The sequence below is a fragment of the Porcisia hertigi genome, chromosome 36, assembly GCF_017918235.1.
Source record: "Porcisia hertigi strain C119 chromosome 36, whole genome shotgun sequence".
In the NCBI taxonomy this organism is placed as follows: domain Eukaryota; phylum Euglenozoa; class Kinetoplastea; order Trypanosomatida; family Trypanosomatidae; genus Porcisia; species Porcisia hertigi.
The window spans coordinates 2289368-2352371 of record NC_090595.1 but is presented as its reverse complement, the minus strand read 5'-3'; the positions used below and the strand labels follow the sequence as shown (position 1 = coordinate 2352371).

General features: G+C 54.2%; 15 protein-coding genes across 15 annotated transcripts; all 15 read left to right on the top strand.

Moving 5' to 3' along the window:
• Positions 1 to 6894: 6894 nt before the first annotated feature.
• JKF63_00583 (uncharacterized protein) lies at positions 6895 to 8268 on the top strand (the record flags this gene model as incomplete). Its single annotated transcript, XM_067896634.1, has 1 exon — positions 6895 to 8268. The coding sequence occupies one exon, from the start codon at positions 6895 to 6897 to the stop codon at positions 8266 to 8268; it is 1374 nt and encodes a 457-aa protein (XP_067752791.1).
• A 339-nt stretch (positions 8269 to 8607) lies between these two features.
• JKF63_00582 (uncharacterized protein) lies at positions 8608 to 9954 on the top strand (the record flags this gene model as incomplete). Its single annotated transcript, XM_067896633.1, has 1 exon — positions 8608 to 9954. The coding sequence occupies one exon, from the start codon at positions 8608 to 8610 to the stop codon at positions 9952 to 9954; it is 1347 nt and encodes a 448-aa protein (XP_067752790.1).
• Positions 9955 to 10431: 477 nt separating this feature from the next.
• Positions 10432 to 11445, top strand: JKF63_00581 (uncharacterized protein; the record flags this gene model as incomplete). The annotated part of the gene is made up of 1 exon (XM_067896632.1): positions 10432 to 11445. The coding sequence occupies one exon, from the start codon at positions 10432 to 10434 to the stop codon at positions 11443 to 11445; it is 1014 nt and encodes a 337-aa protein (XP_067752789.1).
• A 577-nt stretch (positions 11446 to 12022) lies between these two features.
• Positions 12023 to 13537, top strand: JKF63_00580 (uncharacterized protein; the record flags this gene model as incomplete). Its single annotated transcript, XM_067896631.1, has 1 exon — positions 12023 to 13537. The coding sequence occupies one exon, from the start codon at positions 12023 to 12025 to the stop codon at positions 13535 to 13537; it is 1515 nt and encodes a 504-aa protein (XP_067752788.1).
• A 2086-nt stretch (positions 13538 to 15623) lies between these two features.
• On the top strand, positions 15624 to 17789 carry JKF63_00579 (uncharacterized protein; the record flags this gene model as incomplete). The annotated part of the gene is made up of 1 exon (XM_067896630.1): positions 15624 to 17789. The coding sequence occupies one exon, from the start codon at positions 15624 to 15626 to the stop codon at positions 17787 to 17789; it is 2166 nt and encodes a 721-aa protein (XP_067752787.1).
• A 580-nt stretch (positions 17790 to 18369) lies between these two features.
• Positions 18370 to 18894, top strand: JKF63_00578 (uncharacterized protein; the record flags this gene model as incomplete). The annotated part of the gene is made up of 1 exon (XM_067896629.1): positions 18370 to 18894. The coding sequence occupies one exon, from the start codon at positions 18370 to 18372 to the stop codon at positions 18892 to 18894; it is 525 nt and encodes a 174-aa protein (XP_067752786.1).
• A 1279-nt stretch (positions 18895 to 20173) lies between these two features.
• On the top strand, positions 20174 to 22447 carry JKF63_00577 (uncharacterized protein; the record flags this gene model as incomplete). Its single annotated transcript, XM_067896628.1, has 1 exon — positions 20174 to 22447. One exon carries the CDS (start codon positions 20174 to 20176, stop codon positions 22445 to 22447), a length of 2274 nt encoding a protein of 757 aa, XP_067752785.1.
• A 5463-nt stretch (positions 22448 to 27910) lies between these two features.
• Positions 27911 to 29668, top strand: JKF63_00576 (uncharacterized protein; the record flags this gene model as incomplete). The annotated part of the gene is made up of 1 exon (XM_067896627.1): positions 27911 to 29668. The coding sequence occupies one exon, from the start codon at positions 27911 to 27913 to the stop codon at positions 29666 to 29668; it is 1758 nt and encodes a 585-aa protein (XP_067752784.1).
• Positions 29669 to 32095: 2427 nt separating this feature from the next.
• On the top strand, positions 32096 to 33418 carry JKF63_00575 (uncharacterized protein; the record flags this gene model as incomplete). The annotated part of the gene is made up of 1 exon (XM_067896626.1): positions 32096 to 33418. The coding sequence occupies one exon, from the start codon at positions 32096 to 32098 to the stop codon at positions 33416 to 33418; it is 1323 nt and encodes a 440-aa protein (XP_067752783.1).
• A 3874-nt stretch (positions 33419 to 37292) lies between these two features.
• Positions 37293 to 42488, top strand: JKF63_00574 (uncharacterized protein; the record flags this gene model as incomplete). The annotated part of the gene is made up of 1 exon (XM_067896625.1): positions 37293 to 42488. One exon carries the CDS (start codon positions 37293 to 37295, stop codon positions 42486 to 42488), a length of 5196 nt encoding a protein of 1731 aa, XP_067752782.1.
• Positions 42489 to 44992: 2504 nt separating this feature from the next.
• Positions 44993 to 46630, top strand: JKF63_00573 (uncharacterized protein; the record flags this gene model as incomplete). The annotated part of the gene is made up of 1 exon (XM_067896624.1): positions 44993 to 46630. One exon carries the CDS (start codon positions 44993 to 44995, stop codon positions 46628 to 46630), a length of 1638 nt encoding a protein of 545 aa, XP_067752781.1.
• A 1565-nt stretch (positions 46631 to 48195) lies between these two features.
• JKF63_00572 (uncharacterized protein) lies at positions 48196 to 51135 on the top strand (the record flags this gene model as incomplete). Its single annotated transcript, XM_067896623.1, has 1 exon — positions 48196 to 51135. The coding sequence occupies one exon, from the start codon at positions 48196 to 48198 to the stop codon at positions 51133 to 51135; it is 2940 nt and encodes a 979-aa protein (XP_067752780.1).
• A 2492-nt stretch (positions 51136 to 53627) lies between these two features.
• On the top strand, positions 53628 to 55493 carry JKF63_00571 (uncharacterized protein; the record flags this gene model as incomplete). Its single annotated transcript, XM_067896622.1, has 1 exon — positions 53628 to 55493. The coding sequence occupies one exon, from the start codon at positions 53628 to 53630 to the stop codon at positions 55491 to 55493; it is 1866 nt and encodes a 621-aa protein (XP_067752779.1).
• A 3451-nt stretch (positions 55494 to 58944) lies between these two features.
• On the top strand, positions 58945 to 59463 carry JKF63_00570 (uncharacterized protein; the record flags this gene model as incomplete). Its single annotated transcript, XM_067896621.1, has 1 exon — positions 58945 to 59463. The coding sequence occupies one exon, from the start codon at positions 58945 to 58947 to the stop codon at positions 59461 to 59463; it is 519 nt and encodes a 172-aa protein (XP_067752778.1).
• A 2060-nt stretch (positions 59464 to 61523) lies between these two features.
• On the top strand, positions 61524 to 62576 carry JKF63_00569 (uncharacterized protein; the record flags this gene model as incomplete). The annotated part of the gene is made up of 1 exon (XM_067896620.1): positions 61524 to 62576. The coding sequence occupies one exon, from the start codon at positions 61524 to 61526 to the stop codon at positions 62574 to 62576; it is 1053 nt and encodes a 350-aa protein (XP_067752777.1).
• Between the last annotated feature and the right edge of the window lie 428 nt (positions 62577 to 63004).

The window sequence follows — 63004 nt, the reverse complement described above, 5'->3', positions numbered from 1 at the left end:
AAACAGCCAGATGAAATAGTTTTCCTCTTACCCTGGATCTGCAGATTCCAAAGGGATGCGTCGAGTGCTTGCCCAAGTATTTATGCTTTCATGGCCAGGGGAAATACTTTGGAAGTGAAGAAGTCTGAAATCATTTCAAATCCCCCAAGGCATAGGCGGCAAAAATTACTCACGATCCAAGCCTGGAACGACACGCCCTAAAAAATCGGCCTCGCACTCGTTCGTCACCAGAAAAATAGCGAAGTATCGGAGAAGTTCAGTATTCCACTGGAAGGGTTCTCACGTAACCTGACTCAGCCGCTTTTGCCTAAGGGGGTGGAATTACAGGGACACCCTCTTAAAAATTTTTTCTCGCTTACTTACTCATGCGATTAGAGTGCTTCTCCCATTTCGTCTCTGCTATACCCGAAAGACAGCAAAAGCAGCTATCGCTCGTAGAGGGCTTTTTCTCGATGACAACACCAGCATAGTCCCCACAACGCACTCTTCAGCACCATTTGATGCACCTGACCCGATGGACACATTTCTAGAGAATCAATTCGGCACTGTTTTACCGCAACGAAAGCATGTCATCTGCTTTCCTGGAAGGAAGGCCCTCACCTTTGATCTCTAAAAGAGAAAACGAAAGCACCAGTTGAAAGAAATAAGACTTTATGGAGAAGCCTAATCCGTGTCCCTTGCAAAACGAAAAGTTTTTGTCATACTCGAAAACTTTTTCTTTTGGGGAATGATAATAGGGAGGTTTTTTATTTTCTGGAAAAAGAATACTAACAGAGATGGGAAAATGCTGGACTCCACTCCAATGGGAAGCAATGCTACCTTGCGATCGCAATATCAAAGCTTTCAAAGAACTAAACAAGCAACAGAAAAGCACGGGCATTTCTCAGCTTCCGCAGCTCGCTTTTGTGGAGATGCTTTAACGCCACCACCTTGGGCACCAGGTGTAAGCACAGATGATCAAATGTGTCTTTAGAGGAACCATTAGATGCGTCGTGAAAACCACTTCGCTGGCACCGCGGTCATCCGAGTGTCTGAAGATTGTCTGACCTCGCCTCAGAGATGAGCTCTGATACAAAGCGGTCAAGATAACTGCGAAAAGCGGACATTTATCACTCCTTCAAATGACTATCTGCTATAATTCCCAGTGATCGGAAAAAAAGCCAACACTTATTATTACTCCCTCCTTTTATCACCACGAAAACAAATGACTCGCACATGATCCAGGACCCGCTATAGCGAGTGAAGAACGAGCCTGGAGCTTTCTTGTGAAATGGAGCGATGGAATTGTGTCGATGCTCATGTTTAGTCCTGTTCACAAGACCACCCTATGCCAGAGAAAAAACTGCGCTCGAGAGCCAATGTCTTACGGCCAACAGTTGAAATATTAGAGGTATTTGTATTGGTGGGGTGCAGGACAATGTCATGGAACCCTACTTTGCTAGCACTTTCCGCCTCGTTTTCTTCCAAGCCGCTTTGACAACCCACGATTATCTTATATTCGTTTACACCAAGTCCTCGGGCAATAATGAAAAAACTTAGCCTCTTTACAACCACCGACGAGGACTACAGGCATATTTGAAGTCAAAGTAAGTACAATTTATAAGAATCGGTGATGACGAGGAATTGAGTACCCTGCATTCAGTCTGAGGTCAATCTTTGAAACCATCTAAGTGGGCAATTCGTGCTTGGGGTGGGGAGCTGTTCCAAATCATCCAGACCTAGTGGAGTGCGAGATAGGAAAAACAGCGATTTGTGCTCCACCAGCAACAAAAAATTCAGGCTGTGCGCCTCCTGTGGGCGTAAAGCGTTCCCGCAGTCTACATAGGATTTCCCGCCGCTCCTTTCTTCATGTAGCAGAAGATTAATTCAAAAGATTGCGTACCTTCGCCTCTATAAGCTGACCAGGGGAACCAAATTACTGGCCTCTAACCCCGGTGCTTTGTTGTTGTCTTCCTGTTTATGGTCAAGTATCTCTTCCAACCAGAAGAGGCAGGAGTGTTGAATGAGGCCGGCAGCATCCTGAGTACCTTTAGAGAATTTTCTGCCACACTATGGCTGTGCTAGAAAAAAATCCCCTCCACCGAGCCACATCAACCGGACGCCCCCCCCCTGCCTGAGACAAGTTTTAACAAACCCACGACCTCTCCATTCAGGAAATCGGCACACTCCCCCCCCCCCCGGGGGGGGGTTGGCAAAGCAAACCTCCGGCTGCTGGCCCTTACAGCGACAAACTGTGCTTTTCCATTCACACCCTGACCCTCGCGATGCGACAGCGTTCGCCCTGAAACCTTTTCCACCCCCCCCCCTCCCGCGACCCCTGCCGATGCACGAAAAAAAAACAGCAGCAACTGAGACTTTGGCAGCAAAACACGAAAGCACTGAGCTCTTTGGAGTCAATGGAACAATAATAAGCACTTCAGGGACAATAAATCTTGGAATAGAAAATCTTTTTCAATCGCACGAACATCAATTAACCCCAAAAAGCACCCTCAGCCCATTAAGCCCCCATGCGCGCCGCTCTGGGCCCCACACCTCGGAAAACTTGAGGTTGCCCTGAAAATGATACCCCGCCCCATCCCACACGAAAAACACCATTCCCCCCTGCGCGGATGCCCATTACACGGCGCCTAATCACAACCATCGCCCCAGGGACAGCTGGTCTGCCTGCCCACAACCCCCCCACCCCACCCCAGACGCACGCTGCAGAGCAGGACCCCCGCCAGAACCCCCAAAAGACCACCGAGCCAGCAGCCGCCCTCCGGGCAGATGACACTGACTAAGCAGAGGAATATGACGTATTGCCCCAGAATCAGGATAGCTGGTGAGAGGGCGTGAGAGCGGCCCACCCCCAGACAGACACCAAGGCGAAGGAAATGCGCGCTGAGCACACTCGTACAGACCGCCTCGGAAAGAAACCTAAAGAACCTCCGCTCAAATTGGCGCCCATAGCAGTAGCTTTGAATTTCTCAGCTTTTCCCACAGGCAGGCCTCAGATCAGAGAGAGAAAGATGGACACCACTCCCTCAACTCCGAGGCGCCCTGGCCTCTGCACGCGGGATCGTCTTTTTTACACCACCTCCACCCTAATCACCCCGCGCTCACCGATAAATCGATTCACCGCAAACTTCTTTCCAATAACATATCCTCTGGAGCTGCTACTCAATTGAAAATCATACAACCCGCAAAAGGTTTTGGCCCTTTGGGTTTGCGGATCAGCGAAACTCTTTAGGAAATCCTTCGTGGTTGATCGTACTCGCAAACTTTTTTTTCGAGCGCGTACACCCTCACCATTCATCTGCTGCACCTTGAACTTTATTTCCAATAGGGTCTGAGAAAAAGCCGCGCACTGGACCTAATTTTGAAGAAAAAACCGACTCGTAGCACAACTCGGCATAGAACCCTGCATAAGCTTATCACACGCTGCGGAATCCCAAGGCCAGCATTAGCGCCACGTCGCCATTTCCGAAGGAATCACAAGAACGCCGACCCCCAGGTTCTCCAAGTAAGCATATGGGGGAAACACGACGTTCAAAGAGAAGGCCCATGTATTGGTGCACGCCCCTCTGCGCATAGGCCATTTCCGGGTCTCTTTCCGAGGACCTGCTCAACGCACGCCTTACTCGCCCCTTTCTGCACGCCTAGGGCGTTGAATACCCGCTGGGGAGATTAGTAAGCAGTGCTTGCGAGACCTCTCCACAGCATGTGCCAAGGTGCCAAACCGGGGCGCGCAGAATTCTCCTTCTTTTTCCCGAGAAACTGAATGGGTCCCGGTTGCCACTACGGTTAAAATGCAGTACGGCGCAATCGACGAACTCAAGTTGCGGCGCTTCACCGTGCTCTCGTGCTTAGGGATTCAAAGTGGAGTCAAGTTCGAATTTCAACGGCATCTCTAAGCGTAGCTTTAGGGAAAACGGAATTAATTTTTTTTCTGCACCCCCCCCCGAACGTGAACCTGCAACCATCTGGACCGCGCTAAACGGGATCGAAAGCGACCGCTCCACATTAATATGCCCAATTTTCGAAACACTGTTGCCGCGTTCACAAAACAAGCCTCTTCTCCAATGCACTGCTGTGCCGCACCCATCCGCAATTTCCCCACCACACGAGGAGTCTGCTTTGCCTTCTCCGAGCGGGGGTTGGGGGTTCCTCGCTCGACCGCTGTGTTGCGAGACTGCTTGGTCAGCATTTATGCGAGTATGTGTCCGGCGTCGAGCCTTGCGGAAATCTGCACGGACCCCTCCGCTCATGTGCGGCGTTGGCGGGCATGCTTCAACACATCTCTTTCTGGCGGACTCTCCTGGTGAAGAAAGGGTCACCGCATGCAGGCACCGATCCCCGTGTTATGCCATGGAGCCTCACCGTGGGCGGGTCGTTTGGCACACACACCGACAGATACACCAACTAGGGTGCGGCCGTGGTGCGTAATTGCGAACGGAGCGCTCGCGGGTGCTGTGGCGGAGGGCTGTGGGCTCCCCATGCCTGCCACTCCCGCGGCGAGCAGTGACGAAATACTACCGGAAAATGGAGCCACAGCCAAGACAATCGCGCCAGGGGAGGCACAGTCAAACACGGGCGTGGCTGTTCTCACGTGCTCGCCCCATTTCCCCTCCCCGGGGGTGGGGGGTGGATGTGCACGGCGCGGGTCGAAAAGACAATACTTGACGAAAAGCATGCGGTGCAGGTGCCGTGGCGCCCGGTACGCTGCGAGCGCTGTTGTGCATTCCCCTCCTCCCCGCGTGCGACCCGATGGGGCTGATGAGGCACGGGTGCCGGAAACGTGGCGAGAATCAGCCGGGTACCGCCGTGGAGCCACCCAGCCCCAACGCGGACAAGTGTCCGGGCTGTATTGTTGCTTACAGCGGCCCGGGGCGGCCGCAGGAGAGGGCTAACTCGCGCGAGGCCGGTCATTTTTTTTGTTTGGGCTCATCCGGCATGCGTGGGGGTCAGTTCCCCACCAGCCGCGCCGCGTACCACCCCCCGACCCGCCCTCGAGCGCCAGGTCCCTTGTCGTTGCCCGTTTGGATCAAGGCATGCTGTGGGCCCATGTCGGCCTGACAATGATTGCGCGGCGCGCGTGGGGGGAGGGGGCGCGGGGGCTTGCTGGGAGCCACGTTACGCCGGCGGCCTCTTCCGGCGCCCGCAGGCGAATGGGTGTGTTGGTTGTTTTTTGGGTGACGGGTATAATCCGGCGGACGTGTTGAGAAGCTGGGGCAGTTTTGGGGGCATCAGGAAAGAGCTGTTGGGATTCGTGGTTCAGAAGAAATGTCTCGAAATTCTGGAAGTCGTAGGGGTACTGACAAATTTGTTTCGTCAGGCTAATCGGGTTGAGTGTCACGGCGGGGGGTCGTGGCAGAGCTGGGGGAGGTGAGCGCCGTGGGTATTAGTCAATGCGGTCCAGGTGCCTTTTTTCACGAGGGGGAATCTTCCTGTGAGTCGATTCGTCGGGTAAAATCTTTTCATACTTGTTCACCTCATGGGATTTGGTGTGGTCGCGTGGATGAATTCGTGTTTCCACATGATGATAAGAAGGTGGGGTGGCAACGTGGTTTTGGAATGGGGTTTTTCGTCTTTTCTCGGTGGTGTGTGTGTGTGTGCGTGGCTGATTTCCGGATTCTTGAGGGCATCGGCCACGCATGTCTCGCTGCGATTGGGCGCCTTGGGGGGCGGTGCGAACTTTTTGAATTGTAAGATTTCGAAAAGGGGGGCTTCTGGGGGGGTTTTCCGTGCTGGTCGTCTCCGTTTCCCTTGGGCCCGGTGTCCTGGGGGCTTGGGGGTCGTCCTTTTTGAAAGGCTCCGCGGGGGGGCCGGATTTAATAATCCACCGCCTGGGCCTTGTTCGCGGCCGCCGGGCGTTTTGAGTGCCAGGGCAGGCGGTGGCCGATGGTCCTGTTTGAGGTTTTGTGGGGGTTGGGCTTCCCATTTGTAGTGCCGAAAGGGGGGGGGGCGGCTTGCTAGGTGCCAAAAAAAGTGCAGAATCCATTTTCTTTTTCAATCGAGCGCTGTTGTGTTCGGCGTTCCATGCGGTCTGCTACAAAAAATATTTTGCGCTGTTGAGATAACCGATTTATAGTTCTCGGGGCGACTGTTTTTTTTTGTTTGCTTTGGCGGGGGCGCATTCTCACGGCATCGTTTGGCAAAGGTTCGGGCCAGGCGCAGGGTTCAGGATTCCGAAGTCTATTTGAGGATGAGGGTGCGCTGGAAATAGCTATGCGACATGCATGTTGCTGAGGTGCAGAAGCGGTCGCATTGCTGCGTGGATGGAACCGATCGAATTCGTTCTGAACGCTGCGCTTGGTCTAAGGTTTGGGGGGTGATAGTGGGGGGGGGGGGGCTGGCTGGCAGCCAGGGTGTTTTCCCCTCACCGGGGGGGGTCTTGAGGCGTAGAAGCCTGATGGGGTAATCGGTGCTGTGGATAGGCATTGGCAAAACGTGGCTATGACTCTTATGCATGTGAATGTTTGGTGGGCTGTGCTTCCTTTGTGATTTCGTGGCTTGATTGGAAAGGGTGTGATCCCTCTCCCGCTTAAGTGGACGGGTTGGGAGAAGGGGATTGCCTCGGTCTGTGGTTTGAAGTTGTATTCAGACATTTTTGACCTTCTTTTCCTGAGCTCCAAGATCAAAAAAGATGCCCCTTCAGTCTCCAGAGACGAATGGGACACGGACAGTACTGACAGATGTGGCCTACTGAAGTTTTGGGTACTCCCAGCAAGGATTCGTATTGCTGTGAATGCTAGATGAGCTGCCTGTGGCTTCCGAAGAAGGTGACTGCCACTCTCTCAACTATTCTTTCGTGGAACTTCCGGTTTATTCTTTCCTCGTCGTATATATTTATATAAAGCAAAGGCTAATAATCAAGGTCTTGCAAACACTCACCGTAGATTCTAAAGGGCCAACATGATGGCACGTGTCAGTCCCAGATTTGTGACAGCGATTGAAATGGTCAAGAGGATAGTCCTAGGACAGGCTCTTGCGTTCTTGATTTCTATCACAGGCGTCTCAACTACAAAGCTTGTTAACAACGATGCAAGCTATCCCGTGCTCCAATCCGTCACGGCTTACGCATTCATTTTCACGTTTTACTTTCCAGCGTTCCTCCTTGTATTATACAAGTACCGAGGTCAACGATTCTCCGACTTTAGGTTTCTCAATCGGTGGTGGAAGTATGCCATTCTCGCTGTGATCGATCTCGAGGCGAACTACGTTGTCGTCCTTGCCTATCAGTACACTAATCTGATTTCCGTTCAGCTACTTAGTTGCTTCACTCTGCCATGCGTTCTGGTGCTGAGTTTTTTCCTGCTGCGAATGAAATTTGCCGTCACTCACGTTGCTGGTGGGGTGATCGCGATCGGGGGCTTGGTGTTTCTCATTGCACTTGACGCCGATGGTCTTTCCCGTAGCGAACGCGGGGACAAAGAAGTTCTTGGCGATATCTTGTGCTTGATTTCAAGCATGTTGTACGCAACAAGCAACGTGTTGACAGAGTGGTTTGTGAAGCCATCAAAGCCAGCGTTAATCTTCAACTGCTGCTGTGGAAATAGGAGTGATGAGACGAGTGATGCCGCTACAATGACATCACCTCAGGTCGATACTCACAAGCCTACCGGCACGCTTTCGGATGAAGAGATGATGAATGTGAAAGACGATTACCCCAATGTCCCCGTTTGGATACCGGTTGTGGAGAACTTGGGAATGATGTCATCGTTTGCCTTGCTTTTCGCGACGTTACAGTTTTTCGCCGCGGAGTGGAAAACGTTTGAGCCGAAACGTAGCTCTTGGACGGGACAAGACTGGCTTTTTCAGATGGTGTTCGGTGCCACGATGTTGCTGGTTTACACCTTCATGCCGGTCATGTTCATTGTTTCTAGTGCAGCTTTTTCAAATCTATCTTTGCTGACTGTCAGCGTTTATGCCATTATCTGGAATGTCACCGTTTTCAAGGTATACCCCAAGAAGCTGTTTTTTGTGTCCTATGTTATTATTGTTGGTGGTATCTTACTCTACAATTTGACGGACATTATACGAATTCCGTTCTTTGCCCGCTGGAACTATCCCTGCGGAGATCCATTGAAGGAAAGTGAAATGGAGACATCAACGGATACAAATGGGGAGCTACAAGAAGAAAACAAAGGATGGCCACAGCGCTCAGCAAGGAGCGTACCGAGGGAGTCTGGTGGTGAAATACAGGGTGACCCCACAGAAAGGTTGGCATGCGGTGGAACTGATCAACCAGATGAGGCGCAACCACAGCGGTTATTTTTTTCTTTTTAAAGTAAGAGCAGCAGATGTCTCGGTGGGACATAACACAAGGAAAAATAATAGTGGTAGAACTCAGGAATCTCTCTGGCATTAAGTGCGAGAACTACAGACTGGTTGCTGGGGAGGGGGGGGGGGAGGGGAGAAACACTTCTTCTGCTTGTGATCGGAAAAAAGGTCCGCCAGCGACATCATGCTTGATAGGAGGAGAGAGAGGTTAGAAACTAATGCTTGTATGGGCTTGTATTTATCTCGCCACCATAATTCCCAATAAAAATATTTCCTGTTTTTTTTCTATCTGTATCTTTTTTAAGCGATTTACGAACTTCTCTACTTGCCGGTTCAAGATGTGCCATGCCGACCGTGAGCCACCCCGTTTTTTTTGTTATTGGATCTACTGGAAGTGGCAAGTCGAAGGTGGCTGTTCACCTTGCTCAAGAACTGCGGCGCGTTCACAGTTACAAGGATGTTGTTGTAATTAACTGTGATGTTTATCAGTGCTACGCTGATCTCCCAATTACGACCAACAAACCCTCGGTAGAGGATGTTGATGGAGTGACCCACGTTTGCTTAGGATTTCTGAGCAGTGACGGCTCCATTTTATCGGACGACGACTGCGGTTATGCAGAACAACGCGAGTTTTGCCATGAGGCGCGGATGCAGCTCCCGGGCAATGCCCCTTTTAATGTTCACTCATACGAACGCATAGTGGCGTCTTTCATAACTGGCTTCTTTCAGCGACACACAGATGCCGCTGTAATAATCTGTGGTGGATCCTGCTATTACGCCCAGGCTCTACTATTCCGTGGATCGCTTGTCTACGATGGTGAGTCCTCCACTCCGTGTTCTGATTCAGACACCGAGGACAGCTTGTGGGAGCGACTGCACGCAGTCGATGCTGAGGTGGCGTTACGATATCACCCCAATGATCGCCGTCGCATTAAGAGGCTTCTTGAGATCTATGCTGCCACTGGGAAGGCGCCATCGACAATCTTCAGTACCCAAGGATCAACACTGCGATTCGATAGAAGTGCACTTTTCATTATTTGGGTCCGCATGGAGCGCGCGGCTTTAGACGACTTTCTCAATAGGCGCGTTGACGCGATGCTTCAACGCGGGATGCTGGAGGAAGTAAAAGCATTTTGGCAAAAAAGAAGCGGGAGGCTTCCACGTAATGGTCTCTCTGACGCCATTGGCTGCAAAGAGTTTACCCAGTACTTTTCTATCCGTAATCCGTCACTGATAACTAGCAGTGATTGTGAGAGTGCAGTTGCACAAATCAAGTCTAATACTCACCGTTATGCCCGGCAGCAGGAGCGATGGATTCAAAACCGCCTTCTTCCACTACTGCACTCTTCTACCTTAAAGGAGATGCCGACTCACTTTGTAGTGCTATGGGCACAGGAGAGCGTGGACATTTTGCCTTCTGTTCAAAGGACCTTGAATTCTCTTTTAGGGGTGTCGACGGAGCCACTTCTTGAAGCGTTGTTTCCTTTAAAGCAGCCACTGGCTTCTCGGGAGCCAGTTCACCAAGAGCAGTGCAAGATATGCAATATCCTAGTCTACGGACGTGGCCAGATGGAGGTGCATATCAGGTCCAAGCGTCACCGAGGATCTCTAAGACGCTTAGCACTGGAAAAGGAGCAGAGAGAGAGGTATGGGCGCGAGCTGCCTCCACCCAAGAGGAGGCGGGTTAATTGAGAGTATCGTCATGCATGGAGTGACGGTAAACCAGTCATCATACAATACCCCACCATTGATTGGCAACAGCACTGAACTATCCACCTTAAAAAAACAAAAAAAAATAAACACAAACTTCCTCTCAACAGTATAACAGGGAACAAGAGGTTGTAGTTCCCTTTTTCTTTTAAGAACAGTGGGGTTGTGGCTATCTGAGCTGCATGTGACGCCTTGAAAGTGATGAAGGCCCAAAGGCCTGTGCATTTTTATGTCCGGCGCTCGAAATAAGACCTTCCGCTGTAGCGAAGTGCTATCTGGCCTTAACAGCAAGGCACACACATGGAAGGACTCTTGGTTTGACCTCTGAATTACTCTCTCCTCTTTCCTATTCTTCATTTGTGCTCGCCCTAGTTCTTCAAATTTCCTAGCCTTTTATAGGTTGTGCTAAGCATAGTGCGCTATTTACTCCCCAGTTGTTTATGGGATATCAGAGCCGAGATGTCACAAGTTTACATTGCTCTTGCGTTTTTGATCACGTGCGCAGTCGGCGCAGTGGGGCTAAGTGCGCAGCGGTGTAGGAAGATGGTCATGAAGGGGAAGTCTGATGTTGCACTCCAAACCGACGATGCGCTGTTCATGCCCTTGAATGGCTCTGTCGTGCTGTTTTCGATCTATGTTTCCTTGCGCTTTATTCCAAAGGAATTCTTTAATGTCCTGATTTCTTTTTATCTTAGCCTTGTTGGCATGTTCGCTCTTCATTCATTTGTAAAAGGGTACGTCAAACCCAACGTTCTCACTGGATTGGCTTGTGTGTTAACGGTATTCGCCAGCCTTTTTTATCACAGCTGGATAGCAATGAACGTGCTGGCCTTTTCCATGGCTGTCACCACTCTTGAGCTACTGCCCGTGCATGGGTTTGCAACGTCTTTCGTTCTGCTACTGGGTCTCTTCTTTTACGACATATTCTGGGTGTTTGGGTCGGACGTGATGTTGATCGTGGCGACCGGCATTGAGGGGCCAATGAAAATCGTGTTTCCGCAGACGATTTTTGGCGACTGGTCCAAGAAGAGCCTACTGGGCCTCGGCGACATCATCGTGCCTGGTCTTTTCATCTGCCAAACTCTCGTGTTCTCGAAGGATTACGTCAAAAGGGGGAGTGTGTACTTCGTCACGGCGATAATTGCGTACACCCTGAGCCTTGTGAATACCATGGTCGTGATGATGATCTTCCAGCACGGCCAGCCGGCGCTCTTGTTTATTGTACCATGGCTTCTAGTGACTTTCTCTGCACTCGTCGTGTACAACGGGGATATCAAAGCAGCATGGAACTTTGATATTCTGAGTGTCTTTCCTCCTACTTGTGAAAAACCGGCGGAGGATGAATCGCCTACAGAGGAGCCATCTCTCTTGAAGTTTGCCTACGAAGCTGTTTTGGATCTTTTTGGGTTTGAGAAGGTGGTGGTGGCAAAGGGCGAGACAGCTGCAAAATTGAAAGAAAAGAAGGAAGCGTAAGGATACTAAGGCACGATTTCCACGCGCGATAGATCATGTTTGCGAGTGCGGTGCTATTTTCTCACTTTTTTTTCGTTTTTGGGCGTCATCAACTGGAGAAAAAAAATGGCTCGATGACAAAACTAGAAGCCACTCACCAATATCACTGAGAGGCTGAAGGACCTTCACGGCTTTGTTCGGGCACAAAAATCAGGCGACCCCCCCCCCCCCAAAGAATGCGCGGCGTAGCCCTGGAACCGAGTGCCTGCTTAGGTGCGCCGCAGACAAAGGTGGTTGCAGTGCCGAGCGGTGCCTGCCGGCTCTGCCCCTGTCATGCTTTATTTTGATGAGGAGGCCATTTCACTTGAATCCTCAACTCTCGTCCTCACTTATTGGGTGTTGCTTTTATCGCGACGGCTCCAGAACATACACACACAGGAAAGCACATTACACTTTCGCAGTATTGCTCATAGTCGCATACATCTTCTTGCCTATATATCGTATTTAGTCTCATCGAGATAGTGTGTACCACCGCTGTCTTGTTTGCCTGCACTTTTCTAATCAGTGAAACCTCTGCTGGACAGTGGTTGGCAGACAAATGCTGCGTAGTACCCTTGTGCGCCGTGCCCATGCGCAGGTGGCTAAGTCGACAACAAAGGTATCGGGCGCGGCCGCCCAGCTAACCGCGAAGAAGTCACCACCAAAGGTGAAATACTACATGGGTGTCGTCTACGAGGGCCTGCGCCACGTGTATCATGGATTTCGACTTTTCTTCATCAACACACGCTTGGCCTGGAAGTACTCGCGTCAGCTGAAGAAAGGCGTCGCTCTCACGAGACGCGAGCGACTTCTCCTGGAGAGCTCAACCAAGGATCTATTGCGACTGGTACCGTTTAGCTTCTTCATTGTCGTTCCGTTTGCCGAGCTTCTTTTGCCGGTCGCATTGAAGATGTTCCCTGGTCTTATTCCGTCGACGTTCGAGTCGGAATCTCAGGGGCGCAACCGCCTATACAGCGACGCAATGAAGACACTGCGTGCTCGTCAGCGCGCAATGGACTACTTGTCTGCTACTGCGTTGACCACGTTTGACAAGGAGCAGCAGGAGGTGATCCGACGTGCCGTTATGGGTGACTCAATTGCCCCCAAAGACATTCGGTTGGTGGCGCCGTACTTTGACCGTGATGGGCCATTTAGTGTCTTCAAGGTCCCGGACAATATTGTAGTTGGTCTCGGTCGGTCTGTTGGCGTCTACAAGTGGTACCATTCCCTCCTCCCCACACGCGTGCTCTCCCCTATTATGCGGCGCTCGATTATCCGCCGTTACCATGAGGTTCGTGAGGATGACCGGCTCATCCGCCTTGAGGGGCTTGACGGCATGAACAATGACGAGCTTGTCAAAGCCAACCAAACACGTGGCATGCGGTGGACCGAAGGAACTGAAACCCTTCGAGTACAGTTGGAGTGGTGGAACTCTCTGGCGCAGGATGGCAGTGTCCCGTACAACACGCTCTGGTGGATCAAGCCAACCCGGTATAGCATTCGCAAGTCGATGAACAACTTGCCAGTTGAGCAACGGCGCCAACTTTTAGGTATTCAGAATCTACCGGAGACGGTTCGTGCGAGTCTCGAAGCGTTCTGCGAGACGGTTGGCACGGTGTCCTCTATTAGCGATGAGCCCAACAGCGCAGACAAGCTTGTGGAGAAGATTGAAAAGATTACTTCTTCTGCTGAGAAGAGTGACTCTGATATTGGCTTCGAGGGCCTACAGGAAGCCGTCGGCACTTATCTCACGGAGGAAAATGTGAAAAAGATGTTCGAAAAGCTGAGTGAGAAGAAGCTTCCAGAGGAGAGTGTAGTGGTGTCCGACGTCATCGAGTACATCGGTCAAGAGACCCACAACTCTAGTCATGTTGTGTCGACATTGTTTGACGCGTTCGACTACGGCGCCGGCTCGAAGCCCATCACAGAGAAAGCTCTTCTGGGTATTGGTGCACGCTGCCGAAAGGCGGTGAGGCCGTCTCCGGTGCCGAAGGCAGCAGAAGAGAAGTCGAAGAGCACACCCACAAGGGAGGAAAGTAAGTCCATGGAGACGGCACCGTCTGGCAAGAGGTGATGTCACACATGTAGGCACTAATTCCCCGACAGGGGCACACATCTACTTTGCACAAGAACCAACACAGGAAATGTCTTTTGGTTTTCGTCGTCGCTTTGTCGTCTTTTTGGCACCTATGCCAAATGGCTTTTCCGTCACACCAGCTCGACCAACTTAATCTCATGTGATAACATGTGGGTGTGATACTTTTTTTTTCGTGTGCTCTTTTTCTTAGAGCTTCCTCTTCCTCTACTATCAGCCGAATAAAGATAAACGGGGGAAAAGTCGAAGACTGAGCACGCAAAGGCCCCCATTACTTCACTGTTTCGCCCTTTTCTCGCCTTTCTTTTTTCCCTTTGCTCTTTTCGCGTCACCAATGTCTTGCTTCGCCACTTCCCTTTTTTTTGCTGTTTATAGTGGAGGTGACGTTGATGTGATTGGTGTGTGTGTGTGTGTGTGTGTGCGTGTGTGTGTGTGTGTGCGTGAATGTATGTATGTCGACTCCCGAGAGCGTCGTGTATACACTTTGTGTGACACATTTTTTTTTCTAGGAGGGGGGGAGGGGTCTGAGCTCGGACCTGGACACACCTTGGCACTGCTTGATATATACATTTTTGTGGATATGATGTCCTAGTACGGTTCTGGCAGCTACAGACAGTGTCATGGGCAGAAACCGGATGACTCTTACCGGTCCCAAGTGAACACGACAAACGATGAGCCTCAGTTGTAAAGCTGTGAGATTTGGTGGTTGCGACAGCGGTGATGGAGGTTTGCGTGTGTAGTTTCGAGAAGCAAGCCTTGCTCCACTTTGTGCGTCCGGAAGTACAATGTATTTGGCGCGCTGAAGCATCTTCATTCTTTTTTTTTATTGCCCCCATCCCCCCCTTCAATCTGAAGTTGGTCGAACAAGTGCGTTGCACTTGCTGACTTTGCGACGCCGTTTCCAACCGTGCGGCGGCCCTTTTCGGCTCTCTTCTTGTCTCTTCAACGCCCTTTGTGAGGGTTACTGACGGAGGGGTGAACATAGCTGAGCAGCGATGACCAGTACAGGGACGCGCACAGACAGCGTGCCTGCAGTGAGGTCTCTTGACGCGACGTGTAGTGGAGGCATCTCACGTGTCTCCTCCACTCCTTTGCCCTTGTTTTTTTCATCTTTGCTTCGCGCCTTGGCTTCACTGCACCGCGCGTCGCGCACATCTCATGGCTCTGAAGAGACGTTTTTTTTTGTTCCCCTTCTTCCTTGAGGAGTCGATGAGAAATGGGGACTTTGGGTTGCGACTTTCCCTCGCCACAGTTATATCCCCTCCTTTTTTTTTTCGTGGCGCTTTCTTTGAAGTGTTCCGCGAAGTCGATGAGGCTGTCTCCCTTCCCCTTTACTTCTTTCCACCGCCCCTCTCCTCATTTCCACTGAAAAAAACAGAAGTTTCGCGTCCTGTATGCTGGGTGAGCCTCATACGCAAGTAGGGCAAAATGCTGGAGGCGACTGCAGCGCCCCACTTCGCAAGTCTGCGTGTCTCTGTGCCTCTCATCATTATGTTTTTTTCACTGCGGATCTTCGTTTTGTTGTTTCCATGAGTGATAAGTTGCCGTATTGCTTCTTCCTAGCGCGCTTTGAACGCGGTGGTGAGTGGGGGGGGTGACAAAGAAAGGGGGGAATGGGCGTGCAACGGAGGGGGAGAGGACCGCGCAGATGGTGTAACACTGAGGGCCCTCTTTTTGTTGTGCGCTGCCTGAGGCGCACCATGTTGCGTCTTTAACCACATCTCTTCATATTTACAAACAACAACAAATGAGTTTAGGTGAAGGCACCACGCTAACCCCTTGACTCACCTCTAAGACTTGATTTTCACCGTTTGCGAAAGTCACAGCTGAGGTGTAGCACAAGCGGGGCGTCATCTTGGATGTAGTTTTTTGGCTACACGATAGTCGCCGTGTCTTTCTGTACGTATGCATCGACGATTAAGGCGGAGATCATTCCAGTTACTTGGATGTCAATTTTTTTCTCAGCGGCAAGGGAGACCTTACTGCACGTTAGTAGCATGCCCCCTTTCGATCACTTCCACTTTTTCCCTTTTCTGTCCTCAGTCGTATCCACTCATATGTGTAAATGATAGATGAGAGCACACCGCTAATGGGTGACCCTGCATGTCCCTCCTATGCACCTCCCGACGGGCAATGGCATGAGCGGAATGGCACCGAAAAAGTCCACGACACCAAAATACAAAAGCAATATATGAGCCACTACTATCGTTCTGTGTTTCGTTCCCATGGCACTGATGTAGCAGTGCGCAACGTTGCCGTGGTCCAAAGACCCTGGTTGCGGTGTCGCTATCGCAATCGGAGTCGCGGTCGTATTTGCTGCCAGTCGGTGTCCGCCTATTTCGGACGAGGAAGGCTACACGTGGTCGCTGACGTGGACGGTGTTGCTGCGTCCTCGCTGATGACGGTAATAGCAGGACGAGGCACGCCTGTCTCGGGGAATATTTGGGTTGGAGGTGAAGCCGTCGACGCACAAACTCGACTGCGCCTCATCGCCTACGTCGATGTGGAGTCTCTCTTCATCCCTCTCCTCTCAGTTGAGGACAATTTGCGGTTTGTGGTGCGTCTGCACCGCGAGGAGCCGTGCAGTTGGATGCAAGAGTTGGTGTTTGCCGCGGCTCGTTTTGTCAGTCTTGATCTCAACAAAAAGGTCGCAGATCTCTCACGGTTGGAGAAGTTTCGGTTGCAGGTTGCACTTGAGCTCGTACTGGACTCACCTGTGCTGCTCTTTTCCTATCCTTTTGACGCTATGAGTTTGATAGAGCAAAACGAATGCACACGGCTTCTCTCCCGACTCTGCGGGATCGTGATGAAAACTGTGGTTCTCAGTACGCGATCCATGCCCATGCCCTTGCACAGCGCCGCCCACACACTCCTCCTCTTTGGTGCCGGGGGTGTGGTGCTTTTCTCCGGGAAGTGTGAAGACGCTCTAGCGTATTTCAACTGCCTTCGCATACCCAAGCACGTGCCACAGCCCCTTTGGAAGGGACTGCTAAGTCCTGGGGCGGAGGCACACGTTATGGGGCAGGACCCGCAGGTTTTTCACGTGTCATCTGCTCCCCCTTCTGAGCATAGCTCCTCCTCACAAAGGTGTGTTGGGGGGCCAGAAAGTCGTTTGTACTCAGCTCTGTGCACGCCACCGCGTCTGACGTCGCGCTTATTCCAGCTGAACGACTTGGACGGCACACCGCCGCCGCCGCTTTACCACCGTGCGGCTGAAAGCGGCACATTCTCCAGTGGCGCAGTGGTCGAAGTGGCGACGAGCGGAGATCTGGTAGACTTGTCAGTGGAGTGGGCGGAGAGCGAGTCGCACACGATGTTTTACGCCGCCAAGTACTTCGATTCATCGGTGCATACGGATCTCCTTTCATTGCTGGACTCAGCGACAACTCAAGGTCTTGTTACCGCGCGCACCCTGCCTTGCTTACCCCGTGCGCAGCCAAGTTCCTTCTGGCGCTTTGGTGTTTTGCTCACCTGCACACTCAAGCAGATCGCAGTGGACGCTGAGCTGTTGATGGGCGTTGCGTTCCTTTCCGTTGGATTGATAGTTCTCACCCTCACAGTGTACTCGCAGCCAGAGAATCAAGGTGGTATGTACAACATCCGCGGGCTCGTTTTTGTGGCGTTTGTGCTCGTTTTTCTTTCGAACCTAGCGACGATCGAGAGCGCACGTGAACAACTCCACGTTGCTATTAGTCACCGTAAGCGAGAACTCTATGGGCCGCTGAGCTTTATCGTCTGTCTGGGAGTCCGCGTCGTGCTCATCCGCACCATCTACCTGGTTCTTTTCCTACCATTTGCACTCTTCGTGCTGCGCTCCTCTTATTCGCTGGCCCTACTGGTTGGCCTTGTCAGCTGCACCCACGCTGTGTTTCAGTACTTGGTGGTTTTGCTTCCCTCACAGCGGTGGGTGACATGGGTCTCTTACGCCTACTTTGGGTACAGCATCATCTTCTCCGGGTTTCTCCTGAACCTGCGCACACTTCCGCCTCTTCTTGGAGTCCTTAGCTTTGTGCGGTGGGGCTACGGTGCCGTGATCCACACATGGCTGCACGGCAAAACATTCCAGTGTGACGGGGCTGGGAATACTTCCTACTGCTACACCGGCGACGACTACCTTGCCGTGGAAGGCCTGGAGAATGATTCTGTTGCGTCATCCGCTTTGATTCTCTCCCTTTCAGGGACTTTTATGATGGGACTCCTTCTTGTCCTGTGGTCATCGAGGGCTGTGTAGTGCGTTTGCAGCCCGTTCTGCTGTTCTGTGCTTATCTTTATTTGACCGGTGTGCGTGGAATACACTCAAAGGGGGATGAGATGTCCACAAAGCAACCTTTTTTCGACTTTGAGGAACCATGAAAACAGAGCAACGCTTCCCGACTCCCTCCTGATTCCTTGCACCAGAGGGATTGGTGATCCTCTCACTTGTGGGGATCTGGTGTGGAGGAGGCGATGTCAAGTGTACCACGGTGCCATCACTGAGGGTGTGCGGTGCTTTGCAGTTTGCTTTCCCTACTGAAGTTTGCACGTCCTCTAAACCGTTTGCCGTGGTGCATCAGCTTGAATTTCTTCCCGCTCCCTCGAGACCGATTGTGTCTCGGCTGCTTTTTTTTTTTGCGGAGGCCACTGACATTTTCTTGAGAGGAGACCTCGCTGCTGCTCCCCCCCTTCCCCCAACCCAAACGCTCGATATTCTCTAGACTGAAAGGCATCCATTCTTTTTTTTTTTTGAGGGGCAGCGCTACCCCACGTCAAGGCACTCGTTGTCCTTCCACATATACATATATATATACACTCACCAAAACCGACAGTGCAGAATGGACCTTACAAGAAAACGATACAGAGGCGACGCTTCAGAGGCAGCAGCCAAAGTAAGCGAAGATGAATGTGCTGCGATTTCGGGATGTGGGGCGCAATACGCGCACAGCAGCAAGCGGGTTACCTCTTCCACATCTGCTGAAGAGGTGGGGTTTGAGGGCGATAGCGACTACACTGTCCTGGTGAAACGGAGCTCGGCACTGTTGGCGAAGTTTGGCCAGCGCAACGCATTAAATAACTGTACAACGGAGGAAACCGGCAGCACGTCGAAGGAATCAACTCAACCGATGAAGCTTCAATGCGCGATTGAGAAGCCAGAGCCTAGCTCGCACAGTGTTTCCTGTGTTACTGGCTCTGTCATCGTGCCCTTCGCCACACTTCAAGACACATTGCCCGCAGAACTGATTAGTCATTCCACCAAGTTCACACAAACTGATTCATCGATCTCTCTAGACGCCCGCAAGAATCTACTATCTACGGAGTTGAGTGAGCTTCACGCACTGCTGCACGTATTCTTCTCGTAACAGGTGCGCTTCACCGCCAAATGGCCCCTCTTTTTTTTTCACGTGTGACTCCCTCCAGAGTCGTGCGGACGAGTCAAGAGTTCTTCCTTTCTTTTGCGCAAAGTCTTATCGGTACATTGATGTCGCTGCTGCTGAAGGCCCGGACAGTGCCACTCTCCCGAAAATACACTTTTGGCGACTGGGGGTTTGCCTGTGGACCACCGCGTGCATCTTGACGCTATTTTGCGCCTCGACAGATAATCTCACGCCTCTTGAGATGTTTGTGATGTGTGCTTTCTCGCGCACATCGAATAGTGGCCTCTTTCGTTTTAACCTCGGCAAATGCCCCGTGACCTATACCCGAAAACCGCGATTTTCTTTTCCTCTCTGCTCGAACTTTTCCTATTACCGCCCTTTATATTTGTTTCTGTGCCTCCTGTTCTCATCTCACGCTCTTCCCTTCCACATCAGGTCGCCTCTGCGTGATACTAACGTCTATCTCAGTGGACGTTGGTATGCTTATCACTCCCTCTTTTCAAGAACGCTTTGTGGCAGGAGTGTGGGCAGAGGTGGGGAGGGGGAGGGGTGGGTGGGATGGGGCGATGACTGGAGGGCGATATGATGATCAGTGATTCATAGTGCTTTCCGCCACTCCACTGACCTGCTTCCTCCTCCCCCTCCCCTTGATGACCCACAACGACAGAGACCCTTGGGTGGCGGGGAAATGGTGGGTGGGGAGAGGGTGAGAAATACACCAGTCTACGTTTTCGTTAGTAGCGCTACCCAATAAAGTCTGAAAGAGAATCGAAATCTCACTGACGGTTTTGCCGGTGGCAGCTGCAGGGGGGGGTATCAACAGAGAGAGGGAGGTAGGGTATCGGGTTTGGTATGCGCTTCCGCACAGAAATGGAAAAATCGCCAGTCAGAGAGAGGGGGGGGAGGAGTAATTTTTTTGGGGGAAGGGGAGAAATGAATTGGAATGCATCCTGCTTATTTTTTTGACATCACTCACTCACTCACTCTCTCTCTCTTACCCCTGCTGATCACTTTCTACCTCGTCTAGTTCCCTCCCTCACGGGGCGGTTTCTCCTCTTACCTTCATTGTCGAGTATTTTCTTTTTTTTCACGAAACGTTTCTGCTCATTTTCTCTTCTTACCGGACACTGCGAATCGTGGTTTGTGGTGTGGATGTTTTGAAATCCCCTTTCCTGTTCTTCAGACTACTACTACAATCGACTTTATTTTCATATATAATCTGTTTTACGCACGGTGGTATTTTCGTTGCACGAGTCAAGGAATAATGAGGGCAGTGCATCTGAAACACTACTGCGGCCGAGAGGCCGAGGAGCGCTTCAACCTTGCAACCCCTCGCAGCCTGTTTCTTCAGCGCTCGCCGACGGTCGACGGCGGCGATCCGGTGGCTAAGATGGAGGAGATCCGCAATTACTTCCACAACACGATGGAGCTGTTGGAGAAGATGTTCGAGAGCCTTTCATGTGAGGAGTCCTTCTTCGTGCCGCCCATTCATAAGCTGCGTCATCCGATGATCTTTTACTATGGCCACACTGCGTGTTTTTATATCAACAAACTGTGCATGGCAGGGCTTGTAGAGCGCATCAACCCGACCCTCGAGAATATGTGCGCCATCGGTGTTGACGAAATGAGCTGGGATGATTTGAATGAAGAGCACTACTCCTGGCCTAGTGTGGAGACGGTATGCGAGTACCGTCGCCAGGTTCGTGACCGACTTGACCAGCTTATGTCGAGTGGCAAGTTTCCCCTGGTGATGCCTCTGACACTGGCAAACAGCACCCAGAATGACGCCAACGCATTCTGGTGGCTGATGCTCATGGGAGCCGAACACGAGCGCATTCACTTCGAGACAGTATCTGTGCACGTCCGTGAGTTGCCAATGAAATACGTTTCTACAGCCATGGCTGACTTCTGGCAGCGCTGCCCTGATGCGAACACTCGGGCCCCAATCAACGAGCTTGTCCCCATAGCGGGTGGCAAAGTACAGATGGGCCGAATGCCAAACTCGCGTCTGTACGGCTGGGACTGCGACTACTCAAACGGCCACAACGTAGTAGAGGTGGCGCCGTTCAAAGCGAGCAAGTATGTCGTTTCCAACGCTGAGTTTTTCGCGTTCATGAAGGCAGACGGGTACAATGTGCAGCGGTACTGGGACGAAGAGGGATGGAGGTGGGTGCAGTGGAAGAAACCGCTGCACCCGTGGTTCTGGGTGCCAGACGAAACCTCCTCGAGCGGCTATTTGCTGCGTCTTCAGACTGAGCTGATCGATTTGCCATGGGACTGGCCGTGCGAGCTCAACAACCTCGAGGCTCACGCTTTCTGTTCTTTCAAGAGTGAGCAGCTCGGCAAGAAAGTGCGCATGCTGACTGAGGAGGAGTGGACGCTCCTGTTTGACCGGTACGTTGGCAAGGACCAGCCGGAGTGGGGTGAAAGAGCGCCTGGTAACATCAGTCTTGAGCACTACCAGAGCAGTTGCCCTGTGAACAAGTTTCAACATGGCGACTTGTACGATGTGGTCGGCAACGTGTGGCAGCATTGCGAGACTGCCGTCTACCCCTACCCCGGCTTTCGGGTTCAGCCCTTTTATGACGACTTCTCGCTTCCAACATTCGATGGTCGGCATGCGTGCATGAAGGGGGGCACGTGGGCGAGCACTGGCAACGAGGCCACCCGCGACGCTCGTTTTGCTTTCCGCCGGCACTTCTTCCAGTACATCGGCTTGCGCTACGTGGAGGGACCCGAGGTGCGACAGCCTCTAAGTAAGTGCAGTGGTATTGGTCTCGATCCCGAGGTTGACATCATCACCGATACCTGCTTCCGCGACTCGTTCCAGGGCTTGCCGAACGGCTGCGTCGCAATCGCCGAGTACGCCAAGCGGATGTTTGCGGAAAACGCTACAGTGCCAGCGAGGAGAGCGATGGACATTGCGTGCGGCGGGGGCCGTGTCACATTTGAGCTAACAACGTCTTTTCAGCAGGTTGTTGGTGTCGACTATACGGCGCGGCATCTGATCCCTGGCTTCGCGATTCTCGAGCGCGGCGAGTGCCAGTACAGTGTCGAGATCGCTGCTAACGGTGAGCGAGCTGTTCGCACAGTGAAGAGCGAGAACTTTCCATGGGGGCCGACCCGCGAGCGCGCCACATTCTTCCAGGCAGACCCCACAAACATGCGCTCTCACCTCTCGGACTTCTCGCTAGTGGTCTGTTGGAATGGCCTGGAGCGCAGCTACCGCCCCAGTGTTGTTCCCGCCCACCTCCTCAGCCGTGTCGTGAAAGGTGGCCTCCTCGTGATCGGTGGCGACTACGACAGGGACAACCTCACAAAAGGCACTGACGACGTTGACAAGAAGGACAGCAAGTACTTGACAGACCGCCTCATCGGGAGCAAGGAAAGCCATCAAAGCAAGATCTTCGAGCTACTGGGTGGAGGTGACGTTGTAGAACAGGTTGGTGAAGTTGTTTCGATCCCCGTGGCCATTCCAAAAACGGAGAGCACAGCCGACATCCGCGTCCTGGAGTTCGCAACGTATCGAAAGAAGTAGGGGGCCATAAATAGCATGCTTCTATGCAGAAGAATCAACGTATCGGTGTCCAGTTTGGTCGGCTGTGGCTTCCCGTGCTACACCTCCTTTTTTTGTCTTTCATACAAGAGCGACTTCTTCAAGTAGGCCTTTCTACGGATCCTCTTCTCCAATGTGCTGCTGTGCCGCACCCATCCGCAATTTTCCCACCACACGAGGAGTCTGCCTTGCCTTCTCCGAGCGGGGGTGGGGGTTTCTCGCTCGACCGCTGTGTTGCGAGACTGCTTGGTCAGCATTTATGCGAGTATGTGTCCGGCGTCGCGTCTTGTGGAAATCTGCACGGACCCCTCCGCTCATGTGCGGCGTTGGCGGGCATGCTTCAACACATCTCTTTCTGGCGGACTCTCCTGGTGAAGAAAGGGTCACCGCATGCAGGCACCGACCCCCGTGTTATGCCATGGAGCCTCACCGTGGGCGGGTCGTTTGGCACAGAGACCGACAGATACACCAAGTAGGGTGCGGCCGTGGTGCGTAATTGCGAACGCAGCGCTCGCGGGTGCTGTGGCGGAGGGCTGTGTGCTCCCCATGCCTGCCACTCCCGCGGCGAGCAGTGACGAAATACTACCGGAAAATGGAGCCACAGTCAAGACAATCGCGCCAGGGGAGGCACAGTCAAACACGGGCGTGGCTGTTCTCACGTGCTCGCCCCCTTTCCCCTCCCCAGGGGTGGGGGGTGGATGTGCACGACGCGGATCGAAAAGACAATACTTGACGAAAAGCATGCGGTGCAGGTGCCGTGGCGCCCAGCACGCTGCGAGCGCTGTTGTGCATCCCCCTCCTCCCCGCGTGCGACCCGATGGGGCTGATGAGGCACGGGTGCCGGAAACGTGGCGAGAATCAGCCGGGTACCGCCGTGGAGCCACCCAGCCCCAACGCGGACAAGTGTCCGGGCTGTATTGTTGCTTACAGCGGCCCGGGGCGGCCGCAGGAAAGGGCTAACTCGCGCGAGGCCGGTCATTTTTTTTTTGTTTGGGCTCATCCGGCATGCGTGGGGGTCAGTTCCCCACCAGCCGCGCCGCGTACCACCCCCCGACCCGCCCTCGAGCGCCATGTCCCTTGTCGTTGCCCGTTTGGATCAAGGAATGCTGTGGGCCCATGTCGGCCTGACAATGATTGCGCGGCGCGCGTGGGGGGAGGGGGCGCGGGGGCTTGCTGGGAGCCACCATGGATCGGCCCATGGCCTGGCTCAACGCCAGGACGGGTTTTTCTCGTGCGACGAGGATATCGCGTGGGGTTCAGCTGCGGCACCTGCGGTGGTGGTGGTGGTGGGGGGGGGGCGCCGTGCCTGTGTACATACGACTTTCCAGCGATATAGTGGGATGCTCACGTATATATTCCAAGACACAATAGCAGACAGCTGAGAAGTGCATGTTTCAAGTGACTGTTTGGGAATGTGGGCTTGGTGTGTTGGGTTTTGCCTGCTCGGCTGGAGTCTTCCTGTAGCTTCGTTTCATTGACGTCTGGATGAGGAGTGTAGTGTCTGCATAAGGAAGTGCTGTTGAGCAAATGAACTCACCTCGCAAAAATAGGTGGGCAGCGTGTGGCATATTGTTCTCGTAGGGTGTGGCCAAGAGCTGTCATTTCTGTTTTCTTTTCGAAATGGACACCAATGATGGCCAATTGAGGAGTGCCCAAATGTTCTTGGTCTCACGGACTGGCACTCAGTTATCTATGCCAAGAAGTCGATCTAATATTCATCCCACGGCCACGAGCTTCAGTCTCAGGACTCACGCGATCCGTTCTTCAAGCTCGGTAACACTTTTTTTTTGTTTCTATCCTCTTATTGACGTTTGGAATACTTTTCAGGTGCGCGGCACCATTCTGTGACCAGTGCAGGTTTATCTCTGTATGAAGACAGCATGCCAGCAAAAACAAATTGAGACCTACCCACTCTCACCCTGGACACTTTCCATTGCTTGTCTGCTTGACTTTGCTTCACCAAGTAAAGAGGATAATTTGGAGATGAACATATTTGTGGGAAATTCTGCTCATGTTCGTCTCTTATTTTGTGCGACTTGATTGCCTTTGATCGAGGTGCACCTCGGGCCTGTCTCACTGACAGTGGTCTCGCCTTGTTTATTCCTACTTCCCTCCGCGGAGTAGATTTATTTCTCAAATTGGGTCCTGTGCACGCTGGGAAAGCCCACTTTTTGTCACTTCGAGGTCATGGACCCCACTTCGAGGTCATGGACCCCACTTTTTTTTTTGTCGTTTCCTTTTGCATTTTTTTCATCAGCTTCCGCCTATTTGCCATGGAATCCGCAGCACATGCACTTCTGTTCCCCCCCCCCCCTTGACACTACGTGGAGCTACGTGGAAGAAATATCCGTTTGTGGTGTTTTCTGTAACAGGGGTGTGCTCAGTGCTCGTCTCTTTCGGGGAGGTTTCCTCCCCTCTTTTAGGTCCAGCTTGTAGTTTTCACTCACTGGTGAGGGCGGAACCACTTGCGTGATGCTTTATCTTTGAGCAGCCGGCTCTCCCTTTTCCAACTGTATGCTTTTCGGGTTTAATCACCTTGTCAGAAGATATCACTGTGAGCGCTTGCCTTGGAAGATAGTTGGGTCAGATTCCTGACAGTCAAGTGCAGCGAAAAAAAAAACAAAAAGGTTCGTTACTGGAATCCCGCCTCTCGAAGGGGGTAATGCTCCCCTCCCACTCAATCTGCTACATTACAGAGGTAGGGGATCACATGTTAATTTCGATGGAGAACCCTTCAGTTTGTTGCACTCATTGCTTTCCAGAGAATGTTTTTTTCACTAGTATCTTTTTTACAGACCAGTTCACCGGCTGTGGGGTATGCCAGCGGGGGGAGAGGAAGTGGAAGGGCTCAAGGCAGAGGTGACACCGAAGGAAGCGGGAATCCAAAGTGAGTTTGATGAACGTGAAGTGTCCCGGCGTCGGGAAAGCGCATCGCCAGACGGCAGACGACCGCCGAGGAACGCACGTTACTTCTGTCAAGTTCTTCACGCTTAACTTTGGGGGTGGTGGTGGGTGTAGAAAAACGAAAAAACTCCTCTCCACCTTGTTTAGTCGTTGCTCTACTTCAAAATTGTGGTCTGCCCAGCTTTGTTTGCTTTGTGTGTTCACTCTCCTTCGCCCCCCTCTTTGTTGGTTCCTCTTTTTTTTCTTCTCCATATTTCCTTTCTCCCCATACACCTGCTCTGATGAGTGGCAGTTTTTCTTTTTTGCGGGGGGGGAGAGGGGGTGGGCACCTTAATGTGGTGTCGGGGTGTAGTACCCACCCAGCAGAGGAGCCGTGCCGTCTGTATTCTCTTGCCAATGCCAAAACAATGTCTGGTGGTGACAGTGTGTAGCACCGACGGCGTAGGGAGAGGTCAGAGCAGTTCATCGCCACTACTGTCCGCGGTGGTGCTCTGGTCAGCGTCAGACCGGAGCGACTCGCAGCCGTGCACGCGCCTGTGCCACCCCTCTATGGTAGGCGATGTGTCGAGGCGACTCGAGTGCAACACTGCCGGCGCTCGCTGCCTGCTGGTGTGGGGGGAGCCTTGGCGCCCTGAGGGATGCGCCCCGTGGCGACCGGCATGATGGAGGCGGCCTGCGAGACTGTGTGTGGGCAGGGCTTGAGGCGGGCGCGGTGCCGAGGTGAGTGAGCGGGCATTGACCCCGCGCGTGTCTAGCGTTGCTTCGCGCCCCACGCGATTGGGCTGTGGAGAGGCTAGTAGGCCAGGGCCTCAGCTCATGTTGTATGGCTGAATGGACGCTCTGCTAAAATGGGCGAGGTGAGAGGACAGAGAGGGGGACTGGATTGTAACTTGACGGTGTGTGCGCTCTTTTAAAGGGGCAGAGATACCTGATCATAGTCTCACGATGGATCGGCGTAGAAAGTTGTCATGGGTGCTTCGACGTGCTGCAGCTTGTTTGACTAGGGAGGAGTGTCGAAGCACACACTTGAAAGCAGTGGGTTGTCTTCCTTTTTTGCTTTCTTGTACAACGTGGAGAACTCATACGGAGCGGATGACGCCACTGATCCTCATCTTTTTTTGCGTTCGGTGTGTACATTCGCATTCACACACTCACATATGTATGCATATATGCATATATACATATATCATTGTATTATGGATATGTGTTACATATACATGTTCTTGGATACCGTTTCCTTCATCTCCACTGCACTGTTTTTTTTTCTCATCTACAGGAGTAGGTGTGGTGACCCTATCTTTGCCGCAGGGGCAGGTCCTCTATATAGGCATGCCTGGTTGTTTCAAACGCAGGGGGAGGAGTGACGGTTAAGCTTGCATATATACCCATATCCAGTGGCAGGAGGTCTGAGGAGAGAATCGGCGAGTGCTGTTCGGCTATTGAGGGTGTCTTGAGAGAGTTGGGGCTAAGGAGGGGAAGCAGCAGCAGGAGCAACAAAAATTCCCACTTCCCAAATAACGGAAGACAGTCTGGTGTTCGCGATGGTTTGATTCATCAATTCGCTTTCCTGAAGCGACTGTCGGCGAGGCGGGGGTGGTGCACTATTACTCTCGTACTCTGTGGTGGAACTGTATGAGGCTGAGCGACCTTTTTGTTTGGCTCTGCGCTGCGCCTCCCCCCTCCCCCCCTTTTTCGTGGCACATATTATATATTGTCCGCCTCTTTGTATGGATTTCTAAAAAAAAAACGACAAGCAACATTTGTCTTATTGTGTCCGATATAAAGTGGAAAAACACTTTGAAGAAAAAAGAAATTCGAGAGGCCTTATTCTATTTTTTATTTCACAAAGGAGGAGGAGAAAAACAAAATGAATGTGCCTTTGATAAGGGACAGTCCCGGTTTGACTTGCACCGGTTTTCTTTTTCCACCTCTTCTCTTTTTGTGTGATGATTGCCCCGAGAAAGGAGAAGCCAGCAGCTAGCTTCGATTGCATGCACATAGGGGATGAAAAGGCTTCTGCACGGAGCGATTCTAGCCCGGATCAGGTGACTCTCGTCTGCTTTGTGAAGGGCACGCTCCAGCCTACTATTCTCCAAACGGTGACCCCCCCCCCCCCCATCCGGCTCGCCCACATTTCTTTCACCGTCTCATGTGCAAGACATTCTATTCACGGCCTGCTACTCTTTTCTGTTCACCCCCTTTGCTCCATTTGATTTCGCTGTCGCCCCACGAGGCTGATCTCTACCGATGAAGGAAGATCGCGCACGGCCTGTGTGCGCTTGCCCCCCCCCCTGTTTCCGCGACTCTACCTATCGTTGCCGTTAGACCTCGGACAGGCAGGTGACTGACTAGATCACACCCTCGAAGGGGCCTTGGGGGAACGTGCTTCTGGTCTTACTAACCTCTCCGCTGGGGGACCGTGTTTCTTCTCTGCCGGAGGGTAGAGAGAGTAGTCCCTGCAGGCACCGGGTGACGGCGTTGACAGTTGTTTCGCTGACGTCGACGAGGCACCAGAACGCTCTGGGGAGGTCTACTCTTGAAATGAGGGGCAGCTACGTGGCTAGACTAGCCGCTGCTGCGGCCGCCCGTTCGCTAAACATGGTGCCTCACTACAGGGGCGGACGTGTAAGGCGATCACGCCACAGCTTTGCTGCTTTGATTTCACACACTATTGCCACCGCACGGCATTTCAGCAGTGCTCGTATCACTGGGACCCACACTGCGGCTATCCCACTAGCCTCGAGGGCCAGCGAAGCAGCTCCACAAAGTCCCAAGGCATCTACGTGTGATGATGAGTTGCCACCCATCATTGATACCCCGCCGCCACCGCGGCCGGCGTTCTACGTACCACCGGAAGAGCGCGACCCGAGCGATGAGTCACTTGCTTTTCTCAAGCCTGGTAGTCCACTACAGCATCTGACGCGCCAGGACACGGAGGTAGAGCTCCCGGAGGGCCTTGAGCGGGCTCCGTCGATTGCCGAACGCCAGCGGGCTGCTCCCACCTACATGGATGCTGACGCTGCGCGAGTGGGTAGCACGAGTGTGCACGCTGGGCAGTCTCTTCTTCAGCAACATTCTAGGATCGACACAGGCGCGTACTACTACAGTGCTCCAAGGGCACTCTCCGCTGCGGAGGAGGGTGCGCCAGCGGCCAGTGCAGAGTGCGCATCGCACCGTAGTCGCCTGCACATCCTCCAGGAACACGCCCCCCACCGGGGTTGGGAGGCAGCACTCCTGGCCACGAGCCCCGTGGCTGGTGCCTTGGGTGCTTTTGGTGGCGGCAGCGGCGGCGTAGGCAGTCGTGAAGGCACGGCGAAGGATAAAAGCATGTTCGCTGCATCGCACGAATTCTCCGCGTTAGGCAACACACCTGGGGAGCTGGCGGACGAGCGGCAGCGGGCGGCTTTGCAATCTACCGTCAAGAGCCTGGAGGCGGACATCAAGAAGCTCGAGTACTACCAGGGCACCCCGCAGTATGATAAGCTTCTCGCCGACTTCCGTGCCAAGTACAGCGCCCAGGGTCACGGCGATGGTGCAGAAAAGTCTGGGAAGAGGGGCGCGGAAGGGCCGGTTTACACGGCTGAGGAGGTAGAGCGCGGCCTGGAGGGGCAGCCCATTGATTACCACCACAGTAGCATGAAGTTGCAGTCACAGTTGCTCTCTGGGCCGCGTGCATATGACCCTGTCACGATAATGCAACAACAAGGTGTATTACGGTTCCAGGGCTACGCGTTTCCACCCACGGCTGAGCTCGGAAAACTGAAGATGGACGGCGGCGATCTGAAGGCGCTGCACAATGCGCACAGGAGTCATCCTCTTGTCGCTCAGGTGCGTCGAGGAATAAATGCGCTGACTGGACGCAGGGATGCGCGCGATGACTATGTGGTGATGGACGACAAGTCAAGGGAGGATACACATCTGCTCTACCGGACCTTGGGTCTCGATGCGGTACAGCGGCGGCAGATACGTTACATGCTTACCGACTTTGATCACGCAGACCGAAGCACGACGTTTCATGTCATGATGTCGTATCCCTACACCGATTGGCTTCACGTGTTCTACATGGTTCTGGTAGGCTGGTGTTTGTATCAGCTTCAGGTTCAGTGCGGCGCGTACGATTTCTACGATGAGTACCTGGGGCTGGATCTCCGTCAAGTGCCGCGGCTACAGAAGCCTGTTCTGGTCGCCATTACGATTCTTGTCATGGTTTTCTTCTTATTTCAGCCCCTCTCGGTCGCCAGCATTGCGACGACAAGGGCGTACCGGATTGCAATGAGAAGGCCCATCGGCCCTCCCTAGAGCGGCTCTATTGGAGCTGTTTTTTTTTTTTTTACGTCACTGTCTGTGCGTGATGGGATGGGTCTAGGTGGGAATACCGCTCGTCAGGGACCTGGGGGATACGTACGGACGTGGTTCATTTTTTTTCCCCATATCGTTGGCGGATGTACGACTTCGCGCTGCTTGGAGGAGTGATGGTTGAGCGCGGCACGTACGCACGTCGAGCTTTCAGTTGCTGCAAAAGATGAGTGCACTGCGTCAAATTTGAAGGCTTTGGCTGTCGTTTGGTACTTCTTACACACTGCTCGGAAAGCAAACACAACATAACATGGAGGCAACTTGTGCGCTGGGTGAGCAAAAAAAAGGAAATTATGATGCATAAGAGGTCGCGAATGTGCATTCTTTGTGTGAACTACGCTTTTCCTCGATGGTGCTCTGTAGCAAGTCTGCCGCGCGCAGTAGAGATTGGGTTCAGTGTACTGACTCTACCCTTTGAGCATCTCCATGAGTGGAAACTAGAAAGTCACGTCTTTAGCAGTTGACTACGGCTGCTGCTGCTGCTGCTGGTGTGATTGTTGCTGCCCCTTTTTTTTTCGCCCCCCCCCCTCCTCTCCCTCTGCACCTCTTGTTATTCTCCTTTTCCTTTCACGCTCCTCTCTCCGTGTAATGGCCCATCACACCGGCGCTTTGGCTCTTTACTTCTCTCTCTCTTCCCCACACTTCACGCTTTCCACACGGTTGACAGTTATATAGTTTTCATGATTTATTCCCTTTTGTCTCTGTCTGCTTTACTCCCCCTTTTCTTGCTCTATCGACACACATCCTGCTTTTCGTGAGTGAGTGTGTATGCGTGTGTACATGTATATGTGTACGCGATTTCTCCATCTTTCCTTAGCTTGCACAACATTCATGCTCATCATCCAACGCTCCACTCGGTGCACTCCTTCCCCCCTCTATATCAAAGCGCAAAAAAATATATAGCAGGCAAAGATAGAAGTTGGCGGCTTTCCTGTTACGTGTGTCATTTCCAATAGTGACGTATACCAACCACCTCTTAAGACTATATATATAATATTGGTAGTACTGCACATCATCTTTTCCTCCTTTTTTTTCCTGTTCCTGTCTGCTACGCTTGCGTGTTTCGTTTTGGGGTGTGTGCGGGCTAACCCTGGTTGGAAAAAACACAATCCTGTGTCGTTTTCTTTCTCGTGTTGAACAAAAAAAAATTGGCTGCACGCCCCCTCCCCCCTCTGTCTTTCTCTTGATTCTTTTTTACCTCTCCCGCTGAAGCTTTCTTCCCCTCTTTTTGTATGGAAACGCGTCAACATTTTCCTTTTTGTTATTTTTGCCATATTTTGTCTTTTTCTGATCATCGTTCTCTCCCTCTTCCACCTCACTCCTCTTTTTCTTTTTTATTTGTTAATTTACGTTTTTTTTTGTCCTCTCTGGCTCCTGTTTGGGGTGATTCCCCGTTGTAAGCTTTTCCTGGTCGTCTTGTCACTTCTACTGAACGCACACCACTGTCCCCCTCCCTCTTTTCCTCCTTTTTGCTCCGTGTGGGCGTGTGTGGGTGTGTATTCTGGGCCTCCCCGCGAGCGGCTGAGGTGCGAAAAGAGGTTTTATAGAACACCAGAAAAAAATATGAATATATATTTCTATTTCTCTCTCTCTTATGGTTGAGACTGTCTAGTTGTTCTTTGCCCTTGCCTGAATTCTTTTCCGCCATTAAGGCACACGTTTTCTTTTTGCTTTTTGCATCCCTTCGTTTGTCGCCCTTTCGCCATAGCCACATCTGCGGCCATCGTTGTGTCTGTGAGTGTATCCGAGTACAGTGTCATTGCTAGTTTTTTTTTTTAAGTGAGTGTGCATTGGTCTGTGCACTCCTTTTGTTTCAAGTCCCCGCCGTCTTCTTGCGTCGGCTTCCTTTGCTGTTGTGCTCTTCCGAGCGGATGCATTGTATTAGAGCTCGGCACCAGACGTAACGGCAGCAGCCGTTTTGCATCTTTTCTTTTTTGTTTTTCACACTCACTTAGCCCCCCCCCCTTTTTTTCCCCCTTTCCCCTTTGTGGGCTATTTCGTCTTTCCCTTCTCATTATCACTGAATCTTGGCTAGGCTGTTCCCCTTCTTCCCTCTTCTTCTTCCCTCGACTACCTTTCGTGACTACCATTGCTCATAATCGCACCCGTGTTTTCCTCTGTTTTCGTTTTCTGAAATACCCCCGCCGCCAACGGCTCTCTTCGATCTTGGAATTCTTGACTTTGTCTCGTTTTTGTTTTGTTCTTCCCCCGACTTGACTCTTTTCTTCTTCTTCTCCCCCCCCCCCCCCACCTACCCACCCACTCTTCATACGTGCCCCAGTACTCGAATCAGATCCAGCAGCGCACATCAGGGAGACGACAAGCAACAGGTAAATATTTGCACTCTCGCTGTCGTTTTCAGAAGTAGAGATGCCAGGGCCTCCGTTTTCCAACACTCTAGAGCCTGGCGTAGGTTCGGCCGCTGCTGCCGGGGAATCGGTTTCCTCTACCGAGGCGTCGACGGTTGGCCACCGCTCGGCCAAGCAGCCTCGTCATGTTGCCTTTCTCCTTGAGCGGGACCCGAAGGACAAGGAGGCGGCAGAGGCGCCACGCGCTGCTCGTCTTGGCTGGCGCAGCAGCGTCGGTGTGCGGCCCGCTGAGGAACGAAGGTCATTGAGTGGCAGGGCAGAGACCGATGCGCTACGGCAGCGGGCACTGCAATGCGGCGAGGATTTCCTTCGTGTAGCAAGCGGGCTCGGCTACGAGGTAGTGGCGCACACTCCTATGGCCTTTTTAAAGCGCGGGATGACCGACACGACGGCTGTGCCCGTCGCAGTGGCCAGACCTGAGAAGCACGCCAGCCCTGGTTTCGCGTCATCGAAGAGTTCGACGATGCGTATCGCTACCGGTGCTGCCCCTCGTAGCTCACCCTCGGTTGCTGCAACCACACTGGGTCTTGCCGCCACTTTCTCTTCCCATGGCACGCCGGCTTTCTTACTGGAGAGGGATCCCGACAGCTGCAGCAGCCGATCCAGCTCTCTCGGCACCGAGGAGCGGGTTGGGATGGTACCAGTGCTCAGCCCGCTGCTGCACGGCGGCGAACGATGTCAGCGTCGGCTTTCCATCGATGCGCCTCTGCGTGGGTTCGAGGTACAGGTTCCGCGCACGACTGGGGGGCATGCGCTGACATCTCGCTACCCTGCTACGTTTTCCTCTTCCCATTCCTTGCAGGAGGTAATATCCAACTATGCGGCCGACGGCAATGTCAGGCACACGTCGCCTCAACGTTACTCCCGCGCCGGCTTCGGGGCGGAACATCGCACCAACGACGGCGCCAACCCCCCGGCACCTGCGACTCTCAACAACCCCAGGGTTTTGCAGTCGACGCCCATCACAGGGCGCCCTTTGCCGTTGAGCGGGTCGCCGTCCCCTCATCCAGCCTTGCCGCCACGCACAGTTTTCTCGACCCGAGGCCAACCTGTATCCGCCTCACTCATGGCCCCTGGCCCGCAGAACAACACCTTTGCATTCCGCTTGTCTATGCTGGATGTCACCTCGTCGCATGCCACCAGCAACGTCAGCACTTCCGTCAGCACCGAACACCTAAACGGTCACGAATTTTCGAACGCTGGAGGGTCGCAGAACACGAACAACCGCTTCGTGACGCCTTTCACAGACGTACTGAACACACCGGTCGTGCGCATAACGGATGATGACGATTGGCCCCGAACGACGGGCCGCTCGATTCAGTAATGCAAGGAACCGAGGTATCCTCGGCTGTACTACCACGTAACTGCTTTCTAGCTCTCACAGCTTCCCTCGACATTTGGCATTGGCTGTGGTTTCTTGTTGGACCCTTCGAGCCAACGCACACAGTCTTTCTTGTTAGCCCTTCTCCCCTTACACCAGCTCTCCTTTTTTCCCTCCTTGCCCACACGCTGTCTTCGTCGCTTCGTGGGTTGCGTGTATGCTACAATCTCATGTCTAGTGGAGGGGGAGGTCTTCCCCCCTTTTTTTTCTAAGTTTGTTGCGCTCTTCTGTAACGTTGCGCGGCTCTCCCCCTTTTCTGCTTCATTTCCGCGTTTTTGAACCGTTTTGTTTTTCTTTCTCCGGTGATCACTCACTCTCTCTCTTCTCCCTGTTTCCCCCCTCTTTTTTTCACCCTTTTTCTGCTTTTGCATGTGCACAGTGCAATCGTTTCTATTTCCTAGATGGCACACCATCGCCACTCACCCAGCCGTGCCTCGCATTCCATGAAGCAGGTTTTTTTTTCGTACCCTTTCTTCTACTGTTTCCTCTTCGCCACCTTCGCAGTACGTTTGTTCAGGCTGCGACGCGTTTGTGTACGTTTACGAATGGCATCCATAAAAGGAGAAGCGCCTTCGAAGGGGGATCGTGACGGCCAGGGTCAGTCTATTTGTGTGGTGGACTCGGGGCGCCTGATGCGCTAATCTTGCGGTTCGTTTTCATATTCCTTTCTCCCCATACACCTGCTCTGATGAGTGGCATTTTTTTTTTTGCGGGGGGGGGAGAGGGGGTGGGCACCTTAATGTGGTGTCGGGGTGTAGTACCCACCCAGCAGAGGAGCCGTGCCGTCTGTATTCTCCTGCCAATGCCAAAACAATGTCTGGTGGTGACAGTGTGTAGCACCGACGGCGTAGGGAGAGGTCAGAGCAGCTCATCGCCACTACTGTCCGCAGTGGTGCTCTGGTCAGCGTCAGACCGGAGCGACTCGCAGCCGTGCACGCGCCTGTGCCACCCCTATATGGTAGGCGATGTGTCGAGGCGACTCGAGTGCAACACTGCCGGCGCTCGCTGCCTGCTGGTGTGGGGGGAGCCTTGGCGCCCTGAGGGATGCGCCCCGTGGCGACCGGCATGATGGAGGCGGCCTGCGAGACTGTGTGTGGGCAGGGCTTGAGGCGGGCGCGGTGCCGAGGTGAGTGAGCGGGCATTGACCCCGCGCGTGTCTAGCGTTGCATCGCGCCCCACGCGATTGGCCAGTGGAGAGGCTAGTAGGCCAGGGCCTCAGCTCATGTTGTATGACTGAACGGGCGCGTGGCCAAAAAGGATCGCGTAAAGAACGACGCTGTGGATTGCAACGTGCGGATAGCGGAGGTAGACCAGTCATGTGGGAGAGAAAAAAGAAAAAATGTACATGGTCCAGCGCTACACAATGGTCCCTTAGGGGAGGCGCAAGTGGTGAGAAGGGGGTGTGAGGTATTAGTGATAGTATATACATATATGTATACATATGCACTCATGAATGTATATCATGGCTTTTCTTCAATTTTTTCCCTTTGGAAGCTTTGTGGCAGGAGTGTGGGCAGAGGTGGGGAGGGGGAGGGGTGGGTGGGATGGGGCGATGACTGGAGGGCGATATGATGATCAGTGATTCGTAGTGCTTTCCGCCACTCCACTGACCTGCTTCCTCCTCCCCCTCCCCTTGATGACCCACAACGACAGAGACCCTTGGGTGGCGGGGAAATGGTGGGTGGGGAGCGGGTGAGAAATACACCAGTCTACGTTTTCGTTAGTAGCGCTACCCAATAAAGTCTGAAAGAGAATCGAAATCTCACTGACGGTTTTGCCGGTGGCAGCTGCGGGGGGGGTATCAACAGAGAGAGAGAGGTAGGGTATCGGGTTTGGTATGCGCTTCCGCACAGAAATGGAAAAATCGCCAGTCAGAGAGAGGGGGGGGGGGGGAGGAGTAATTTTTTTTGGGGAAGGGGAGAAATGAATTGGAATGCATCCTGCTTATTTTTTTGACATCACTCACTCACTCTCTCTCTCTCTCTCTTACCCCTGCTGTTTTTTTTTTCCGGCCCCGGTGGGATTCTCGCGAGGTGTGCGTAGTGCACGTTTTTTTTTTACCCTGTAGGGTTTCTTTTTTCCTGTTCCGATGTTCGTTTTGCTCATTTATGGGACGTGCAGTTGAACTCGCTGTCTTTGCGTGAGGTCTAACCCCCCCCTCCCACTCCCGCCCCCCAATCCCGTGCTCTTCTTCTTCCCCATTCTCTCCTGCCGTGTCGCCGGCGGGGTCTCTCTCTAATTTCATGGGAGCTTTCACCCTCACTGTGTGATATGTCGCCCTGCGCATGACTCACTTGTTTGCTGGATTGTGTTTGGCTTTTATTTTTGTTTCATTTTTTTCCGAACTGTTCGCGGGTGTGTTTGCCTCTATTTTCATTGTCAGTCGCATCCGTGTGTTTGTTTGCAGTCCGCGTGTGTTTCACAGGCGCGGTGTGTCATGTGCGCCACAGTGGGCTCTTTCTATATATACATGTCTTGCGCTGATCTATTTTTTGGTACCTTCGTGAGGTAACGCATCTGAGATGACAATGTCTCTGTCTAATTGGGTCGTTCTTACCTCTACCCAGATCTAGTCGACTTGCGGGCTCTCTCTTTTCTCCTCCCCATTCGCAGTTGATGCTTCTGTGTACCATTCGGTGGCTATGCTCTTCTTGCCCCGTACCTTTTTTCCCCCAGGTTCATGCACTTGTGTTTTTTCCCCCGCGTTTAAGAAAAAAGGTTTTTCTCCCCCCCCCCCGCCACCACTTCTCGCGACCAGGATGTACCGCCCTCTTTTACTCCCCGCCACATGTAGGTGAGAGGCGTTCAGAGCCGCATCATGTCTCAAACACACACGAGGGAGGAGTGAAGAGAATGCAACTCAAAACATCCATCTCGGGCAAAAAAAAGCCACAAGAACGGCTGGGCACGGGGACCAACAGTTTTTTTTTCCCCACAGCGTAGTGGAGACTGTCCAGTTTCTGTGTTTTTCATGCTGCTCTCCACAAATGAATCTTTGCATGCATTGATTATATGCTAACTACGGTTCCTCTTTCGTATTCTTTTTTTTTCTCGCCCTCACGCCGTAACCGTGGCCACGCTGTTCATAAGCTTAGCATGCGAGTTGAACGCAACACGCCAAAGAGTAAGACCTATACACCCCAAAAGTAAAAAGACACACACACACATATATACCTACACATATACGCACAAGACTGTTACTATTGCTACGGATCAACCATTCCAATAGGGCAGTCTTCTTTTTTTTTTGGCCCTAGAGCTTACACATCCAGGACTAACCGAGACGGCCGCCCCCCCCCCCCCCCTCCCCCCAATATGTGCGCCGCAGCAATAAAGAGAAATTCCACAAGAACTTGAACCAGAGCATATGCGCACCCCCTAAACACCCACATATATATCCATATACACAAACTGATACACATTGTACTGTGCGTGAGTCGGTGTTTCCCGGCTGTAGTATATCCCACACGCTCACAGACACCAAATACAAAGATTTTTAGATCTTTTCTTTTCCCGTACTTGACATATATACATAGAAACACTTTCTTGTCTTTTTTCTCACTGTTTTGCCTTCCCTGCTCCCCCCTTCCCCCGCTGCTCACGTCTCTCATCGTACATTGAAGTTTCCTTTCACTTCCACTTTTTAACCCCCCCACTCACACACACACACACACACACACACTGCAGAAACACGTAGTCGTGCGCGGGGCGGGTGTGCGGACTGACTCTTGGGGGACTCGTTTTCGTTGCGTCCCTCTCTTTTGTGCTTCAGTGTATTTTTTCTTTTGTCCTTTCGCCGTCATTGAGGACAGGGCAGATGCTGCCTCGGGAGTTGGTTCGCTCGCAGCGCCTGAGCTCTGGATGCTCGACGGCGTCGTTGCCAAGGCGGCCACCAGGCACTCCAGGTACTCGCCCCATATCTGCCAGTACTCCTCTCACCACACTCCCGCAAAACCAGCTTCCTGTGAAAAAATCGGTACTTGTGTTACCCCACAGCGGTATGTTATTAGGCCCAACCTCGCGGCAGAACTGCAGCGTATCCGACAGCTTTCACCCCTGGCTCAGCACTCCTCCCACGCAGGATGAAAAGGTGCGTGTCGCGGTTCGTTGCCGCCCTCCGAATCCGACTCAGGGGGAAAACATAGACGATGTGATCGTGTCTATGAACCCGTCGGCGAATCAAGTGTACCTGCTGGACCAGGAGGCCACTCCGTGGCGTGTGGACATGCCGCTGTGGTCGTCTCCTGGTGTGGACTGCGGCAAGTTACCCTCGATCACACAGGCTGATGTGTACAATGCGGTGGGGTGGCCCCTTCTTCAGCACGCACTGGAGGGCTACAATAGCACGCTCATGGCGTATGGGCAGACCGGTAGTGGCAAGACCTACACCATGATGGGTGAAAATCGTTGCAGCGAAGACGACGAGGGCGCTGGTATTATTCCCCGAATGTGCCGCGATCTCTTCCAGGAGCTGCGCAACCGCACCGTTACTGGCGCCGGCGGCGAAAGTCTCAGCTGGGAGGTCCACGTTCGCTACGTCGAGGTGTACTGCGAGAAAATCAGCGATCTTCTTAACTCCGGCGCATCGATCAGCATTCGCGAAGAGGTCACACCGCAAAGCGCCACATTCGCGCTGGTCGGGGCTCGCCGACTCAAGGTAACCACCACTGAGGACCTCCTCCAAGCGCTCACAATGGGCAACAAGTGGCGCCGCACGGCGGCCACGAAACTCAATGACCACAGTAGTCGAAGCCATGCTATTTTTCTGATTGACTTGACGGAGATTATATCTTTCACCGAGCCTGACGGCACTGTCGCCAGCGCACCCAGCAAGAGTCTTAGCATTCGCCTTGTCGATCTAGCCGGCAGTGAGCGGGTTAGTGAGACTGGGGTGTACGGACAGAAACTGAAGGAGGTGAACAACATCAATCTCTCTCTGTTCACCCTTGGCTGCGTGATCGAGTGCCTTTCTGACCCCAAGCGTCGCGGCATCAAGCCACCGTATCGCGATAGTGTTCTCACGAAGCTCCTCCGAGATGCGTTTGGCGGCAACAGCAAGACGACGATGGTTTGCACAGTCAGCCCTTGTGAAGCACAGCGTGCGCAAACAGCGCAAACGCTCCACTACGCAGCCAAAGCTCGCCATGTTCTGAACAAGCCTCGGGTCAAAGAGGACCCGTCTGCCATGGAACTGCGCCGTGCCAACGAAGAGCTCGTGACCTTGCGGCGCTTGTTGGACGAAGCGCAGCGCAATGGCAGCCACTATGAGTCCATTGAGGCGGAGCTGAGGGAGGCAAACATGCGGTTGCACCGCGAGCAGAATGATGCGAGGTTGCGCAAACAGGTGATGGAGAGGCGCGAGGCAGAGCTCGCTGCCAGGTTGCGGGAGCTTGAGGTTCAGCGCGAAGCCTACGAGGCGCAAATGCAGGCTCTTGAGGCCGAGGCCGAGCGAGCGCGTGTGCAGCACGGTAAGCGTGAAGGGGAGCTGCGTCGGGCACACGAGGCAACCACTGAGTACGCACGCGAACGACTCAAAGAGATGGAAAAGCAGCGTCTCTCCGCCGAGGCAGCGCTTGCCTCTAAAGAGCAGGAGCTGGTGCGCAGCCAGCGTGTCATTGAGGAGAAGATGCGGGCAGCAGAGGCGAGTTCGCGGCGCCGCATCGATGAGTTGCAGCGGCAGCGGAAGGAGTTGGAGAGGACAGTGAAGGAGAAGGAGCGGCTTGCCTCGATGCACGAGCGCGAAATGCGTCACAAGTGCAGCCAGGCTGAGGATGAGCTGAAGTCGATGGAGAGGCGTAAATTCCAGGTTGAAGAGGAGTGGGCGGCTAGGGTCAAGGCTCTCGAGACGGCTGCGAAGCAACGAGAGGAAGAAGTGGAGCGGCGGATTCGTGAGGCGCAGGGGGCCCAGTGCAAAGCTGAGGCCGCGGCACGTCGCCAAGAGGAGGAGATGCAGCGTAAATGGGTCGAAGCTGACAACAGGGCACGCGTGCTACAATCTGAGGTGGAAGCGAAGGAGGCTGAGCTGAAACGGCGCATGCAGGAGGCGAACCGCAAAGCTGAGCAGCGCGAGGAGGAGCTCAACGAGCGCCTGCGCAAGGCCGAGTGCGAACTCAATCGTCGTGAACGTGCTACGGCGCAACAGCGGCTGGAAATGGAGTCGCTTCGCCAGGCCACCGAGTTACAGTCAGAGACGAACCGCGCGAAGGAACGCACGATCGAGGAGGCGCACAACGTCCGCACCGAGTTTCTTCGGGCCCTTGAGGGGAAGCTTCAGCAGCGCGAAGAAGAGCTATGCAAGCAGCTGGATGAGGTGATGAGGGCGAAGCGAGAGTGGAACACGCAACTCACGAATGAAAAGGAGAAACTGTATGCAGAGAGTGAGGCCGCCTTGAAAATTGTTAAGCAGCGGGAGCTGGATGTCTCCCAGCACGAGGTGGAGCTTCGGCGGACAAACGACGAACTTGCTGGCAAACTGCGGGCACAGGAGATGCAGCTGGAGAGGCAGCGGATGGCGCTGTTGGCTGAGAGGAGCGAGTTCGAAACGATGTTGCAGCGAGACAGACGTGCGCTGCTGCGCGCGAAGGAGGAGATGCAGCTCGTTCAGGATCGCCACGACGTGGACTGCAGGATGCGGAAGGATAAGCTGCGCGAGTGGGAGGCGGAGCTGCGCGAGCGCCGCACTGAGATTGATACGGTGCAGAGGGAGCGTGAGTCCGCATTGCGCCAAAAGGAGGCTGCGCTAGTGAAGCTCCAGGACGCGACCATGGCGAGGGAGGTGGTAGTCTATCAGGCAGAGGAGCGCCTCAAGATGGAGACGACAGAACTTCAGCGCCGCACCAATGCTGCCGAGGTGGAGCGAGGGCGCCTGCATGCGAACCTTTTCACAAGCCTGCAGCGGTTTGGAATGCAACAAAGTGGCTGTGATGGCGCCAACTTATTGGAAATTGGCGGACTTGATGACGAGTGCATGTCCGAAGCGCTCATCGAGAACCAGGACCAAACCGAATCATCCACCGATGCTTTGAACCGACGAGAGCAGCGGTACTTTTACGCCTTTGAGAGTATGTACCGCGCGAGCATCCTGACTGAGGCAAGCATAGAGTTTCGCGGCTTGGTTCGCAACAACCAGCTGGAGGTACGCGACATACAGCGGCGTGCCGAGGTGATTGAGATGCAGGAGGCAGCGAGCGCGCTGCAGACAAAGCTGAGCGCGGCCTTGAGTGAGTCCAAGGCTGCAGAGTCGAAAGCAGCTATATCACAGGGACAGGTGGAGACTCTGAAAGGGGAGCTGGAGAGCCTGCGACAGCAGGCGATGGAGGTAAAGGTACAGATGGGCAGCGCCGTCTCTGCCGCCAAATTCGCGGAGGCGCAGGTTCGCCAGCTACGAGTTGAGGCCTACGAGGCCGACGCAAAGCACCGTGATCGCGAGCAGGAGTGTCAGTCGGCCATGATTGAGGCACAGAGCACCGCCGGCGCCGCCGCTCGCAGCTATAGTTTCCTTCACCAGCTAGCAATGCGCGTGTTGTTGGCGTGCGAAGAGCAGCAACGCGACCTTCTGGAACACCATGTGGCCGGTGAGCTTCAGCTAATGCGCCTTCTGCAGATATCCGACAGGCGCGTGCTGGATAAGGAGACTGCGATCCGCAAGTGGCAGTCGCTCTACCACCATCGTAGCGAGGAGGACACGTCGGTGAAGGAAAGGGACGACGTTGTGCGACAGAAGCGCGTTGACGAAGAGACGCAGCGCTATGAGAAATTTCAGCTCGACTCTGATACGCTCGCGCGCAGAGAGGATTGCCTCGCCGCAGAGTGGGAGCGGTTTGAACAGCGGGTGCTCGACTTTGAGAGTTGCCAACGCGCGCAGACCACGGAGTTGTCGCGGCAGGAGCAGGAGGTGAAGAAGTACTTGCTGGAATTGGAAGAGATGGACCAGCGCAAGATGCGTGAGTACGCTGAGCGCGAGCGGCGTCTTGTGGAGATGGCGGAAAGTCTCAAAATACGGCAGGCGTGTGTTCGTACCAACGCTCAGGATTTGTTTCGGTCACTTCTGCAACAGTCCGTGGACCAGCACTCGGCATTAGCAGGGGTGTATGAGGACCTGGAGCGTGCTTGTTTGCGTCGCGTGAAGTACTTGGCTCGGGAGAGGCAGCTCATTGATCAAGTACAGGGCGGTAACGTGGCTGCCATGCAGGAGCTTGTGAAGCTGCACGAGGAGTCCGGCGAGTCAGAGAAGAGGCAGCTAAAGAGACAAGCTCGGAAGCTGAAGGAGGAGGAGGTGCGGGGTAAGAAGCGACTGGTTGAACAGGAAGAGGAAATCCAGCGCTACCTGCTCGAGATCGAAAAGGAAGATGTTCACCGCAACGTGCTCTCGCAGAAGGGCCAGGAGTTGATGCGGGAGGCTGAGGAGCGTCTTTCCAAGGCGCAGTTCAAGGAGGCAGCGTTGCGCGATCTCGCCCGTCAAATTCACCTCGAGGCGATGGAGTCCGAGGGGCAGGCACGGACGATGGAGGCAACGCTTCGGCGAGAGGAAAAGTCCACACGCGAGAAGCTCAAGCATCGCAAGATCGAGCTGGAGCAGCGCCAGCGGGCCGCCAGCAGCGCCGCCGAGCATAACGAGCGGACGCTACTGGACATGGAGACGGACCTGCGGACACTTGTGAACAAGAACAAGGACGCCGAGCACGTGATCCAGACCCGCGAGGCGGAGATCAAACGGCAGAGGCTGTACTACATGGACCTTTCCAAAATGTTGGCTGAGCGCAATGAAATGCTCAGGAAGGAGCACGAGCTGCGCATCTGCGGTAAGAAGAACGCCAGCTCTCTGGCCAAGGACTTACTCGACGTCAACGACGCCCTGCGCAAGCAGTTGGGGACGTGGAAACAGAAGTTCGACGTCCTCCTCTCTGAAGGCAAGGTCGAGTGCGAGAAGTGCTCGTGGAAGAACAAGCGAGACACAACCGTGTGCATGTGTTGTGGGCATGCGGGTTTGCTGGAGTTGTCGCAAGCATGCTGATGTAAATGCCCATCCCCCCCCGTTTTTTTTTTTTGCAGTTTTCCCCGACGCTTTTTACTCCTCACCCAGGATTTATGTCCTATGCATTCCTGTGTGCCTTCAGCGTGTATCCCATCCTCCTTCCTCCCTTTCCTCTGGCTCCGCTACCAACACGCTGTACGAATACGCACAGGTAAGCACATAGCGCTAGGGCAGACCCAGCGAGAGAGAGAGAGGAAGAAATGCGATGGGCAGTGAAAGGCGTTTGATCTCTTTCCACATCTGTACTTGCATCTCTGTTGCCTCTCTCTCCCTCTTGTTGGATGTCAAGCGTAGATAATGCGTACCGTATTTCCATCAATATATCTCTCTATATAAACTATACGTTATTTGGTGCGTGCAAAACTACGTCGACTCTTCGCTGCACTGCTTCATGTCAAGTGAAATACTAAAAAAAAGCAAGCATTGTGGCGCCGCTCTCCTTTCTCCTCCCTCCTCTCTCTTTTCCCACCCATTTTTTCCCCTTTCCCTCATCTGCATTTTTTTTTGTTTTTTTTTGGTGCGTGTTGTGGGTTTTCACTCAGTGGCGCGGATGCTCAGAGCCTCTTCCATGACTGGATTTGTGGGGACATCTTCCGCCTTGACTCGTGGCGATACTACTTCACGGCGCTCTCTCCCTATCCTGTTTGTGGTCTTTTTATCTCGTGTGTGGGGGTGTGGTCAGTGCGTTTCACTTCCGCACATTGCTTTTCTGGGTTGTAGTGTTGTCTCGCCCCCTTTTTTCCCCTTTTGTCTTCTCACATGCTTGCGGGCATGGCTTTGCCGCCTCTCAGGTGTAGCTCATGAAAAGTACTTCTACAAGCACGAAAAGCTGTTCCTGTCCCCCCCCCCCCCCCCCCCCGCGTCCTGGGTCTATGCCGCCGTGATAGAGGCGTGCATTAGTGGCCATGGACTTTTATCTCTGTGGATGAGAGGGGCAGGGGCTGCTTCAAACAAGCTGCGGCTGCTACAATGTCGTGTCACTCATCCTTGATTCTTGTTCCTCTATTGTTTTGCTTTTTTCCCCTCTGGTTTCTCTCACTTTCTATTCCCCTCTTTCAACAACGGAAAAAAAAACGGTCCGCTGAATCGATACCGGTGCGCGTGTGATCCTCTTCCCCTCCCCCCCCCCTGTGTGTGTGCCTGGAAATGTGTGTATTTGTGTGCATGCGCTGGCTCTTTAGTACCCCTGGGGTGTACCGCCCGCCACTCTGTTGTTTGTGTCTTTCACCTCCTTCTTTTTCCCCCTTTTTCCCCCTTTTTCCCCAGACTTCTTCTCTTGATTCTTTTTAGAACTGTTCCCCGATGACCAGGGCTGAGCCCCCCTGGTGCTCTCTTTTTTTTTCTCTTTCATCTCCCCTTTGCTTACGTGGAAATAGAATTACTTCTCCCTCTAATCCCCCCCTCCCCCCCCCCCCCCTTACCCCTCAATCACCACGTTGCACCCAACGGGGGGGGGGAGGGGGGGGGGAGCGCCCAAGTAGAGGCGCAAACTAGACTTTTTTATTGAGTTTTTTTTTTTGGTGTCTATGACGTGCCATCTTTTGCTTCTCCGGTGCGCTCTTCCATGTACTAATATTTTGGATCAAATTGCTGACGAGTGTGAAGAGGAATGCGTGTGAGGCAGGGCGTAGGGGACGAACTCAAGGGCGTTTGCACAGGTGAGTGTATTGATATGGCTACAGCTCAATGCAGGTAGGTAAATGCCATCAAATCAGCATATCGTTGTCCAGGCCCACACGCGGCTCCTCTGGCTCCCTAAAAAAAAATGTCTCTCATCCTCCACCGGCGCTCTACAGTTTTGGTGAGGGACGGCAGCGCTACGGAGTGGGCGTGACGCTACCGTGAGGTGTATCGGCTTCTACACCAGGAGGAAAAAAACGGAGCTCTCTCTAGCTAGCTAGTCACATCCAGTAGGTGACACACGCACACACGCACACACACACACACACACACACATTGCTCTTCACTTCCTTTCTTCCGTGGTCCTGCATTTTTGTTTCACGCCTTTTTTGCTTTCTCGCACAGTTGAGAGGGGCCCGGTGCAGACGGTAGAAGTCGGTGCCCAGGGTCCCCCCTACTCCATCCTTTCTTGCCGCTCGAGGTGGCAACGGAAACAGGGGTGGTACTACGCACTGTTGAGGCGATGAGATAGCCTGCACCTGTCGCCGTGAAGCATATTGGAAAGAGGGTGCGCGCCTGTTTCTCTAGAGAACCGTCGGCACACAGTGAGCATCCTGCTTTCTTTATTAAATTCAACTCGGGGCGCCCTCGCTTCTTTTTCACGCCTCTCTAGATCACTCACTGGCACCCGTGTGACGAGGCCGCCTATTTCACGACTTCTGCCCGCTTTTCTTTCCCCATCAGGAGATAGTCCCCCTCACTCTGCAGACCCTCTGCAACTTCTCCTCTGCTTTCTTCCAACACGGTCAAGTCTCCTTTTTTTACCACTCAGCGTGTTTTCCACACAGTGGAACCCGCTAATGATGCATCCTAGCGCGTCTACGCAGCAACTGCTCGATGAGCTTGCCGCGCGAGAGCGACGAGTCCTGCAGCAGTTACGCGAACTCTCCGCCATGCGCCAGTCTCCGATAGCCCCTAGTCGTCCGTACGCGAGTTTGCCAGTGACACCGATGCGGCTCGACACTGCGTCGCTGCACCCCGCGCCATCTGCACCGCTACCACAACCGCCTCCCTCACCTTCAGGCGCCACGGGGCATGAAAGGCATCAAGTGGAGGTGCTGTCATGGCGCCAACAGACCAACCGGCTCCATAACATCAACCCACAGTCACGTGAGACTGTTGGCAACCTGGAGCGAGACCTTCAGAGACTTCAGTACCTACTGCGGCAGAGCCCCCTCACTGGGACCAAGCGCGTGACTGCAGACGCGGGCGACGAAAACGTTCCAAGGGCGACCAACGCTGACCGGCTGCAGCTGTATAGCCCGACAGTGTACGGAGAGGGCGGCGTTGCCGTGGCTCGTGAGAAGAGAACACGCGAGGGGCGCCAGCCTAACTTGAGTGCGTCCCCGGTGACGCCGGAGGTGAAGCGTGACCGACCAGAGGCAGAGGCCCACGACGCTTCACCGCCGTCTCTGACCGCTCTCTCATCGTACTCAGCGATGTCCCCAGGGCGTCCAGATGGCCGCTCACCCTCCTTACCACGACGCAGTACAGTACTGTGCATGGATGAGGAGCCGGACGACGGGGACGTGGCGCTCGCTTATGACGCTTTAAAACGTTTCTCTCGAGTCGCTACGGGAATGGTAACCGGTGCGGCAGGGGACGGCTTCAGAGAGGGGAGTGCAATCGTGTTTCCTGGACGGGTTACAGCGAAGGCGGCAGCTGGTGTTGGGATGTCTCCCTACCGCGAGCCAGACGACATTGTGCGGAGCGAGACGTGCAATTGGCAGCACGCCGCTTCTGCCATCTCCCATTCCACGAGTGAGTGGCGACGTTCTCCGGTGCGGTGGTTTTTTCTTTCTCCTGCTGCAACCGCCTCAACTGAAAAGGTGGAGCCGCAATACGGGGTGCGTGAGGAGGGGGGAGAAGTGACAACGCTACGCGGGCCTGCGCTGGAAACCTGGGCTGCACAGGGCTCGGCGCATCGCGTGTTTCACGAAGGAACGCATCTCGCCTCGGCCTTCATGGAAAATTCGCTACCACAGAAAGAAGTGTCTTCTCAGGCTTCAGGTGCATTCCTGTCGCCATCTCGCCCAGGGCAGTCGTTCAATGTAGACGCGCCTCAACACCCAGCCGTGCCGAGCGCCAGCCCACCTCCTCGCTTCCCAGGGCTGTTCCCTTCCACCCTTACCCAAATCCGTCAACATCCAGCTTCCACGGCGGGGCTCACCTTCCCTACTCTTGCTGTTGACAAGGAAAGACCTCCGGCACCCTTGATTGCTTTGTCACCAAGGAACTCGACAACACCGAAACCAGCTTTGCCGAGCAGAGGGGAGTCTTATGGGCGTAACGTATTAGGGAACGTTCAGCCTTCATGTGCTGCATCTGCCTTACCGCACAGTTCCAAGCGAACCACCTCGTATGCACTGAGGGCTTTCTACGCGCGGGAGTCTAGAGCAGGCTCCCTACTGACACCTATGTGGGAAGAGAGTGTCCTATAACACACAAAAAAGGCACAGACGGACTGCAGCAGCAACATCTGGGGAGTTTAAGGGGGCAGGGCGGCAGGGGGCCGCATGACCGCTTTTTTTTTGGCACCACTAGGCGAGAGGGTGCTGCAACAGAGGCTCTGCCATGAACCTGTTTTTCTTTTGTTTTTCCCCCTTATTTGGTGCACAAACACATGCGCATATTCACCTCTCCGCCATCATGGCGGGACGTGTCATTCGTGAACCGAAATAAAGACGTCACTTTCAGCCTACCTGGAAGACCGTCTACCCCCCACAGAGACGCGCATCCACGTTTGCACCCGCTTGCTGCTGCCATATGTGCATGTGCGCACTCGCTCTTCTGCCGACTCAATGTTTCCGGATGTGTTTTACTGCAGAAGCAATTTTTTTTCCCAAATATTATTCAGTTTCAGAGCGCTCCCCTCCTTTTGGATGAGTGGCAGTTTTTTTTTTTTGCGGGGGGGGGAGGGGAGGGGGGGGTGGGCACCTTAATGTGGTGTCGGGGTGCAGTACCCACCCAGCAGAGGAGCCGTGCCGTCTGTATTCTCTTGCCAATGCCAAAACAATGTCTGGTGGTGACAGTGTGTAGCACCGACGGCGTAGGGAGAGGTCAGAGCAGCTCATCGCCACTACTGTCCGCGGTGGTGCTCTGGCCAGCGTCAGACTGGAGCGACTCGCAGCCGTGCGCGCGCCTGTGCCACCCCTATATGGTAGGCGATGTGTCGAGGCGACTCGAGTGCAACACTGCCGGCGCTCGCTGCCTGCTGGTGTGGGGGGAGCCTTGGCGCCCTGAGGGATGCGCCCCGTGGCGACCGGCATGATGGAGGCGGCCTGCGAGACTGTGTGTGGGCAGGGCTTGAGGCGGGCGCGGTGCCGAGGTGAGTGAGCGGGCATTGACCCCGCGCGTGTCTAGCGTTGCATCGCGCCCCACGCGATTGGCCAGTGGAGAGGCTAGTAGGCCAGGGCCTCAGCTCATGTTGTATGGCTGAATGGACGCACTGCCACCGAAGGTGGACATAAAGAAAAAATGAAGTCTCTCACTTTGTACGGCTACCAACCTCTTTTTCCTTCCCGTCTCTAACGACATTGGGGTTGCCCCCTTTGTTATTTTGCTGTTGTTTTGAGGATTTGGGCATCTTGACTTGAGATAGCTCACTGCGACGAACCGGAGTACTCTCCACGACCACAGCAGCAGCACACATTCTGGGAATTTTCCTGCTCCTTTTCTCGCACATACCGCCCTCAGCTTCTCTCTCTTTTTGAATACATATATTTTTGGCGTGTTTACACCCCGTTGTCAAACACAATTGACGATCACGCGTCCGTTTGGAAAAACACAGAAAAAAGGGTGCGGGTAAACAGAGAAGGGGGAGGAGGTGGTGTGTGTGGGTGTGTGTGTGTGTGGGCGCAAGAGGGGAGCCAAGTGTGCTACCCAAAAGGGGGGAAGAAAGCCAAGGATACGAAGGGGGGGGGAGAGAGGCTCACAGCGGTTTAGAGGCAAGCCAGACCCTGAGAGCTGCTGCCCCCTTCTCCCCCTTGCCGCGCACCGCTCAGACATGGCTGAATCAACCGTTTCTCTACCTCCTGGGTTGACGCAGTCGACGCAGGTCTGTGTGAATTTTACTAGAGATGATGCATTGGTGTCGACTCCTAAGGTACTGATCGGCACCACTGACGAAGGTGGTCGCGCCCCTCGCCACCGTGAAAGCCGACGCATACAGTTCATCGATGACGGCAAACTGTTCGAGGGCCACTTCACCGTTCAGTCGCGCAATCTCAAATCAATCATTCAGTACCTGGTGGATCGGCAGAGTGAACAGGATGTCATCATTCAAGATTTGCAGAGTCAGGTGCAACTGTTGCGTACTCGTCAGGTCAAATCCAGGCAACGGGCGAGAGGGGATGACGGAATGCTACTTCGGGCCGCCGCCGGCTCTAGTAAGGCCTCTCCCGGGGGTGATATAGGAGAACGCGTGAAGAGTATTGAGCAGTTTCTCCAGCTTTGGGGTGTGCGCCTCAGCGATGTCGCGGAGCTGGTGGCGGAGTACGGTGACCCCATCATCACCCCCGACGCGTACACTTCGTATCTGCTGGATCTCCCCCCTTTTCGCTCCACACGTCGCGAGGTGCGGGCTCTCTTGGTCAATGCCAGCCAGCAGACGGTCGGCGGCGCTGCTGCGGCAGCGGTGAACGACACGGCAGCCCGTCGGCGGAACAACCACAATCCACCCAAACGAGAACTTTCCTCTGCCGGCTCTTCGCATGATACCGAGAAGAAGAGCGCCGATGTTGCCACAGAGACGGCACTTGAGAAGGCGACTGCCGCACTCGAGAAGGCGGAGACACTCCTTGAAGAGCTGCGTGGCGCTCTTGCCAGACCACCGCCGCCCTCGTTTACCAAGGCTCGGCGACCAGAGACCTCGGCACCGGATACCACCAAAAGCAGCAGTGCCGTCACCGCCACTGCAGTCGACCACGAGGCCCGCGCAGACATTGATGAGCTCGGCGACTATGTGATGCGCCGTTTCCAGGAGCTGGAGAGACAGTCCCTCATGACAGCAGCCAGTGTGGCCAGGGCCGCCTCCGCACCGCGAGCGGAGAGGAGCGGTGGCGGCAGTGGAGGTGGAGACGGGGCGGTTCCTGCCAAAGCTGCCGCGGCGCGCGTCAAACAGGCGCAGGTGAAGAAGCCCGTCGTAAGCGCCACGCCACCCACGTCCGCGCCGGAGCCGCCGCCGCCGCTGCCGCCCACGATACTCACACCCAGTGAATTCATCGATAATGTCGCCCGTGAGGATGCTGCGGCATCCCTTGACCTCCTAGAGGATCTGGAGGCATCAGTGGAGCGTCGGTTCAAAGAGGTGAATGCTGCCCTAGCGAAGCTTGCAATGCGCACCGCCTCTATGGCAAAGAATACCTCCGGCGGCGCCCCTGCTGTGGCAGAGCCTGAAAAGCAGCAGCAGCAGCAGCAGCAGCTGCAGCAGCGGACCGGCTTGTCGATGTCCTCGAAGGCTATGCCGAGCAAGTCGCGCTCGCCTTCTCCAGGCAAGCGGGTTGAGAAGAATCATGAAGCGAAGCCAGTGGAGGAGAATGTTGAGATGGAGCTGGAGGATACCCGTATGCCACCGTTGCCCACCGAAATGCCGCCCGCCGCCTCCAAAGTGTCTCGCCCACCCAAAAGCAAAGCCAAACCTCCTGTTAAAGAGCATGGTGGACAACCCATCACTGCCGCTGGGGTCGATCAGGTGGCCAGGGAGGAGACAGCGGCCCTCGCCGACCGAGTCGGTGACCTCGAAGAGGAGCTGCTGGAGCGGTGGCAGGCGATGGAGGAGCGACTGCGCATTATCGGCAGAGCCGCCCTGAAGCAGAGCGCGGCTGATTTCACTACAAGGCCAGGCGGCACAGCTGTCAATGCGATGAGCCGCGCCCCTGTGGTCGATCGCAAAGCCCGTGAGGACGCTGCCCTCTCCCTTATGAGACTGCAGCTCCTGGAAAAGGAGCTGGCGCAGCTAAAGCAGCAATGGGGCTCTTCAGGGGCTTCTGTGAAGTTGCCTATTGGAAGCGTCGGCCCGCCTACAAGTGCAAGCGAAGGTTCACCCGTGATGCCCGTCGTGTCTACGGAGCCGAGGGTGCCGCTGCGGGACTCGTATGGTAGCAAGGTGACAGACCTCGAAGTGGAGGTGGAGCAGCGAATGGCGGAGGTGAATCAGGCCATCGCACAACTGAGAGGCGGTCCCCTGGGAGCCACTTTCGACCTCGGCGCCGTTGGTTTCAAAGCAAAAATCAGAGGTGATACGGATCCAGTAAAGGGGCTCCCCGATCTCAACTCGCTGCCGTGGACGGCCTCCTTGGCGCTGTCAGCGAAAGACATTGAATCGCTGCCAGAGCAGGGGCAAGCCTATCGACCAACTGCTGCTTCGCTCTCCGCGTTCTCGAATCAAAGCCAGCTAACTTTACGCGCACAGGAGGCTGATGTGCTCTCTGGCGCAGTGACAGCGGCAAGCTCGTCTGAAGAGGGTCCGTCGCAGCCTGTGGCGGCGAGTCCGTTTCAGGTGGCCTTCAACAAAAGCCCTGAAGTTGACTCCCTCACCGCGTACCCGATAGTCGAGGCCGCCTCGGGGACGCAACGCATGATTGTCAGTCGCCTACGCCCCCCTGGCGCGCCGACGTTTGGTTCCAATCTTGTGCAGCGTATTGTGGTCGACTTACCGGCAGACGCCGAGGTGGGCGTTATTGATGCGGCAGGAATGCACGTTTGTGCGCCGAGCGGTGCTGCCCCTGCTGCCGCACCTTCCAGTTTCGATGTACAACATGAAATAGCCGCCGCGAGTAGGTCTTCCCAACTCAAAAACCACACCTTCTCCGTTTCTTCTGTATCCGGAGCCCCCAGGGGGAGTATCCAACGTGTTCACGAGTTTGGGGTTCCGGCTGTCTCACCAGAAACACTCACTTCTTCGCATCAGCACCGCTGCGAGACTCTAGGTCACACTGTACCGTGAATGGTAGTCCATTGCGCGTGGTGTGATGTCGAGAAGACAGCGGAGTTGACTTCCATGTACTCCTCCGTAGATCCTCATGTGTGAGCGGTCAAAGATGTGAGGAAGGGGGCGCGGGCGCTGTGTGTCTTTGCGTGGGGCGCTTTCATGCTGCGGATTCACGCCTTGACATGGGGATGGGGAGGGGGGGGTGGGGGAGGAGGGCATCCCTGCATTCTCGTCGCCGATCTCCCCCGTCTCCGCTTTGGGAAGAGGGTGCAGTAGGCAGAGCCGTCCCCGATCAGCTTCACACAAAAGTTTATGTACACTAGTGATGCGTCTTTATTTGTTTGTTGCGGGTTGTCGCTTGTTTTCGTAGAGGGGGGGGGGTTGGGTAAAATTTTTTTCATTTTTTTGTTTTCATTGCCTGGATTTACAACAATGGTCACTACTTCACGCGATGCACGTATCTCTTCTGCCTTTAGACTACGAATGTTTGTGTGGCTTAGGTAAAGCGTCTGGGCGGTTGCAGCCGTGTGCGTGTGCGTTATCCCGTGCTCACATCTAAGGGAGCGACACACCTACACACACGCTCTCCCCTCCCTAAACAGACGCACACCAACACATCCACACAGCCAAACGTTAAAAAGGAAAGAGAAAAGTGTAGAGGAGACACAAGGGGAGCCACACGGTGTGGAGGAAGGGAGAGGGAAAGGAAGAAACAACAATAGAGGAAAGGGTGAGTGGGGATTATTTAGAGCTCTCGGAGACGGGATCATGAGCTGTAGTCCCCCCCCACCCCCTCCCTCCTTCCGCTACTCCTTTCTCCCTCGCTCATGTCTTTTTGTTTTCCTTCCATTATTTCGCGTCGCTTTTCGTTTCGGTGCCTTCGTTTGTCTGTGCCCCTTGCCCACCTCTGTGCACTCTCCACGCACCACCGCCACTTCACACCGGCTGTTTTTTTTTCCCTGCCCATCAATTCCCCAATGTATATGCACGGTTTCAGTGGGTCCCATGTGTTGAACAATGACCAATTATGTTCGTCATTGTTTTTAGTCATCACGGTTGCTGTTGCCGTCCTTTTCCGGATGGCTGTGTCCACCCTCTGTGTCCTCTCCCCTTTCTCTCTTTGGAGGTATCCTTCCTTCCGCAATGTTTGTCTTGCTCAGGTCGTGCACCCCCTCTCTCTTTCTTTCCAACGTTTCCATAGCCTTCTATTTGTTTGCTTGCTACCTCTTTGTCTTCCTCGTGCGTTCGCTGCTGTGTGTACCGCAGCTTTTCTGCGGGGTGTCTGCCGCAACTGTAGCTCGGCTTCAAAAAAAAAACGAATCACAACAAAAGCGAGAGACTAAAGGCACAACTGTACAATAAAAACAGAGGGGAAAGAAGGGGGTGCGCCATCCAGCATGCACGTCCACGCACCAAGGTAGAGAGGGGGGGGGCGCACAGGCGATCCGGACACACCCCACTAAAATAGAAGGAAAGTATCGCTGGATGAACGTATATGGGAGAGTCCTGCAAACTCACAATGACTGCCGTAGCTCTACGCGACTTTTTCCTCTTGCGACACTTTCCCCGTTTTCCGGTGCATCAGCGAAGCCCGGGCGGCCTCTCTTTTCCCTTCTCTCAGGTGGGATAGGTGGTGGGGTCTGAAAAATCTTTGGAGGGCGCCTCTGAAGTGATTGAGCTCGGACAGTCTGGCACGCCCACGTGTGTGCAATGCTTATCTGATTGCCCACCTTCAAAGCCTCGGGCCATCTATGTCTTCTAGTTGTTTGTCAAATCAAACTCATTGGCTCTCTCTCTCTCTCATTTTCTATCTCCCCCCTGTTTCTCTCGTGCGGTCTCACGTTTGTATTGCTCTACCGCTCGACTCCCTCCTCTATTTAGTCTCTATCCCCCTTTCACCTCCCCCTTCCCCTCCTCCCTCTCCCCCAAACGCGGGTGAACGCCGTAGCACTTCGTTCCATGAGCGTGTGAATTTAGGCTGTGCCTTCTCGTGTCTTCAGCAGTACGAAAGCGGCAGCCAACATTGCACTGAGTTGTTTGTCATTATACTTTTTGGAGAGACTCAGCTGCTTCTCGCACTGCGTAATTCCGTAGAGGGGGAGGCAAGATTTTTTTCTTCACTGTCTTTCTCCTCCTTTTCTCACACACTCTCTCTCTTCCTTTCCTTCTGTTGTGTTTTTTTTTTGTTTCCTTGTTTGATCTGCAGGCGAGGGGTCAGGGGTATTTCTGACCTTGACATACATTCAACCTACACGCCGACGTCGACGCACGAAAAAAAAAAATTGCTGCTCTTGACTCTTGTCAAGAGAACCATACCCCCCACCCTTTTTTCCTCTTCTTGTGTTGGCGTTAGTGGTTGGCCGCACGTTCAGACTTCCTCTGTGAGTGCACCTGCAGGGACACAACACACTTGCCGATCTCTTCCCTAAGCGCCACCCTACGCGCCTCGCCCCCCCCCCCTTTCCCTCCTCCCCCCTACACACAGGTTTGCACCGTGCACCACAGCCATGCCGAGCATTGACATCGATGTGACAAATGTCCCGGATATTATCGAGGCACAATTGACGCTGAGCTACAGCCGCCTGTCGGATGTGATACGCACCATTGTGGACCAGGGCAATGTCCACGAGGATGACATCACTGATATCCGCGGCCTCCTAACAAAACTCGCGAGAGAGAACAGCGCTTTGCGTGACGAACTTCAGGCCCTTAAGGAGGCGAAGGGCCCCGACCAGGAGGTCGTTACCGCACTCGGGGAGCTCAGATCTATGGTGGCTCAGCTCTCGGAAAAGGTCGAGGCGAACGCAGAAGACATAAAGGCCAGCGCGGCAGCCCGTGAGGAATTCACTATGGGTCTGGAAAAGCAGTTGGGTGAGCAACAGACAGCCTCAAAGGCCACCCTAGACCGCCACGCTGGTGAGGTGGACCAGCGGCTGTCCAGAACTGAGAGGTCCCTGCGCGCGGTGCAGGCTTTCATCGATTTATGGGGTGGTGCACCGGAGCAGGTGTCGGAGATGGGCAGGCGGAACAGCACTCAGGAGATGGAGCACAGCCTTGAGAACCGCACCCGGTATGTTCTCTCACTGCCAGCCTTTCAAAAGATGGAGGAAGAGATGGAGGTGCTGCGCGCGCTGCTACAACGTCAAGCGTCGGACGCGCTTGCTACTAAGACGTGCGAGGCGGCGCGGTTGAGTCGCAAGTCCTCCTACACAGCTGCAGTGGCCGCTCCTGTGGACATGGTGGATTACTCCGGCGAGATCAAAACCCTCACCAGTGCGCTGCGCTTACTGGAGCATGACGTACAGGCAGTGCAGAGGGAACGCTTGCAGCCGTTGGAGTTGGCGGTGCGCGAGTTGCAGGCGAGGGCCAACTCAGAGAAGCTCATCAGAGGGAGGGATAATAATGTTGAGCATTTGCTTGGCCAGATCGGTCAACTCGAGGGTCGTCTCAACAACTTGCTTGGCCAAGCCGTAGAGGCAAAGGAAGATGACGCGGGTGCGGCCAAACTCGGAATGGTGGACTTGGCACACCGGGTTACACTCTTGGAGGAGACCTTGGAGGGCTATCCACATGACAAGCACGCCACACTGGCCACCGGCAGTTTAGCAGCTGGGGGTGAGGTGGTTAACGCAGATCGTCTGGCTGGAGAGGCGGCGGTGCGTCCCTCGTCGGGGCATTCAGGCAGTACGCCTGCCACCGGACGTCTGCCTTTGAATGGTGTGGGTAGCAGTGGTATTCTGCCTGCACTCACCAAGGAGGTGCCGAGCAGCAGCACCAGCTCCGTGAATGAGGGTGGATTGGCGTCGCGGCCACCTCGCCACGCATCTTCGGCTCGTCCCAGTCCGCGCACACCCGAGGTTTCGCAGCCGACGGTGGATGAGCTACGTCTGCTGGAGGCATCGCAGCCTAGAGGCACCTCCGATGGCCGGCGTGTTTCACTTGCTGTAGAGCCGGACGGTGGCCTCTGCCGCCGTGTAGCCCAGTTAGAGGAGAACGCTGCCATCCTGGAAGTGAATAAAGCAGATCGCAAAGAGGTGCGTGCGCTAGAGGAGGCGCTACGTAACGCCCTTGAAGGCATACATCAATCGCATCAGCAGCATCAACAGGCGCTGCCACCGCATACTGTGTCCTCGAACTCTGCCTACAGCGCACCGCCACTGGTACCGCAGCGTCCCGCTTCCGTTGGTAGCCGAGGCTTCATTCCGGAATACGCAGCACAGCAGCGGCGTGCAGAGAGCTTTACTCGGCCGCACACCTCAGCTGCTGCACTGGGTCGCCCCATGTTTATCGGATCGTCAACGTCGATTTACCTACGCGACGGAATGAGGCTGACAAATGCCACGGTATCGTCCGCGCCGCCGCATCAGAACTGAGGTCGTTGTGCGTGTGCAGCAGGGAGCTGGTCTACGATCAGCACAATTGCATGGATATTGGGAGTAGAGGCAACGATCCGAACGAGCAGTGCTTTGCCTATACATCTTCCCCATCTTCCGTGTGTGTGTGCGTGTATGTATGTATGTGTATGTATGTCTGTGTGTGTGTGTGTGTCTGTTTGGTTGCCACTGCGCTAGAGAGATCAGATTCGGGTGGGTGTGGTGAGATGGGCCTTTACTGTTTCATTCCTGTCCTGCATTCTGAGGCTGGTCTAGCGGACTTTTCAGTGTACGCCAGAGTTGCTGCTTGCAGGATTACACTGGTGAACGCATCTTTGAGACACCTTCACACCGACACCTTGTTTCTTAGCTTGCTCCATACACTCCACCCTTCATTCACACTCCTGTTTTGCCACCAGCCACATGCGTATTTCACAAACGTGATGCGGTTCTCCGTTCGTTTGAAATATTTACGCTTTCCGTAGGTACCCGTCATCTTCAGTTCTGTGGTTGGGGAGGCCTTTCCGATATCTCTCCCCCCAACTCCTTTCGTTTGTGTTTCCTGTGTGCTTTGCACACCAATCGCGAGTTTTTTTTTCCGTTTCTCGATGTTTGAATTTGTTCATTATGGTCATTCCCCCAGCATATGGTTGCGCGTGCGTCTCGATGTGCGACACACACACACATCATGCGTTTTCTTTTCCGTCTGCAATGTAGTGCCTCTTTTGAAAACTGTGTTTGGCACACAGACCGACAGATACACCAAGTAGGGTGCGGCCGTGGTGCGTAATTGCGAACGGAGCGCTCGCGGGTGCTGTGGCAGAGGGCTGTGTGCTCCCCATGCCTGCCACTCCCGCGGCGAGCAGTGACGAAATACTACCGGAAAATGGAGCCACAGTCAAGACAATCGCGCCAGGGGAGGCACAGTCAAACACGGGCGTGGCTGTTCTCACGTGCTCGCCCCCTTTCCCCTCCCCAGGGGTGGGGGGTGGATGTGCACGATGCGGGTCGAAAAGACAATACTGGACGAAAAGGATGCGGTGCAGGTGCCGTGGCACCCAGTACGCTGCGAGCGCTGTTGTGTATTCCCCTCCTCCCCGCGTGCGACCCGATGGGGCTGATGAGGCACGGGTGCCGGAAACGTGGCGAGAATCAGCCGGGTACCGCCGTGGAGCCACCCAGCCCCAACGCGGACAAGTGTCCGGGCTGTATTGTTGCTTACAGCGGCCCGGGGCGGCTGCAGGAGAGGGCTAACTCGCGCGAGGCCGGTCATTTTTTTTTTGGGGCTCATCCGGCATGCGTGGGGGTCAGTTCCCCACCAGCCGCGCCGCGTACCACCCCCCCCGACCCGCCCTCGAGCGCCAGGTCCCTTGTCGTTGCCCGTTTGGATCAAGGCATGCTGTGGGCCCATGTCGGCCTGACAATGATTGCGCGGCGCGCGTGGGGGGAGGGCTTCGCGGGGGCTTGCTGGGAGCCACCATGGATCGGCCCATGGCCTGGCTCAACGCCAGGACGGGTTTTTCTCGTGCGACGAGGATATCGCGTGGGGTTCAGCTGCGGCACCTGCGGTGGTGGTGGAGGGCGCCGTGCCTGTGTACATACGACCTTTGTTTTTTCTGTCCAAAGGGGGGTACGTTGAAGTCGGTAGTGTGTCTGATTCGTTTCTCTGTGATGACCGGGGTTTGCGGTCGGACTGAGGCGGGCGGACCCACACCGAGGCGCGAAAGCATTCGTTTCTACTTTCTTCATGAGTGGTACTGGTAGATGTATTTTATTAGACGAGCGCCTGCAAGGGGTGATCGTAGGGGTGTGGAGGGAGGGGAGAGAGCGTAGGGTCCAGTATCTTTTTTTGTGCCGTTTTTGTTGTCCACTGGAGGTAAAGGGGTGGTGGGGCAAATGAAGTAGGCACAGGGCATATGCAGTGAGGCACGAAACGTGGCAGACAGCGGAGGCGGTGGCGCACTGGAGAGAGGGATGATCACCGTTGTATTCTCAATTACGTCGAGAGACATCGTTTGGTTTCCCTGGGGCTACTTAGGGGTGGTGGTTGGAGACGCTTGTTCCTCCCTGTCCCATTGTTGGAACCGCATTAGTTCTAGCCAAAGTGCACGGGTGAGAGGTGATGGAAGACGGGAAGGGGCGGGGCAGGGGAAATAGCGGGTGCCGTCAGGCCTGGGTAAGCGGCTGGTGTGTTTCTTATTGCTGTTGGGGTTGCTTGGCTAGTCCTCATTTTGGCACTGTTCGCGCCGTCCTCTGACTTGCCTGCCCGTTTTTCTCTCACCGACTCCCCGCGTCTCTAAAGCTTTTTTCCGTCTTATCGTTTTCCTTGCAGCCCCACGCTTATTTGGATTCTTTGTTTATATTGTATGTACAGGCCTACTCTGTTGCACGCGACTCGAGCTTTTTTTTTCTACATATCAATTCTGCTCGGCCACTGTTTGTTTTCTCGTTGTTGTTGTTGTCCGTGTGCTTGTGGCATACCTGGGCATCACTTTTTTTTTGTCACGACACACGCGTTCTTTCTCAGCTTTTTTTTCTCCTCTTCCTTCAATCTGTCTCGGTTCTCTTTCCTGTACAGTGTTTGCCGCCAGCGCCGTCTCCATCCCTCTTTTCGCTCCTCTCGGTTTACTTCTTTCCATAGTCGAGAGAGGTCTACCACATGACGACGAGAATCTTCCACTGCAATGGGACAAAGCGAATAGGAAGAGAGTATTATCGACTGCACTCCGTCGAAAATGCTCGCGGCTCTTCACCCAACCGAGAGAGCTCCCTGTCTCCCTCTGTAACTGGCGAGTGCGGATATACCTATACACACGCGCGTGCCGACACACACACACACACACACACAGGGGGAAAGAGGGCACCCTCTTTTTCTTTCGCAAAGGCTAGCACATTCGCAGCGTCATGCTGTTGCCTCGAAACGCAGTAGGTGGGGATGTGACCAGGGCACAACTATCAAGTCTCCCCACCCTGGGCTAATCCTGCCGTACCCTTCTCTGTAGTGGCATAATCAACGTGCGTCAGCGCTGCACGTGTGGACTCCTTCATCTTTTCTCTTTTTTTTTTCGGCGCGCACTCCGCATGAGCTTCAATTTGGCAGGAATCTTCCACTTGAATCCATTTTCCCATTCCTCCTCCTCCTCCATTCCCCCCCCTCCACCCCCCCTCTCTTTCTCTCACCCCTCTCTTCCATGTCTATTCTCTCTCCATTTTTCTGCTTGCCATCTACTGAGTATCCGCGCATCAGAGGGGGCTCGTGCGTATGGGTGTGCGTTTGTGCGAGGCTCACCCTCAAATCATCGACGCCTTCCTTCTGTTACCACACCTGCACTCTTTCTTTTTCATGAGCACATGCACATGCACTGCCCCCCTCCCCCCCCTCCTCTCCTCCCACTGCTTTGTTTTTTTTTTCCGCTGACACGTTGCCCCAGATGAGTGGGTCTCTGATATCATGACAGGTGTTGCCTATCTTGTGCGATGCCAGCACTGCGGAGTAGCACGCAAGTCGTATAACGACCCGCGACGTGGCATCAGCGTAATCGAGTGCAAGCGACCGTGCGGCAATTCGCACTATAATTGGACTTATATTCAAACGATTCCCGAGAACGAGGTATGGCCGCAGGAGAACGTCATGGAAAGCATCATTCCAGTGTACCTGCGCCCTACGCACCAGCTTGGGGCTTCATGTTTGCAGCCGAAACTTGAGAATTTGTCCACACCGGACTCGGCCAATTCCCCGCCAACAGACAAGAAGAATAAACACCTATTTTGCAGTGAAGGTCATGGGTCGACGGCTCGCTTGACGTCTGCAGCGGCAGGTGACGGTACCCAAAAAGCCTTGTCGTCTCCTCATGATCCGCATCGTTCACCCTCTCCTAAAGGGAAAAAAAGCCGCTGCTCAACAGTGAGCTCGTCGAAATCGATGTGCCACAAAGGTCAGCAGAATCGCCCAGATTGCTCTCTACAGTAGGGCATTGTTGTCGATTACTACATTTTCTCTGCACACCGGTCCTCCCTCTCCTTCCTCTCCCCCGCCGTTGCGGAAGAGAACCTGTTCACGGTGGCACATATGTCCGTACACACGCACGCACCTACGTCTTGATCAGTCGTGTAGGATACGATACGAGGGTGCGATCCTCCCCCGGGGGGAGGAGGAGGAGGAGGAGGAGGAGGATATATAAAAAAAGCAATTTTTTCTTTGAGCGGGCATAGTCAGTACGCGGCGTCGCCGTTCGTCTCCCCCCTCCCCCCTCCCGACACGTATACACACACACACATGCATTTTTTACTCCCTCTTTTCCCCACCAACGGAAGAAAGGAGCCATGCAGCTGTAGTTTCCTCTTTTTTTTTTCACACATGTATGCGCGGAGGCGTAGCAGCTGTCGGTGCAGCTTGTAATATGGGGTATAGGCATGCGTAAGAGCGATGATTCTTAAGTGCTGCTTATCATCATTTCTTTTTCCTCGTAGCGTCTCGGCTCCTCTCGAACCCCCCTTACATCCTCACTGTGTCCCACTGATAGAATAACCCAACTGAACAACACCGTAATGCAATGACAACAACTACCACCAACTCACACCACATCGCGTACTTCGCGTTGGCGCCCCATACTTGAGCTGAAGCGGTTCTGGCTGGGCTTCCATAAGACAGGAGAACGACTATCCTCCCTCCTCCACGCACGGCCTCGTCGTTCCTGGGAGGCATGCGAATCTGATGTGTCGTTCACCGATCTCTTTCTTTTGCAAGAACTTTGCATCGTCCTCATCAGCGCACCCGCCCACAGCCGATGCGCAGAGATCGAAGGGGGGAGGCCTCAGATGGGTCGAGTTGTTTCACCCCCTATGCAACACCCCTGCAGTTGTTGTGAAGTAGAGCAGATCCTTCTCCCCTGCCCCCAGATGGTTGACAAGGGTGATCTCCGTGCCGTATCGGCAGCAAATATTGTCGAGCCTGAGTGCGGTGCTAATCCCTTTCTTTGGTTCTTGGTTTTGTGGCGACGAGGAGGAACGCACGTCCGATACGGTGGGGGTTATCCTTCGCCCGCGCACAGAAAGAAGTGAAAATTTCAAAAAGGAGGGGAGGAAGAAGAGCGGCGTTGCAAAGCATGGAGAGGCGTATTCGTGTGAGCAAAGTCTTTTTTTTTGGGGGGGAGGGAGTGGGGGGGGCGGAGGAGCAAGGCGCACTGCATGTCGGAGGAAAGAGTACAACAACAACGTGGCCGTACTCGACTGAGCCGTCTGCACTTTTTTTTTTTGGGGCCCGCACATTATTTTCACGGCGAATAGTCGCACTACGCCTACGCATCGACGATTCGTCAGTTTTTCTTCGCGCTCTGTAAAGGCCAGGCACGCAGTCACGTGCTTGTCGCTCCAAGTTTATGAATGTGATGGCAGACCACCTCTACGCCGCTGCAGCTCCATACATCATGTCACCTGGAGGCCCTTTGAACGGCCCGCATCGCGATCCCCGCATACCAGAAAAAGGTTGGGTCTGGTTAGCGACATGAGAAGTGGAGGGGTCTTGATGCATCACGTGCTTAAGGAAGGGTGGACATCACGCTTCTGTGGAACTCATCAAAATGATATACAGTGTTTCTCAGAGTGTGGACTACAGAGGACAGCCTCCCCCCCCCCTCCCCCCTCCCCCCGCGCGCGCCCAGGACACTTCTAGCACGTCTGTACCATCATCTATACCGGACTAGAACACCAGATGGAGCCCCCCTTTTCAACTCATCATTTGCCTTCATTTCTCTCCTCTCATTCTGTCTGACATTCCACATGAGCGAGGCGAAAAGATATTTGGAGTGGTGCTTCGTGCCCATTCTCCGCGAAGAAGACCTCCTTTTTTCCCCCTCGCCTCTCATTACGTTGTTTCCTCCTCCCTCCTCCTCCCTCCACCCTCCACCCCCCCTTCTCCTCAGTTCGAGCCCCCCTTTTCAGAAAAAAAGTGGCGTTTTTTTTTCATTCGGCTGCTGCTCATTATTGTTATTTTTTTTTCAGTTCTGTCTTTTCCCTCTTCCATCAGCAACCATGCAGATGATGCGTGCCGTCACCCTGAAGGGGTTCGGGGACACAAATATGCTCCAAGTCTCTCGCATTCCTAAGGTTGCCGTTGCCCGTGGGAAGGACGTCCTCATCAGAGTGAGTGCAGCTGGCGTCAACCGCGCCGATGCGGCGCAACGCCAGGGCCATTATCCCTCGCCAAAAGGCAGTAGCGAGGTTATGGGGCTGGAGGTGTCGGGCATCGTTGAGCGGGTAGGGGCCGACGTGAAGCGTTTCAAAGAGGGTGACAAAGTCATGGCGCTGCTGGCGGGTGGCGGTTACGCCGAGTACGCTGTCGTGCACGAGGGCAGCGTCTTGCACATCCCGCGTGGCTACTCTTTTATCGAGGCGGCCGCGATACCCGAGGCGTTTCTCACTGCGTGGCAGGTACTCAAGTATCACGGTGACTGTCGCAAGGGTCACAACGTCCTCATCCATGCCGGGGCCAGTGGTGTGGGCACAGCGGCGGCGCAGATCGCCGAGAAGTACTTTCAGGCCATCGCTGTCACAACCTCTTCAGAGTCCAAGGTGGAGGTGTGCAAGAAGTTCGCTACCATCAACCTATCCCGCACCCCGGATGAGACCGGCATGTGCTTCGCTCCGAAGGTGGAAACCCTCCTGGGCGGGAGTGCCATCAATCTTGTCTTGGACTCTGTTTTTGGCGGGTCGTACATTTCTGAGGATGCTGCGGTATTGGCGCAGGATGGCCGCATCGTCGTGCTCTCCTTCATGGGGGGCGCAAAGGTTCACCTGAATTGCCTTCCCTTGCTGCGGCAGCGCGCACACATCGTCTTCTCCAAGCTTCGCTGCCAGTCCGAAATCTACAAAGAGAGCCTCGTAGACACCTTCGAGAAGGAGTTGATCCCCTACATGAAGGAGCGAGTGATTGTGCCGATGGTGAACAAGACATACCCACTGGAGGATGTGGCACAGGCACATGCGCGGCTCAGCGACAGCAATACATGGGGTAAGATCGTGCTAACGGTGAACAACCATCTCCTGTCAACCTCTGCGACGCCGCTACCCACGCCGAAGGTGTAGCCCGCTTCATGCACACGTGCACCGTAGAGGGAGACACTTCCGTGACAATGGCCATGAGCTGAAGACGAAAAATAAAGGGATGCTAAGGCATAAGAGAGAGAAGTACGGTGAGGGGAGGGAGGGAAGGAGGGAGAGGGGGTAAAGATAACCGAGGGGGTTGAGGGGTGAGCGGGGCGGAGACGTGTCGCTTCGCGTTTAACGCAACCTGCCTGGCCCGCCCACATGGGTTTTTTACGCCATGCGTCGTGGCGTCTCTGGAGTGTCTTCCCTGCGTCGCAGCCTAGTGACACAAGAACACTGTCAATTGTGTGCACTCCGTTCGTTGTTCTTGAAGGAAGTGTGAAGATGATCTACGAACACTTTCACACAGCACACCGACTCATCCCTCGTGCGCATAGTGGAGTCGACTGCTTCTCCATTTTTTTTTT